General features: G+C 35.4%; 1 protein-coding gene across 1 annotated transcript; it reads right to left on the bottom strand.

The window, feature by feature from the left end:
• Positions 1-22,498: 22,498 nt before the first annotated feature.
• Positions 22,499-49,662, bottom strand: LOC129264122 (sprouty-related, EVH1 domain-containing protein 2-like). The gene is made up of 5 exons (XM_054901985.2): positions 48,895-49,662; positions 39,895-40,060; positions 37,505-37,676; positions 27,768-27,826; positions 22,499-27,338 (listed from the first exon to the last, which is right to left on the bottom strand). Exons 1-5 carry the CDS (start codon positions 48,921-48,923, stop codon positions 26,490-26,492), a joined length of 1,275 nt encoding a protein of 424 aa, XP_054757960.2. The 5' UTR covers positions 48,924-49,662; the 3' UTR covers positions 22,499-26,489.
• Positions 49,663-67,066: the final 17,404 nt, after the last annotated feature.

Genomic DNA, 67,066 nt, shown 5'->3' with positions numbered 1-67,066 from the left:
TTTTATGAAACGGTACCCAAATGACGGGGGAGGGTGATGACTCGGATTTGTGCATTTTATGTCAGTCATTTGTTGCGTGATGCATTCAATATAAGACACATACCAGGGTCCCGTCTTACAAAGACTTGCGATTGATCCGATCAATCGCAACTATGGAAAGCCAGCAACGTCAACATGTAAAATACATTTTTGTTCAAAATATTTTCTAGATATGATTTATATTCATACATGTACTGTTTCCTTGACAATTCAGTGTGCTTCTTTCAAAATACATAGAGGAAATTTTCAAAAGAAAAAAATTATGACACTGATGGATTTCCATATACTTGAGATTGATCGGATCAATCGTAACTCTTTGTAAGACGGGGCCCAGGGAAGCATGTCATTACAAAAATAGTCAGTGATATTTACTGACTATTGTTACAAGCTACAAAAATCCTTACATCTTATTGGCTCAGAACAAATTTGTCAGTGAAAACTCACTGCCTGAATTGCTCCCCATACCTGTATTTGTGAATATGTTCCATATGTGTTTCACCTGTCTGTATTTAATTACAATTGTAATAGATGGTTGTTTGCTTGTGTTTTGTGTCGAGTAATAGATAAGCATTTCTGCTACCGGATATTTATCTAAATTTTCAGTTTATGAGGGAATGGGATGAAGCAAGGTTGAGCAGAGATTATGGATGGTATACAAATATACCATGCTTTGAGAAAGTATAGCAGGTTTATTTATCCGAGGTTGGATTGGAAGTTACTCAATTTTTTTAGGGGGCAAGCCTCAAAGAATGAAGTAGTAATAGTGCCTGTCAACAGAAGATGAATAATTCCTTCTATACTTTGGAAAGAAATGTCTGGTATTTTTGTTTTATATATACCTCCATTCCTTGAGTCAAAGTCTTAGTTATGTAGTCCTAGTTGGTCCACCCCCAAAATGGACCAAAATCTAGACCTAGCGCTGCCCTTCAGCACATGCGCTCACCAGAATCTGATTAGTTGCTGTCCTGTCGCATCACGAGAGTTACCCAGTAGAGACACCTTGCTGTCTGGCGCGTTTGAGAGATAGCAAGATCTATGATGTCCAAGTTGAAATGGTGCACTATTCCATCTTTGACGTCACAACATAGCAGATTTTCTTTACGGGTGTTTTGTTTTCTACATTATAGCTAAAATATATTTAGTCTTGTGATGCTTTTTTAACCAATCCTTATACAGGCTGGGTTTTATTCATGCATGAGTGTGAAAGAAACGATGCATAATTTTTGCAACTGCTCTTAGCCAAGAGATTTAGAGTATTGCAAAAGTTTCTGAATGTAAGTACTTTGAACAAGTGTGGATATAAACTTAACTGGAATAAGAACCTGTTAATTGTATCAGGCATGGGGCATCAAATGCTACCCAAGGGGGGGGGGGGGGGAGTCAGAGAGTTTTTATGTTGATCATATGTTCCTAGTTCCCTTTTTTCCCTCTTATAGAGAATCCCACTATCTTATTTTCTATTTTTTTGAACCGTTAATCTGTCATTATCTCTGAAAAGGAAAGAAAAGTGATAAGAAAGACCCATGATTTTCCTCGCAAGTGAATTCTCTCTTGTTGAAAGAATTAGGGGTTTGTTGCGAGAAAAAAATATTTGCAATCAATCACAAAGTTTCTGTTGCAATGTTACAATCAATAGATCAATTTTAGCCGAAGCAAATCAGATTACACTCCTTGTTGCATGAAGCAGTTTAGCAATCGGTCGCAAATTTACAATTAGTTACAAGATATGAATGATTTATCTCTTTATATGAAATCTTATCTCTCTCTGTCCCTCATCCTCTGCAACTCAACGTCTCCGATCTTCTTCTATTGCTCACCTTCGACTATCTCTAGGACCCTGCACTTTTACCTGTTATGGCGATCGTGCTTTTTCTGCTCTTGCCCCTAAACTCTGGAACAATCTCCCCATCTCCATCCGTAATGCATCCACTGTCGAATCTTTCAAAACACTCCTCAAATCTTACCTCATTAAGCAGTCCTCTTAGTTCCATATCCTGTTCTCACTTTTTTTCTTTTTTTTTCTTCTTCTTTCCAATGCGCTTAGAAACTGTTGTATTAAGCGCTATATAAATGTTAATTATTATTATTATTATTATTTAGGGACCGAAAGTAGACTTGCAATTGATCGCAAGATTCTTGCAACGCCCCATAAGAATCAAATATTAATGTGCCGAGCCTCGAAAAATTGGACTTTGTCCTGATGCAATGGCATGGTCGAATCTAGTTTGTACGGTTCATCTATCTTCTTCCTTCCTATGTTTGTTTATATTTCAATGGTATTTTAAGATCTTTTTCTGTCAGTTCCAGACTTATAAGGGGTGTTCAGACATATTGGCCCGAATTCACAAATGTGGTTTTTAAAACCATCGGTTGAACCCACTCACACTAGTACGACGTTAGTATGCTATGGTTAAGTACGCTATTTCATTCATGAGTCCACTGTTTCGAAGAGTTGACTCATTAATTCAAAACAGTGGACTCCTGAATGAAATAGTGTGGATAACCATGGCAACAGGCGTCAATTTGGCGCACTGTGACAAAAGCATGCATCGGCATTGGACATATTTTATTATTTTATACGCGGTAGATAAGCTTAATTTATACAGGAAATCTGCATGAACCATGGGTTCAACCGATGGTTTACTAAAACCACCTTTGTGAATTCGGGCCATTGTGTCTGGCCCCATGAACAACTTCCTCTCAACTTTTTGTACACTGATCATGGGGCATTGCAAGAAATTTACGCTCGATTCGAAAACCTGTCATGAGCACCAAATTGAAAATCTACCTCATGAAGGAAGCATTTCCTTAATTGTTGTGGGATCTGGCCTACCTGTTATTTTGACGACCAACTGTAACTGATTGTGTTTTTTTTTTTCTTGTTAATTTGTTCAATTTCTGTGTATTTATTAATTTCATTTTCTGTATTGTATAAGTAGTTGATTGTGCGCCTTGAGTGTCATAGACAGATATGTGCGCTATACAAATCTAAAATTATTATTATTACCAAAATCAAGTGCATTTTCTATGAGCAAACACAAATTTATTGTTGATTTGTGTTCAATTGCAACTCATTTTTCTTGGCTTGAATTTGGACTCTAGCCAGAAGTAATTTGAATGGAAGGTGTGAAAAAAATAGATTAAGGTAGAATGCTTCTTTTCAAATTGTCATGTTTTAAAAGCTGTGGACCTATCTAATTCTTATTCTTATAATGTAAGCAGTTTAGCACATGATTAAGTGTGAAGAGTTTTTCCCTTCAGCTGTGAACCAAAATATCTTCAAAATTCTATTTGATATGATTAATGTTCATTACAACTTGGTGATGGCTTCTCATTTCATATTTGAAGTACTAAAGGAAATTATCTTATTGTACATACAGTGTAGCAAATCATTTTGTTATTTAATCCTTTTCCTTGATATCAACAATTCCATTTATGCTATCAAAGCCTATTATAAATAATGAAAAATATCAAGAAATCTAATTCTATTACCAGGAATAATTTTGCATTGTAAGTATTCATATCAAGGTTTCTATGTCAAAACAGCTTGCCCTGCATTACCTTTACAGACAAACACTGGCTGAAACCTTTTCACAAGACTTTTTGAAACAACTGTTGCAATAACAATTAAAAGCAACTGAAATCCTTCAACTTGATTGGCTGACAGTAAATTTGTACAACGAGTCTTTATGAAACGGGACCGAGGGGCTTGTTGTATCATGTATGAACACACTATTAGGGTTAGTCAACTGGCTGTCTTCTAACAGCCATCATGTCTTCAACTGTTATGATTTACATTACCCCACATCCAATCCATATTTCCTTCCTCTATCCTCTTACTTATTTATGTAACTTGCCTGTTTGCAAGTTCAAGGAATTCCCCCCCCCCCGCCCCTCTTAAACTTTTATACCCCCCCCCCAAAAAAAAAAAGTGTCATTATTGTGGTTTATTACTTTATGATATAAATGTGTCTAATCCAAGGCCTTAATTGCATGGATGGTGTGGAAAATAATGCAAGTGTTTTAGCCCGGGGGGGCACTCGACCAAAAAAGTGGTAGGGGTGTGCCGCGGGCGAGGCAAAAAACGGGGGCCTTGGAGCGGGCTTACTGTAAAAAGGAGGGTCCTCGGAACGGGCTTCGGAACTACAAATGTTTGTGAAAACGGGGGTCCTCGGAACGGATCTCCCTATCTCTGATCCCTATGGAACGGGCAATCGTACATGACGCAGCTAGCGCGGCCTCCGCCGGGTGCGCTCGGGCTTAGGCAATGGTCGAAAAGCGCTCTACGGCCGCTTTTCACCAAAATTGTAGCAGATCAATGCGACCGGAACGGCGTAACGAAAAATATGCGAAGCTTTGGAGCGGATTTCTTTCTTCTTTTTTCTCGATAAGAAGGAAATGCTATGCCTTGGAGCGGCTTTCTTTGTTCTTTTTCTCAATAAGACAAAAATGCTATGCCTTGGAACGGAAATTTGAGTGTAAAAATGGGGGTCCCCTCCGCGGCACATACCCACTATGCATTATATACTGAGTGCCCCCCCCCCCCCCCCCCCCCCGGGTGTTTTAGTTGACCTTTTTAAACATTTATTTTGGTTTTGGATCCTGGCAAAAATGGAGGAAAAAAATGCACATCATTTTTTGGTAGAAAACCATTTCAACGATAGTCTCTGTTCTAATGGGTATTTTTTTCTTCAATGGGAGCTTTTTGGGGTTGCTCATACCACTCCCCCTCTTCGATTAGCTGACTGCTGACTGAAGGTTAAAAAATATGAAGGTAAAAATATTTAAAAGCACAAACAATGTTGCAGGTAGCTTTAGGGGTCACTCATCCCCCCCCCCCCCTTAATCAACTGACTGCTGACTAAAGGTAAAAAACTAAATTAATACAATAACACAAACCATGCTGTACTAGGGGAGCCTTAAAGGTCCTTATCACCCCCCCTCCCCTCCCCTCCCAATTCATCTGACCATGTCAATGACCTTTCATCTTGGGAGTTCTAGCAGGTAAATAGACCAAAGACCTGGCTAATATAATTTACTCCCAGTCCAACCAACGTGGACCATAGACCTGATCAACCCTAGTCCATTGACACACTCAAAATATGATTGATGCCTTGGACTTTGTCAACCATGTTTGTAAACTCTTTTCAAAGAGACAAATTAGGAGTTGACCTCAAGTGTAGACTTCCTCCCTATATCAGTTAATTCATTATTATCATGTTGGTGGAGGATACGATTTTTTCCCCTATGGCTGCTGTTTTTTCAGACAGCAGCCAAGAAAAAGTTATTGTTAACTCTATTTTTGTTTGAGATTGTTTTCAAAGTGTTTTATATTTGTATACACATGTAGAGCTTCCTGGCATGTTTTTCTGTCAGAGGAGAGAACTTCTAGGTCTTCTCTTGAAGGTATTTAAACCTGGTGAACCAATCAAATTATAACTTCTAGGTCTTTTGTAGCAGCTGCAATATCCGGTGACGTTTCTGCGTTTTGTTGAAACAAAATGGGAATATTTTAAGCTTGGACATATTTTTCACTGAACAAATTTAGTCAGTGTGTACTGCTGAAAGGATAATACCCCCACCCCACTGTATATGCAAGATCGGGGGGGGGGGGGGGTCATTTCATGAAACAGTGATTTTCACTGGCAGTTTCACTCTGAGCCAATCAGATACAAGATTTTCAGTAGCTTATAACAAACAGTGATCTTTCACTGACATTTTTCACTCTGAGCCAATGAAATAAAAGATTTTCAGTAGCTTAAAGAGTAATCGTTCACTGACAATTATTGCTCTGATGCAACCAGATTCAGGGATTTCAGTAGCTTGTAACAAATAGTGATATTTCAGTGATAATTTTTGCTCCGAGCCAATCAGATACAAGGATTTCAATGAAAATGTATCATGAAACACTTCTTCTCCCCCCTCAGTTAATTCATAATAGAGTAAAATTGGATGAAAGTAATATATGTAAATCAAGTGTAATTTGCAAGATGAATTGGGCCACTTCAAAGCGTGCAAAAAACCCAATAATAATCGTGCAATGGATTGCCAACTAATTTTAGGAGAAAAATCATAGAATATTTCAATTGTGTCCTGTGAAAATGCTCACAAAAAATGCTAACAGACTGAAAGTGAATTTACGTAGAGGACTGAGTGACTATTTCCACAGACATCTACTGTTACATGTACACGGATGTATAACCAGTGACTTTTGCTTGGATAATACTTTTATGGCCAAACCAGACATAAAACTTTATTATGAAATGCGGTGCCCTTGAAAAAGAAGTTGTATTGTGTTGGTATATTAAAGGGAAATAGTGAATTCATTTGCCAGAAGCTTTGCCGGGTTAAATCATCTCGTTGATCTATTAATTCGGTCCTATACATGCGAGTTAGAACTTTAGTACAGTACTTCTACTTACTCACTCCCTAGAGATTTATCTTTCTTTCCATAAAAGGACAAGTCCACCCCAACAATAAGTTGATTTGAATAAAAAGAGAAAAATCCCACAAGCATAACACTGAAAATTTCATCAAAATCGGATGTAAAATAAAAAAGTTATGACATTTTTAAGTTTCACCTAATTTCACAAAATAGTTATATGCACATCCCAGTCGGTATGCAAATGAGAAAACTGATGACATCACTCACTCACTATTTCTTTTGTATTTTATTATGTGAAATATTCTCATTTTCTCATTGTCCTGTGAAACAAAGTTGTATTTCTCTCTGAACATGTGGAATTACTATTGTTTAACATTTATGGCTCAGTCAAGTTGGTCCTTACTGTCAAATCTGTAAAAATTAAAATATCGTATAATTCAAACAATAAAAAACAAAAGAAATAGTGAGGGACATCGATTCTCTCTTTTGCTTGGACTAAATTGTGCATATAACTATTTTGTGAAATAAAAGCGAAACTTTAAAAAGTCATAGCTTTCATATTTTACATCCGATTTTGATGAAATTTTCAGTATTATGCTTGTCTGATTTTTCTCTATTGATTTAAATCAACATTTTTCTGAGGTGGACTTGTCCTTTAAACATATAGATGACTGGACAGGTCCCTTCCATCTATTTATATTACCAAGTAAAAACTTTGCATGGTTTTGCTCATGGCGTTTCCAGAGCTACCAACTAGTACTGATTATCAGTATTTAGTACTGAAAAATCAGTGCCAGCCGCACAGAAGTGTGGTAAGCCTAACAGAGCGCTAACAGTAAGCCCAGTCACATCTTCCGGATTGTGAAGTCAAAACATTTATTTCAACGTGTAAGTAATGCATTATTGTAACATTAGGCATCGCTGCCACATTAGCGCTAACAACGTTTCTGTGCGGTCTGTACAGAATACTGATGGTTTCATGAAAAATACTGATTTCTAGAGTTTCAGTTTCATGTGTTGTCCTATGGCATTTAAAGGACAAGTCCACCCCAACAAAAAGTTGATTTGAATAAAAAGATACAAATCCAACAAGCATAATACTGAAAATTTCATCAAAATCGGATGAAAAATGAGAAGGTTATGACATTTTGAATTTTGCTTAATTTCATAACACAGTTATATGCACATCCTGGTCGGTATGCAAATGAGACCGATGACATCATCCACTCACTTTTTCTTTTGTATTTTAGTATATGAAATAGGGAATATTCTATTTTTCTCATTGTCAAGTGAATCAACGATTAATTCTTCCCTGAACATGTGGAATAAGCATTGTTTGATACTATATGATTCAGTCAATTTGGTCCTTATTGTCAAATCTATAAAAAAATGAAATATTGTATAATTCAAACAATAAAAACAAAAGAAATAGTGAGTGAGCAGGGACATCGACTGTCTCAATTGAGTTGTGCATATCACTGTTTTGTGAAAATAAGCAAAACTTTAAAATATAACTTTCTTATTTTACATCCAATTTCAATGAAACTTTCAGTGTTATGCTTGTTGGATTTTTCTCTATTTATTCAAATCAACATTTTTTGGGGTGGACTTGACCTTTAATTCTTTGAAAATACCTATTTTCTCACCAATGTACTGATTTAAATGTTCTTGTTCACTTTTGTAGCTTTGCATTTCTCCCTTACATATAAATTTGGTTTAACTTCAATTAAATAGGAGGAACAGGACATGTTTTTTTATGTTTATACTTGAATGATACATTAATAAAAACACAAATCCATTTACTTTTCCTTTTTAGAGATATGTACAGTAGATTTATGTTGATCAGCTTAATAAAATGAGAACAAGGTTATTAAAACACTAAAAACTTAATATTTTTTCATTGCCTGCAAAATTAATTTCATTCATCATAACAAAAATAAATACATAACATACAAAATAGCAAGCCATATATACATACAAGATTAACTATTTTGGGGACCTGGGTAAAATATGTCATTATTTTATTATTATTATTAAAGTGAAATAAAGTATGAATAGATGGTCATACATGTTTATCATCATGAGGGCAATTTGGAAAAGTATATAGGGGAATGGGAGTATTTACAGGAATTGGGAGAAAACTAAAATATGTTGCCTAATTAGTTCTGCCTAAAATGAGGACTTCGAGCCCATTTTTTTTTTTCATTTTTAATTGACACCTGAAAATAAGAATAAAATTGTATGGGAATATTTACAGGAATTGGGAGAAAACTAAAATATGTTGCCTAATTAGTTCTGCCTAAAATGAGGACTTGGAGCCCATATTTTTTTTATTTTTTTTATCGACACCTGAATATAAGAATAAAGTTGTAATCCAATATGAAAGTTGTATGGGAGTATTTACAGGAATTGGGAGAAAACTAAAATGTGTTGCCTAATTAGTTCTGCCTAAAAAACATAACAAAATATGGGCTTGAAGTCCTTCAAGCCCATATTTTGTTATGTTTTTTATTTTCATTTTTAATTGACACCTGAAAAATAAGAATAAAGTTGTAATCATTCAATGAGAAAGTGGCATTCCATAGTTTATCTTGCAGACATTCGGTGCTTTTCAAGTTTTATATATATATATTTTTTAATTAGATAAATTCCCCTTTCTTTTAAATTTGTGTTCTTCACAATTCTTGCGTGAAAGCGATGTCTGTGCCAACATGATTCACATGCATTGTAACAGTCAATTCTCATGTCACTATTCAGGCTTCAGAATTCATATTACACTCTAAATCTATCATTTCCTTTTTCTGGATGAATGCGGGGACTATCGGGTTTCCTACGTGTAATTTCCACAGATTTTTCGCCGATCTGTGAATGTCTATACTTGGATTTGTCGGGGTGTTCGTTGGGGGGTATTCGTTACGGGTGCTCGCCAAGAGTGAGTAAGACCAAAAGCCAAACCATGCGCTTCCTGTTGGAGAGCGACATTGAAAAGGGGAAAGAGGAAATAGTGGGAAATCGATATATCTTTTTTTTTTAATTAATACTCTTCAAAAGTATGGTAAAAGGCACAGAATGGTTTTGTGATCATGTGATAGTAATACAACTGCTGTTATCCTTCCATTTTCTTTTCAAGGAAAATGTGTTTGCTCTTTGGGTCTCTTGCCCCCCCACTCTCTATCTCTTTCTTTTTCTTTTGTCCTCTCATCTTTTTTTTTACCTCTTCTCTTTTTCTTTTTTCTTTTTATACTCCTATTTCTTATTGATTACTTTTGCAACTTCCATATATACTCTGTATGTTAATGACTTCCATATTTTTTTTGCCACAATTCTTCTTCCTGTTCTTGCGAGTAGCTAATATTTTGTATTTACTTTATGATTCAATCCATAGATCATATAAATATATTAAGAACACAAACCCTGCCATCGAACATAACTGCATTTTAATATTAAGATACCTATATGACACATTGTGTATGGTAGTGTTGTTAAAGCTCAGTCATTCTATCCATTCTTGTTTGCTATTCCAGTGTGCTATTTGTATCAACCTACACTGTCTTAAAAAGCATAGAGCAAATAAAATCAAGTTTTTATCAGTTAATACAAACAAAAAAATGTCATTCTATCTTTAATATGTTGCAGGAAAATCCCCAATTAGTATAACATTTTTCAATTGTGTATTCTGCTGTGGTTTATGACTTATCCATCGATACTTCCAATTAGGCAATTATTTTCAATGAACGTCGGGCCCAAACAGAGATTTGTCTTACATATTTGATTTCTGACAACCGTATTTATTTTTGGCCTGGACCTGCTTATCACAAACAAATAAACAGTATTCTGTTATAATTGCAAATATCTATTTTGATGCTCGTAAGTCGATACAGTATCGTTTCCTGTGTGTGTGATTCAGAAAAATTAGGAAATGTAATCACTGAAATAAAATTAGCAGATTGAGGCCTAATTTTAGAATGATTCTTTTTTTTTTGGAAACGATATCCTCTCTTTTTGAAATGATATATCCTTCAACATGGAAGTGTTCAATCGGGGTGTACTCCCTAATTGTGCTACTTATCACTATACAAAGGAGAGAAGGAAGATGAGGTCTGTGATAAGACTTTGACTATTCTGATTTGATTTCCATTTCTATTTTAAGAAAGGGAACTGTGATGGTTATGATATGTCTTTATGAGGTACTATCGTCACTTAATTTGTTTGCTCTGTATAAAAATTGAGATATTGTTTATAAACTGCATATCGCATTTATATTGTACTTGGTTTATTTGACTGTAGGATGTAGCTAATTGCTGCTTCTCAGAACGATTGTATTATTTACCCAATGTCTCTATTTACCATTTGATTTTATGATTGGACTGAACTCATAACTTATTTCATTTTATTTCTACTTATAACCTTGTCAGCTAGGCTTGAAGGGCTCTGTCCATCCATGGCTAAATGCAGAAAAAAATTCCTGGAGGGAAAAGATGCAGAAATATGATGCACTTTAAGTTGTGTAAATCAAATCATGAATAAATGAAGGGGAAAAATGCATGAAATAGAATGTAGCAAAATGTATCAAATATGTATGATATGAAAAAAGTCACAAATTACATTTACCTATTTAGATTTGGATAGAATATATAGATGCTGAACAATTTCAATTATCATGATTAAATTTTTTTAAAGTAATGGATAAATAAAATAACATAAAAAACAGGGGGTGGTTTCTTCATATATTCACATGTCTCTCTTAATTAGCAAAAAAAAGTTGAAGTCTGTCTTCGAAGAATGCACATATGTCGACAACGTGCAAGGATATATATTGTTCAAGGTAAAAGAAGAATATGCTGGTATATGTATATCCTCTTCAGTGTCCTCATTAATACTCCACTAGCATTTTGAAGTATGTCACATGAATTCTTTGGCATAGAAAACAAAGAGGTCAAAATTTGACAGAATTTACTGACGGAATTCAGAAGGAAAGAATTGAATGATAAGATGTTGATGTTAATGTATCACTGTATCTAGGATGTTTTGAAACTACTTCTGGAACCTCTATGAGGTGAGGTAATCATAATGATGATCTTGGTGGTTTTGATAGGGTATTCTGACATGAACTTTATCATGTTTGCCATTACATCAACTTAGTTTATGCATCTCGATGTCTTTTATTTTATCCTGTTTCCTTTTCAGGCAGTCTTTCTTGCATTTTTCCCCTTCTATCTATCTGTTGGAAGGGGGGGATAGTTGGAATCACACATGTTTGGGTGATTGATGGCCCAAATCTAGACCCAGTTTTTAAGCATTTTAGCCAGCAATGGGTATCCATTATTAGGGATTTTCGTTATAAAAGTGACCTTTTCGTACACATTTGCAGCAAAATTTGTCAAAATATCTAGTTTAGCCAGAACATGCAAAAGTCGCTCATGAGAGAGGCACATTCCTCTAAAAGCTGAGGCCCCCCCCCCCCCCAGATATCTGTGTTTCTTCTACTCAGTATTTTTTGCCTAGTTACCTGATTCAGACATTTATCCCAATTCTGTTGCGTTCCCATTCCCAGTCCTGTTTATTCTCAAATCCTTAGTTTCTCCCCCACCCCACCCCCATTTCTCTCTCACATTAGGCGGTGCTGCACCAGCCCGAGTTTGCTCAATCTTGAGATTTTAGCCCGATCGGCTTTCTTCGCAATTCATCTCGAGTTACAAGAAACCCTGTCTCCCCATCACAAGAAGAGCGATTCCTGCTCAAGCGAGTCATCGATGCATTATGGTCTGTCGCCATGAATAAATAATCCCGAGTGCGACTGCACCTGCGAATTAGCGGGATAATTCGTAAATAGCGTGCTATTTTTCGAAAAATTCCCAAGTTGAATTGGGATTGCAATCTCAAGATTAATCCAGCGAACTAGCGCGATAATTGCGTCTCCATTACAAATAATCTCGAGATTGTTCAGATCAGGATAATTTGCCGGATCAGAAATAGCGCGCTAATTTGAAAACTCGGGCTGGTGCAGACAGCCCTCATATCTCTCTCCTGCATGTAGCAGTAGCAGAGCTTATTTGACAACTGAGAGAGGAAATAAAAAATGTCAACAATTTTCCTCGTCAATCTACCATAACGTTTGCTGTTAAATGTTATGTTATACAGTGTGGATATCCTTGTTATTGTCTTTTTTCGGTGATTAAGTCTTCTAAAGTGGGCATTGTGCCAGAAAAATGAGGGGATTCTTTTGCTTTTACTGGGTTTTTTTTTTATTCCATGGGATGTTTTGAAAACCATACTTCCTTCGGTTCAAGAGCTATTTGATGGTTGTTGTGAAATAAGGACATTTCATTTATTGACAATTTTCTGTCATATTTGTTTTAGCTGTAGAGCATGATTGAAATGTAAAAGCAGTAAGTGACCCCCCCCCCCCCCTTCAATGTCACCTTGTAGTGTATTTATGGTTTTTATTGTTTGATAATTTATTATGACAAATAATGAATATTTAATATTTTTGTTACTGTGTTAGAAATTTTTATTTTCTTTCATTTTGACAAATACCCAATCCATGGTTATCATGGAAATGAGGCTCGAAATGAGGATTGATGCAAAACTATCAACTTTGCAACTTGGTTCACTTTGTAAAGTGCTACCATCATATTTCAACAAATCTATCTGGCAGTATACAAATCAGGCCAATTGCCCTTCATAAGGTTACATAAAATATGCATGTACAATATATAGGTCACATGCTTCCCCTAGCATACACTAAGTGGTTTGATGACTTTAATGAAGAAAGTTTTGATTGATATGTTTTCCATTTTGTCTCTTGCGTCATGCCACATTATAGTCACACCCAACAGTAGATTCACAAAGCAAGTATTTTCAATAGTGTATGGTGGTGAATAAGAATAGATTTTAATCAATGAATGTAAGAACAAAATCAAGAGATCTTCCAGAAAGATGGGAGCTTGACTATGCTTACCAAGAAAAGCAAAGCCTTTCTTTTTTTCCTCAAGCTTAGGGTTTTTAACACTTAGGTATTGACTCAAATTCATAAGAAATTAGAATTTTTCATTTTCCACTAGCTGTTATTTATATATAATATATGTTTTATTCAGAAGGAATTTGTGTCTCTTGCATTTAAGGCAGTATGCCACAATAAAATTATTGCTTTCAAGTCCTACACTCTAAATTTCAAGGATTCAAAAATAAATCCAGATCCGCTGTGAACAGTGACCAGCCACACATTGGAATTAGACTTGATTCAACCTTGTGGATTTGAATTCAAACCATATAGATTAAAATTTAAATCAATTCAGATGTAGAATTTGATCCTTAGGATTTAAACATAAATCCAATTTTCTGCTGGTCACTATTCACAGCCAATCTTGATTATTTTAAATCCCTGAAATTTAGAGTGTAAACCAAATCTGTCCCAAATTCCTGCTCCAGATCAGGGGTGGTGCCAGTATAGGGAAGAGGACCTATACAGCTGATGTAAAGTAATTTTTTTTTTCAATGCAAAAATATAGGGGTATTATTTGTATACTCTAGTTCTATAACCCAGCCATCTCTCTACAGAAAAAATGTCCTTCAACTTTTCTCTTTTTTTCCTCTCTCCTAGCACTCATTTCCTTGAGGATTCCACCCCCCCCCCCCCCACCCCACCACCATTGGTACTTCCACAGAAGTGTTCTGAGAATGTATTATCATATCAGAAACACCCACTGCACTGAATGATATCAAATTTATCTCCCAGACTTTATAATATTCATTTCACAAATAAGTTAAATATGAATATGTAGATTGTTTTCAAATATTATGTTTTTATGAAATAGATCAAATAATAATTATTGTCTATCCATACCAAGATACAAATTTCATTCAAAATTATATTTTCAATCACTACAAGTTTCAAAAATGCTATTTGGAGGAGAAAATCATATTTAATGTCACTTTCCCTTTCAAAAATCCTACTAAATAGGATAAAATCCTACTACCTGGCAGCTCAGCCACAGTCAGTCAAAATCAATGTTTCATAAAATACTCCACTGTAAGAACTCTTCAACTGCGACATAAAGTGAATGCCCTTCTATCTCACGAGATGCATTATCAAAATATTAAACTAGTAATTAAAACAAGCAGGAAATTGCCAAGTACTTCAACTTCGGATTTTGACAAATATGAAAGCAATAGTGAAACTAATTCAAGTACCAATGGCATACTTGGAAAATAATCTACGTTTGAAGTGGCTTTCCTGATGTCACTAAACTGTAAATTAATGATGCAGAGAAATGTGTGTTGCATTATCAGTCAATGTTAATTTCTCTGTTTCTATGGTTTCACTGATATACTGAGGAGGATTTGTTTATTTTGTTTTTAAAAAAAAACGGAAAATGTAGATATGTTGTTCAATAGTGATCTGCACAAGTGTATCAGTAGACAGTTAATGAAATTAAGTCCCCCCTTAAACAAACATCCATAATTTCTGAACCAGGAGGAGTTTTAAAGATATTTTTACATGAGCGTGTAGGTTTTTAAAGGCCACCCTCGATCTGAGTGAATATTACAGACATATTTTATGTCATGCTCCAGTGAGCACCACCAGAAGGCAAAATTGTAACTTTTTAAAAATCGTGAGCCTAATATCATGACTTTGATTCCAGAATATCGGAACAAATTCCACATTCTCATCATGAAAAATATTCAGAAGGCTTGTAAAAGGTACTTTCTAAAAGACGATACAACTTTTTTTGCTAAATTTCACGGTTGAATAAACACAAGTCAAACTTTGCTTTCATTGGAAATCTATCACATTTCTATCAATAAAAATGATTGAATATAATGACATTTATTTTTGGGAAGAGTATCTTCAGCAATATTCATCATTTTCAAATATCCAAGTATTGTTTCATTTTGGGAACTGAAATTCTCTCATTAACTTTTTATTGTTATGTTCATGACCAATTAACAGACTTCAATCATTCTGAGGCATTTAATTAAACATTCACACTTGAATGAACATGTGAATAGCTCTTTTTTACGTTATTTGAGAAAATGCAATTGCTTTCTATCAGGGGCGTCGATCCATTTTTCAGATTGGGGGCGCAAAATCATGAACAACGTTCCGAAGGCGCTCGATCGTACACCCCCCCCCCCCCACACACACACATACTAGGTATATATATATATATATATATATATATATATATATATATATATATATATATATGACTCATGAGATACAGACACGTATCTCACCAACAAATTAATGCGAGCGCGAAGCGCGAGCTGAAATTTTTTATGTACTGACCTTAAAACAGGAAAAGCGTACCTGTTAAGGACTGTTTGTAGTAACTCATGAGGAGGATACATATCTCACAAAACAGATATAATGCGAGTGCCGAGAGCGAGCTGAAATTTCTATATATTCTGACCTGAAAGCTTGATACTGTAAGCATTTTTGATACCAATGATTAAGATTGGTATCTAAAAGAACAATAGATGCGAGCGCGAAGCTCGAGCTGAAAATTTTGATATTTCGATCTGAAAAAAATTAGTTTAATGGACGTTTTTGATTAAAAAAAACAAGATATATATCCAACAAAAGATTATTGCAAATCGAAGTGGGAGTTCTTTTGAGGTTTAGAACTGAAAACGGGACATTCTATTCACGTATTTAATCATGAAAAGTATGGGTTTTTGCTACAGAAATGATGCGAGCGCGAAGCGCGAGCTGAAAATTTTTATATTCCAATCTCAAAAGCGGACATTTTGAGCACGATTTGAAATAAAGGACAATTTGTGCATCTCAATCTCGCTTGCTGAACATTACAATCTTATTTTATTTTTGCACATCCGGAATTATTGGGGGGGCAAAACGATATGTTTGCCCCCCCAATATTTTCATTGGTGGGGCGATCGCCCCCCTGCCCCCCCAGGATCGACGCCTCTGCTTTCTATGGATATCTGTCATAAACATTCTTGCATAGTTCATTGGATTTGATTTTTAGAAAAATCCCCATGTCTAATGCAAATGAGAAAAAAGTTCAAGGCCTTGGCTTCACTCTGTGCCATATCGAATTATTATTTTGGTGTGTGTGCCTTTTGGATAGTGTCACTCTGGAGTTTCATTTTTTAAATATAGGCAGAAGCAAGAAAAATCATCCATGAAATAAACCATTATTTCACTTTTGTTAAAATTTTGATTTCCTCACTAATAGACATTGTGTTCACTATGTATGGGTGCATATGTTTAAAAATAAGTAACCTCTTATCCAATATGGTAGAACTCTTTTTCAAAAATATCTTTATGGGCGGAATTCTGTGTAAAAATGAAATTGATTTGTTTATTTATGGAATGAGTGAGCACACATCAAAGGGGGGAAATTGCATTTTCAAAGTCACAGACTCATTTTGATGGGTTATAAAATAAATAAAGGGGGCAAATTCTGTATTAAATGTGAGTTAATTGCTGTTTTTTTATCATCCATCATTTTATCGCCACACATACTGTCTGAACTTTTTACACTTTCATGGTTGAGCGAGCACACTTGAAAACTTTAGAATGAATACTCTTTATATTGCATAAACGCATACTTTTCTTAACAAATTCTCAGGATGAGTTGAATTTATGGACAAATCAGTGGTGGATCCATAATTTGAAAATGAGGAGGGGGACCAAGAAATTTTTACTTTTTTTTTAGTTATAGAGGGTACTAACACAAACCTATATGATGATAAGTCACCCCAAAAAAAATTGTGCTCTCTCAACCATGTGGTTAAATGATGGTAGTAAAACAGCATAAGCGGTAAAAGCACCATAAAATTACCAAAACAAACTTCGAACATCTCTGTACTTACATAATCTGAAAAACGATTCTTGTGACTTTAAAACAATAGTCATTTTTTATTTCATCTTTGATTATTCATGCATGACTCAGCCAATCAATCTCATGTTTTCACAGCAGTTGCTTAATGAGTGTAGAAAACCACCTAAGAAATATTATATCTCAAATTATTCCTTTCAAAAGTTACAGCATTTTGATTTAGGGGCACTTACTCTTTTGGTTGAGTATAAGTATCCCCCATCTCCTTTCTCTATTTCTTTTGTAATCTGAATTAACAACAGGGGCGCAAAGGAACCCATGCTCCCTCAGTATTTCAAGAATCACCCATTGAACATAATTAGATATAGCTAAATCTATATTTTAAATAAAAGGTCATCTGAACCACCCTTTTTTTTTTTCAAATTCACTCTTTATGCTCATCTATCCTGGACCCACCACTGATGTATGATATTTTATTTACATTTATTTATTATTATTTTATCATATTCAATCATATGACTATTTAGCGAGTGAATACTAAGGATAATTATGGTACTACATCAATCAGATAAACATTTCCTTTAACCAGAAACTGTAGTTATTTCAAATAAAAAGTAGTCATGCTCCATCTAGCATCAGTTGGGCATTTTCCTCTGGCAACCTGAAATAGCAACCAGATGACTGGGGGGGAGCTTTTCATGCAAAAAAAACCTCTGTTACTTTCACCGACCAATTGCTGTGAGCCAATCAGACGCAATTGTTTCAATAGCTTATAACAACAGTCATTTGAAAATCACTGACTATTTGCTTTGTGAAATGCTTCCCATATGATCTGGTTTGAACTCCAGATAGGAATGAGGGGCAGTTTCCGGTATACTTCCTACGTTTGAAGATGTTTATCTCTAGGAAGGGATTCCTGTCTAGATACCAGAAGAATTTCCTAATTAGAGATGTCTGCTTTCAATTATTAGAAAGCATCTGGTCACGGAGGATGTGTATGCATCTGGATAGAAATTTCAGGTAGATAATGGGATAGAAATTCTCACGATGATTATACTTCTGACTTAATATATTAAGTATAAAGAAGGCTTGTTAATTGAGCATGATGGAAGCAAACTTCATTTTTGGGTGTTTCAATTTTTTCTACACTTATCCCTCATTTTTGTCTCTATTTCATATTTTTTTATTTCAAAGCAAATTGATAAAGATTATTTATAGCCTGGAGCCTATTGCTTGAACTAATGTTGAAATGCAAACTGCTGAAAACAATGTCATTGTGGCAATAGTATCATTCATTGATGCATGGTCGTTGACAAAATATACTCTTTAAGGACATTTTTAATTTAAGTGTTGTTGATGTTATATTTTTTTCTCAGGAAAAGATTGGGTTTCCTTTTTAAAGATGCACAGTATATCTCTTCTTCTCAAACCAATTAATTGAAGTCACCATTATCAATGCTATCAGTCCTATTTTCATGTTATATTGTGTTGTAATAATTTACTTTGTTTCATTTGATACAAAGTGCAGTTCAGAGGACAATAACCTATTCAAGAGAGTATGGTGTCTTTTCAATGGGAAATAAATGGAGTAATTCAGTGGACGGAAATTATCGAAACGTATCAAGAGTATTATGAATGACTGTCATTAAACAGTACAGTTTATGAATTTATGATCATTTATTTCCCTAAATTACATTTTAATGAGTGATGGAAAATCAAGTGAAAGCATATTGGTTGACTTTAATGAAAATGGATTCTTAGAAGTAAAGGTAATATGTGTATTGGTAGTAGCATGGTAGTAGTAGTAGTAGCAGTAGTAGCAGTAGTAGTAGCAGTAGTAGCAGTAGTAGCAGTAGTGGCAGTAGTAGTAGTAGTAGTAGTAGTAGTAGTAGTAGTAGTATTAGTAGCAGTAGCAGTAGTAGCAGTAGTAGCAGTAGTAGTAGTAGTAGTAGTATTAGCAGTAGTAGTAGTAGTATAGTGGTAGCAGCAGTAGTAGCAGTAGTAGCAGCAGTAGTAGTAGTAGTAGTAGTAGTAGTATAGTGGTAGCAGCAGTAGCAGCAGTAGCAGCAGTAGCAGCAGTAGTAGCAGTAGCAGTAGTAGCAGTAGTAGCAGTAGTAGCAGTAGTAGCAGTAGTAGCCGTAGTAGCAGTAGAGTAGTAGTAGTATAGTAGCAGTAGTAGCAGTAGTGGCAGTAGTAGTAGTAGTAGTAGTAGTAGTAGTAGTAGTAGTAGTAGTAGTAGTAGTAGTAGTAGTAGTAGTAGTAGTAGTAGTAGTAGTAGTAGTAGTAGTAGTAGTAGTAGTAGTAGTAGTAGTAGTAGTAGTAGTAGTAGTAGTAGTAGTAGTAGTAGTAGTAGTAGTAGTAGTAGTAGTAGTAGTAGTAGTAGTAGTAGTAGTAGTAGTAGTAGTAGTAGTAGTAGTAGTAGTAGTAGTAGTAGTAGTAGTAGTAGTAGTAGTAGTAGCAGCAGCAGTAGTAGCAGTAGTAGCAGTAGTAGCAGTAGTAGCAGTAGTAGCAGTAGTGGTGGTGGTGGTGTTGGTGGTGGTGGTGGTGGTACTGTGGTTGATGGTGGTGGGCCGTAGTAGTATAAGGGGTTATAGTGGTACATGGAATTGATTCTCTGGTTATCATCAGGGTAAGTATTGATGAGTGGAAACAAACACTGAATGTGTCAAATCAGAAGCAAAATACTAAGTTTACCTGCGCTATATTACAAATCTTTGTTAGAACATCCCACTTTCATATTCATCATATCTCTTGTGCAATAAACTTAGACTCAAATAGTTCCTGCTTGTTGCTAATCTCTATGATAACAAACAGCAAACCGCCTTGATGATCAGAGTTCGGAAATGACTTTAGGAAAGGGATCTCATTGTGCGCCGCTAATGAAAACAGAAACTGGAAGTCATTGTCCTAGGATACCAAAACTTCCTCATTATAATCAAAACTAAATTGTATCCTTTTTCCCTTTTTCTTTTTTTTTGCCACATTGTGATTTAAGAATTGAAGTTTACAATCCAATCCTTTTTCTGGCATATGTGGTAATGGTAAATCTATCTACATGTATATATCTAGAAAGATTAAGAAATAAATAAACATAGCTAAATTGATAGATAGATAGATATATACTAGTAGATAGATAGATAGATAGATACTAGTAGATAGATAGATAGATAGATAGATAGATACTAGTAGATAAATAGATAGATAGATACTAGTAGATAGATATATAGATAGAGATAAAAAAAAGAGATAGATAGATAGAAAGAAAGAAGGAATAAAGGAGAAAGAGGGAGGGAGAGAGAGAGAGATATTCCTGGCATCCCATGAAGAAAAACCAGTATAATTCTTATTTTCTTGAATGATCATTAATGATTTTAACAGTGAAATATGGTATGATATTGAATCCTTTAATTACTCTGGTTTTTTTTAATGAAATTTGCTGATATTGTGATTGATTCCAAATTTACTGCCTGAAATATTGCCAAACTGAATATATTTGTAGTTATTTGAATTCCATATTTGACACCTTTCATTTAATATGAATATACATTTTGCTCTTTTTACCCTTGGTTTTTACCCAAAAAAAAAATAGAATTGAATGATCGGAAGGGTAATTTCCCCATTGGTATTGCATCATCTCCGACCCCCTCGAAAATGAAATTACAACATTAATAGTAAACACAAAGTCTCATCTCCCATACCGGATATTCAAATTCATGCATGGTTTAACAAGCTATTTTTAAACAATTATAGATCATTGCCCTCATGAATATAAAGAATTTCAATTGTTTGTGTGTGTATGACAATATTAATTAAATGATTTGGGCATCGGGCATAGATTTCAATAACCTAATAAAAGATTATATTATAATGCTGTTCACTATTCTACAATGTGTCGCAGAAAAAAGGAAACCGGGATTCCCATGTATTTTTTCTTCAAACTATAATATTTCATTAACATCATAATTAATATTTTGATACCTAACTAACAGGAGGCAAACACTTCACGCATTTAAGAGCAAATCAAGTTTGACATTTTCATGTCCAAGGTTGGTTTAACGATACAACGACTGTGCATATTCGACCACTGGCTCATTAGCATTTCTTTTGTATTCTCCGTTAGGTTCTTATCACTGATCTCTTTAACTAGAGGGGATTCAGATTCACAATTGTTTTTGCACAAATCATTTCTGGGGTCTGTTGCAGAAAGAGTTGCATTTAAACGCAAGCCAAAAATATCAATCGCAAGTCCCAAATGCGCGCTGTTGATTGGTTTAAAATCAAGTTGCGCATGATTTTTAGAGTTTCGATTGATTGCAACTCTCTCTGCAATGGGTCCCTGATATGCCTCAATATGCATTGATTGTAATCTGCCATGTGTGAATGATTAGCTTTTGGTCTGAAATTAAAGAAGAGATTCCACTCTTATCTTGAGTGTCATATTTATAGTAAATACATATTTAATGATTATGAAATCTTCCTCTGAAAACAGGTTTTATTTTTTTTGTGGGATGCACTGTATATTACAATTATTTTTTTTTATCTTCACAATCAGGGAAATTCTTTTACTCAGTACTCTTACTTTTTTATCTCCCTCTCTCTCTCTCACTCTCTCACTCAGTGCATATAACATATATTCCTTTTCTCTCTCACACACACACACACACAATCGGTGCATAGTAAACCTAGAAGTGTTACATATGCTTAAAGGAAAAGTCCAAATAAAGTAAAGATTGATTTTAATTTAAAAAATCAAAAATGTATAATGATGAAAATGAATAAAAATCGGATTTATAGATACCCATGGGGAGAAGAAATGTGTTTTACAGTTTTAGTATAGCAATTGGGAAAAAGGAAGTGGCTCATGTATTTTTTTTTTTAGCTCAGTGTAATATACATTGTTACATGTACATGAATTTCAAACAAATATTTGGCATTTGACACAATTCTAAATATGGAACACTTTCTGTGTTTACAGGCTTTATTTAAACTTCAAATCTTCAAATCAAAACTTTACACATGTCATCTGCAGAGATAGCACGAACACTATGTATTAATATGTAAATTTAAGTGAAACAAGGGTGTTACCTATTCAGTGTTGAAATAGTTGTATATGATCAGAAGAGACTTTGACAAATTGTCTTGGGTAATAAATGTTGCATTTAAAATCATATAATAATGGATCTCAGCAGATGATATTGTGCACAAGTCAGTACAACCCATACGCACCTCACAAACCAAATAAGAACAAAAGAGAAAATAGCTTCAATTCCCTTTCCATGCATGAGTTTATTAAATAACATCAGTACAAATACTTGTACACAGATTGTGAATAAGATGACGTCATTTTTTTTTCTTTTTTCCATAATCTTCTTTTGTTGATTTTGGTGAGAACAGAATCACAACATGTGTTAACTTCTCTCATGAGCAGATTAATGCAAATATAAGCCATACTTAAAAAACTGAGGAACAATACGGTGGACAGAAAAGTTGTCTTCTGAAAACTGTTCAGAGACCGGAATTGTGTGATTAAACTTTTTTGTTGTTTAACTACATGTAGCTGTAGTCACTTCCGTGCTAGCAGCTTGATGATAAATAAGTTTTGTCAGCATCTAGAACTAGAAACAACAATCACTTGAGGCAGGGAATGGTTTTTCAACACATTATTCATATCATAAACATGTCATTGAATCGCAGTAACATATAAGGTTTTGACAAATATGCAATCATAGCATGATTTCATTGAATGAAATACATTTATATATCATTAACTGTTAAAATAGTTTACAGGAAACTTTAAAAAAAACAGACTGAACATATACAAAACATTATTTCTTTTTATATATAAAAAGAAAAATATATAAAAGCCATCCTGTGTGTACTCATTGGCCATTGAAACTTATGATTTGTTTTTTTTTTATCATTCATAAAACTTGCAACTATAATTGCTGATATTCATGGCCATGTTAAAAAAATTTGCATTTCCATGAGATAAATTATCTAAACTGCAGGTTTTAAAAAGGGCTACAAATATATTTCATGAAAGATAAATGTAAAGTTTACTGTCGTTATTTGACATGAACTTGAGATAAGAACCAATCTTATGGAACACATTGATAACAATAAAATACATTTTAATGTGGTGAACATGACTAAAATGGAACTGTTAATAGAACTCTTTTTGACTGTTATAGTGTGCATGTTCACAATTTTGGAACACTTAACTCTCTTCCAGCCAAAAATATAGGAATACAATAAGAAAAGCAGCCTTAGCAACAAATAATCAGTTTCACTCTCATTTTTCAACCCCACCCCCCCCCTCCTCTTTCTCTCTCTCTCTCTCTCTTTCTCTCTCTCTTGCCCTCTTGAGTGGATATAGGCGCAATTATATGTATGCACTTTACCAAGTTAAGCTGAAAAAAAAAGTTGTCATCCAAATGTTTGCTTGTTGCATACATTAACGATTTCACAAACTATTTATTTTCAACGTCCATTTAAAAGCTTGCTCTGTAAATAACAATACAGACCATAAAAATATTTCTTATATACTTCAATAAAGCATAAGATTTTTTTTTGTTGCATCTATGTTACTGTTTTGCTAATCATATGCTAAATGATTACGGATATACACACTGGATTGTGTTACATAATATCTATATTTACAGTGCATGTAAGTCAGCCTCAAACAAGGCTGTGGTGAGTATATAGAAGTCAAAATAGATCTTGCTGCATATGAATAGAGAGCAAGAGAAGTTGGAAATCCATTCTTTCCACCTTGCTTTGAGCATGATGGGGAAGTTGATCAATTTTCCTGTCACCATAATAACCATAAGTTTGTTTTTTAATACGCGATTTACAATCCCGCAATGTGAAATCACTCTGTACAAGATATAGTCAAAAATAAATATTGGACATTTACGAGGGCCCTGATAGCTATACAATAACACTTTAAACATCTCTCGTTAGACTGCTCCATGATAATGGCAACTGTGGGGTAGCTAAGTTTAAATATGACTCACTAAAAGGCACATCTACGTTCAAATGAAAGTTGGTGAAGTGTTGTTAGTCTCAGATTCCTCAACCACTTTAATTAACTATATACTGGGAAGAAATAATGAATTGTGGGAAATCTCAATTTACGGTGTGATAGGTGGAAGCTTGATGATGTCTTAAAGGGCAAGTTGACATGAAATTTATCAAGATGAAAAATTACATATCAGAGATCTGAAATTGATTGTAAGATATTAATATCAGTTAATAAAGGAATTGGAGACTGATTTTATATTATTCTAAACTCATGGGAAAACCTAGAAAGGAACTTTAATGAATACCATTTCGTTTTTGAGCTTCAAATATTCACCTTATCAACATGTCAGTTAGCCAATGATAAAATATAGTACCCTGAACTACACGTATAAAAAAGTAAAATACAATTACAAATTCTAGAATCCAAATTTCCTTGAAGAAAGGATCGTCAGTGATATTTAAGAAATTATTATAATTGGGAAACTCATTTTGACTGGCCAGTGACAACCAAACAAAAGAGGAAACAAAATATATTGTATTATTCAATAGATCTCACAAGTCTTACGGATGAGAAATTAATATCGATGTGAACAGATTGCACAAATTAAAATCCTGTTAATATTGAGTTTATAAATTTACTTTGATAAACAAAGTTGTCAAAAGGCGAATTACATTATTTGAAATTATTACATTGTTTTTGAATACTGGAAATGACCCAATAGCACCCACACATTACTGTGACCTGAATTTAAAAAAAAAGGAAATACACTGATTAAAAATAGATTGTTTTCAGATATCTTTTTTTTTTCTTCCAATTTTAAAGATGAAAAATCATACATTATTTAGGCTTTATACTTTTGGCCAAACATATCTTCCATATTGAATCTAATTGTTTCATCTCTGATATTTTCAAAACTTTTGATATTAACCTGCAACTAATATGGATCCAACTCTTCTGGATAATTCATGAAAGGAAACATGACAAATTTCCATTTTGGAATGTCAATGTTTTTTTTTCTTTAATTTTTAATGAAACCAAACGGATTCTCCTGTATATTTGTGAAAAACTGTATTTTGGGGCGAGGGTCATTGTCTACTTATTTACAAGAGACAAGGGAAATGTAAAAAAGATAAAAAGTTGTTTAAGAACTGAAAGTCAAGGACTTGATTTAGGAAGAAAAACAAATAGGGATAAAATATAATAAAAAACATTAGATTTTGCAATTGACACACTGTCACTGTGTGATGTTTGCTTTAGTAATAGGATACTTAGAACTACAATGTAAGTCGAGTGAGGAGCAATTAAAACCATTACTTGTATGGTTAACATGAAGTACTGTTATAGCAGTGCGGAATGCCAATCATATAACATTACTATTGGCAAGGCCAACACCACTTAGTTATTTTTTTTTTGTCATTTTCTTCTCTTTTTCAAAAACATAGTGTAATACGCTGTCATTTAAACCCTCATCAATGCATTTGCATATACATCTTCAATAAATGGAGAATGGAGATATCCCCAGTGATTAGTACAGTCAAGAACACATAATTACTCTCGAATCCCTGCAAGCACACGCCCACAAACACGCACATACACAGACATCCATACATACGTACATCCACCATCATCAATAAGCATACATACATCTCTCGGTTGCTGAACAGACCTTTCTTTATGCAATGAGCGTACACCATTGTTCTAAAACCCTTAATAAGAATCTTCTCCCAAATATTTCCATTTCGTAAAAATACCTGAAAACAACATCCATCTGTGAATAACAATTCTTGTCCTAAACAAGCTGATAGTCAGCTGTGAAAGACACTCATATCTACGGCCCATCCGGAAGGTTGAACGCACTCGCTGAAAGATTCTTCTTTTGTTATCAACTAGACTCACCAACATTCAAAAAAATAAAATCACAAGGTACATAATAATTTGGATAAAAATATAAAAATATTGATATTCTCATGTTTACAATTAAAAGTATATCACTTAGATGAAATATATATAATGTCAATGGTTACGTAGATACGTGATGCTTTACAGATTGTCTTTCACAGCTGAAGACATTTTTTTGATGAAAAACAGACACTATATCTCTTGTTGGCATGTACACATCCCTCGTCTTAATGGCATGTATGCATTTCTGGTTTTCACTGCAGTCCAGTTACAGCAAAACACGTGGCAGCATTGTGGCATACAAGTTTTTGTCCTCTCCGGATTTTCCCCAAAGTCACTTTGCTTTGTGTCTGCCGCCGCAGCAACCGCACTTTGTGCCAAGCCAGTGGCAGCATTTGAGAGGAGGATAGCACCATAAGCAGGGCACGAAGAACGATAACGCAGCAAGCCCGAACCATCTGCGACAAAACTGGCTCTCGCCGGTGTCGCAAGAACAAGGAGATGGGAAATCCCCCTCTGAGTTTGACATACAATGATATAACATACACTGTGCCGCACATAGACATGAACAGAAATTGATACAGTACGAGACTTCGTCAGGAGCTTCTGGACAGTCCCCTTTCCGGTTGCTCTCCGGGTCAAAGTATTGACTGCAGTGCAGACACTGTGAGGGCTCCGTGTATTTGTTCATTTTCTGTATGAGTTTCTTGGGCGGTGATGGTGGGGGTTGAGTGGTCACCACTTTGGGGAAGGTAGGTGGCTTCTTGAGGTCGTCCATCTCGCGCGTGGGTGGTATTGTCGGGTAGCTGTATTCATGAATACTTTGTGGCTTTTTTACTATCTTCACATAGGAGTCTTTGAAGTGATCCTGCGATAAGTCCTTTCTTATCGGATGCCACTCTGTGGCCGTTTTTACCCATGATCCTTCGTGTGCATATTTCATGTTGTGCAGCGGTCTCCTATCATCCCTTTTGCGTGTCACATAGTGCACCATATGTAGGTGTCCCTGATTGTTATGAGGATACGTATATCCTGATATACATGTGTAGTCCTTATTGGCTGGCTGTGTAAGGATGTCCTTGAGTAGTTTACCTCCTCCATCTTTCGGTGCCACACATGTACTTGGGGTGTTCTGATAATCATGGAAAACACATTCACGCGACAGCAGTGGATCCACAACACGCTGAAAATTAAATGTAGAGAAAAGTAGAAAATTTATTACTTTTTTTTAACTTAATAAAAAATACAAAACGTAAAAACAATACAAACATCACGGGACAATATATTTAGTACATGAAAAAAATGAAAAATAATATTTTTTGGGGGTGGGGGGCTGGAAATTAATATTTTTTAAAAATTCAAAGGGCTACCATTATTTTCATTTCCTGGACTATTTGATTCATTTCAGGGACTCCTCTTGGCAGGGCTGACTCTTGTTTTCGGTATAATCAGGAATTGTCGAGTAAAATGTTTTTGGTAACTTGATCTACAAAACAGATTCAATTTAATAAAATAATTTTGATTAATAACCATGGCTCCTTATGTAATTTGAATATTAAAATACATGTATGCATGTAATTAGAAATCAATATAATCAAGATATAATACTTACAGGTACAGGAACATCCTCATCGCTGTCATCCAGACCATATGATGACTCGCTGGAAGAACCTGTACACAAAAATAAAAGAGAAAATAAATAATGACCGATTAATGGTTTGAATTTTGAATTAAATGAGCGTCTGAATTGCGATTCCATTTTTTGTGTGAAAAAAACTAACATGTGAATGTGTGATGATTTGCTTTAAACATATTAAAACATTACAGAATATCTATTGTACAACTGCCACTACGCAAGCAGGGCAGTCAATACAGTACATATGCACTTACAGTGTATCTTTTTATTGAAATTTGATATTACCGGTACTTGTTTTTGCAAAAAGAAGAAAATAAATAGATAATTAAAAGATAATAAGAAGGAATGTTTTAATGTTTAATCATCATTACACAATTCCTGTGGTTCACCTCAAAAAGGGAATTTCCACTAACTTGGTCAAGTGGTGAGATGTGGTTTTTCTTAGAACAATTCTTTGCTGTACAATATGCATTCTGTTGGGCAACAATTATCGATACTGGGAAATGCAAATTACGTGTACATGTGGACCTAACCAGAGGAAGTGTATTATTTAACTGATATGTGAGTAGCAGGATTTTAAGTTAATTTTCAATATACATGTATCAAACATCTATGGCATATAGGCCTACATTTATACAGGAATCAGATTAAAATATTAAACATGAATTAATTGCAATGTGTCTTACAAACAGACATTGCTTAGACAAACGGAATACATCACTTCTTTATTTCTATGAAATCTCTTTTAGAAAAAAAAAAATCCTGGAAAATGACCAGACTTCTATGAAGCAGTACAAGCAACTGTAAAGTGTGACTGAAACAGGTAACACGGATACATATATGTATCCAACTACGTCACTTCCTTTTGCCACTCAAGAAACACTCCACCTGTCTTCCCGTGTGTGCATTTAGAAGAGTATATAAACCACAATCCACTCACTGATGAATGTCATAAGCATGTCAAGGTTTGCTCTACTTGTACATGTATTCTCCATCTGTACTCTGTGTGTGTGTGTGTCTGTGTGTGTATTTGTGATACAGTACATGTACATGTATGTACCAGGCAGAGAGCATCACCGGATATATATACAGATAGAACACCCATGACCATGATATTGGCATTCCGGGAGAAGGGAGAAAGCGATCCCTCAGATGATGATGATGACGATGAAAGTTCAACTGATTTATGGGATATCCTCCGGGGAGCAAAGAAAACACCGCCATGATAATGGCCCCACAGTATTCATAACTTCCGATTCTGACCTAAACAAATATGTCTGAACTGTCAGATGATCATGGGAAGAAGAGAGTGAGAGACAAGAGGAGGGTTTACTCTTTCCATGGCTTGGAAGTCTATCTCATCTTCTCCTCTGTCTCTCAATGTCATATTGCAGAGCTACACAGGTACATGGACTTGAACATAAAATGTAGAATGTACATTACAGCCCTTTACAGTGCACAATACTACATGTACAACATGTAGTAGGGAAATGTTCCATGGTACTACATGTACAAATTACCATACAGTATGCATACAGTACCAGTAAACCGAATTCTTCAATGACAAATTCAGAACAGTAACAGAAGTGAAAGGGTTTTGAGAAAAGCAAAATATGCTTGATTGTATACCTACATGTATATTCATAATTAACGACTCTCATGATGGCAAAGATACCAAATTATTGTGCACGTGAACTGCAACTAATATTTTAAAATTTTGGATATTCCCCACAATTTAAACTACATGTATGTAAATCTAGGCCTACATGTAAATAACATGTAAAGAACTAGTTGTCCACAATTCATGTTTCACAGTCATATCATACACTAAATCGTATTGCAATCAAACCCCAAAAATAATTTATAAACATAATATGGGGCATTTTAATATCGGACAGGGCCTATTCATCATTCAAATGATAAAATAAAATGGAAAAGAAGCACTTGTTTTTCTTCATGTAATTTAGCTTTAGAGAGATGTGCACTAGTTATATAAAATCTTGACATAAGCAGTCACTGAGATGAAAATCAGCAGTCTAGAACTATGTCAAGCCCCCTCTTCCCTTTCAGGCTCAGTCAAGAAGGAAAATATGGCTTTATAAAGTGATGAGTTGTCAGCTCCTGTTATACACTCCATTACTTTATTACACAGCATGCATGCCTCTGTATACACAGTGTCAAAAGTTTTTGCGTTAAAATCTATCAGAGTGGCTTTAGTGCATTTTATTGTGGCAGACATACTTCATACATACCACATGATTTCGATCAAGATTCATTATCTTTAATTTATTGAGATAATGCAAAGACATAATGTATTTCATAGTAAATATTAATCATCTGATTTTGCCTTGTGTAATGTAAAACAACTGCCCATACAGGGATACATTTTTTTAATGTAGTATTTTTCAGATATGTACAGATGGACTGTATATGAATCATATTGATATAAAGTACATGTATGGGGCATTAAAAGTACATGTTAGTCTGCATGTATCATGTAAATATACACATTTCAAACATTTTCATACTATCTTACATACATGTATATCTTGTTATAACAGCTGAGCAAATGAAATTGATTTACACTGAATATACATGATGGGAGATGATAAAACATACATGTATTAAGATGTAATAAATGTATATATAGTAATAATAATAATTATTATCTTGAATTTTTGTAGTTTTGTTTTGTTGCTACATGACATGGTATATTATTTTCAATGAATACCTGTAATTGTAGAAACTAAAGTGCGTGTATACATGTACATGTAGGTGTATCACTGCATGTAATGCATATCAATGCATTACAGATACATACACAGTGCTCCTTAACATAATAAATTTCAAATGCCTAAATGCACATGTAATTTCCAAAATGAGGGCAATAATATTCATGTATGCGAGAGCGTTTTTTTTTTCCCCAACAAGCAGCATACACGTCTCTGGATCTCCGAGCAAATTTGCCATGCGGCAGGAAGGTCCTGCCCAAGGTTTGATTGGGAAGCAGAGGAATATATCCAAAATCAATTTGGGCATCTAATTTGTGAGCCTTGGCTAAAAGCCAGTGATCTCCGACTTACTTCCCCCCCAGTCAACTTGCATTGCGACAGAAGCAGCCCCCTGCTTTGATTGACTTACAAGTAGATTAACACAATTACCATTACGGCCTGCCCTTGCTTGCCAGCCCCAAAATCCTCTCATCATCTTGCAAACATATTATTTTAAGCCTTGAATTAACCAACTATCACCGCATGCTTGCTACTGAAAGCACATTCAGCATGGGTTTGTCTGAATAGAAATTTGAAGGGAATGTTACAAGCATAAAATCATCCAAGTCAAGATCAACAAAAATATGAAGGGAAAAAAATACAAATGTTATTGTTAATTCAAAACAGATATTTGGGTATTCTCATCAGATAAGAAAATTTTAAATGGAAATTCAAAGAATTTATAGTAGTTGCCGTGGACATCATATTTTGAAAACATTTGACTGAATTTGTCTTTTTTCATCTTTAGTAAAGTTTACATGTATCTTGAGTAACATTTAAAAAAAAATCAAATTAGAATTGAGTGACAAATATACAAGGACAAAATAATAGAATGACGATGTTTTCAAGTATCATAGGCTAAAATTTCAATGTTTTTTCCAATAAAAAACTGTACATGTAACATTCACAAAATAATAACAATTTTTGAAGAAAAAAAATAATTGCATGTATTTACTCTGTACACTCTCAGAAAATAAAAGACATCAAAAGAAAGGGAATTCAATTTTAAAAAATCCTTGAAATACAAGGAGTTAATAAAGATTTGGTCCAAGAAAGAGAAACAATTTTATGTGTTTTTTCTTCATGATTATGTACTGTTGTTAGATTTGATTTAGCTTGATAATACTTGACAGTAATTACAAAGTACCTCTTTCTACTGAGTGACAGGAGTTTTCTCTTGTGACAGAATGAGACAAAACTACATCGAGATTACATCATATTCTCTTGAGCTTGTTGAATATTTTCACATTCCGAAAATTCTAATACAGCATTTCTACGTCTTGAAAGTCATTAAGTGCAGGGCTTCAGGAATAAAGCATCCCCAAAATTACTTTATAAAGCAGAAGAATATCCACACTGCAACACAGCATTTTGTGTACCAGAGGCCTATTTCATGTAAGAGCAGAACACAGAAGAAATGGACAAATAAAGGCAATGGACACAGGACAGGATGAAACAAATAAACATGTTTAAAGATTGGAATGTTGAAATGACATTATGACAGTCCACACCATTTCACATAATGGAACTTTAACAGAGTTTACTTTCAGACAGACATATAAAGCGGAGCAGAAAGCACAATTCTGGGTGAGAGGCCCATTATACCACTATTGAAACACAGTGGCACAGCGCAACCCGCCCCTTTTGATTCTCAATGCAAGGTTTATACAACATTCAGAGCTTGGAGCGATCTAGTGGAGCACAATGGGGTGGGATTGGGTATGGGACAATTAAAGTGGAAGGATATTTATAGATTTCATCCAAGATTCATGCATGGCCAGGTGTGCAGCTTAGCCAGGGAAACAATTTACATTGTATATAAGGACTGAGTTTCTATCACTCTTTCAACAGTTTTATAACTTTAAAGTTAGAATATCAACTTGAATAAAAGTTGTATTCATCTTTATTCCAAAGTTTCTTTTCAAAAGCAAAAAAATAAGTACAGGCCTATACATTGTAAACCTACACAATATATAACTATAAGACCTTTTATGTACAAAGTACTGTGTACATGTACCTGTCACCATCATATCTTCCAAACTTAAGTGGGGAAAATGATAATTTTACACTATGAGAATACTAAAAAAATGAGGATTAACAAAGAATAAAAAAGTAGGCCTACATTTAATTGAAGTACTGATCAAAAGAAATACTTTTACCATATCTGACTCTCAATTGCATTTTAGGTGGAAATCCGCGAGATTTTCCCCCTTTTCCCCTGACTCTACATTGTAGGCTACATCCATAAACTATAAAGACTGATCGCTGTGCTCTCTGGCATAACAATCCTGACCCCAGCAGTGATCTGGAAGCCTTTGACAATCTTTGTATTTGACCTATGACCCAAGTTGGCCCAGTGCATCCTGTAATGCTCTCTTCTCAAGTTTTCTTGGCTGGTTTCGTTGGCATTTATTGTGACAACACTTCCTATACTATACATGTAGGTACATGTAGGGGGGCACTCATAAATATATCGGTGGAACGGGCACGTGCTGCTTTGATGACCCCCTTTTTCAGACCTAATTTAGTTCTCTAGATACTCCGAATGACAAAATTTCCGTTCAGAAGCCACCCCTCCCCGCCCGCAAGACCCGTTACGAAACATCTCAGTTCCCTTGCCCTGCCAAAATTGTCCAGCGTGAGCACCGCATGCAAGAGCCGTACGCACGGCTTCACAACACCCTCAGCTCCATGCACCGCGAGTGCCCATATATAAAACAGCGCTAGCGTGCACCGTACTAATACCGCGATACCCCTTCTGTAGACCCTGTTTTTCACACCACCCAGTATATATTTAGATCTCAAGACCCTGTATCTTACCCTTGTAGTCAGTTTCCTAGACCCCCATTTCAGGGTTTCGTGAAGCACACCGCCCATCAAAAAATAATTTGAGTGCCCCCCCCCCCCACCCCGGACTAGACTGTCAGCATCAACATGGTTTGTTTGACATCAGGGTGTATTTAGGCTACATGTACATGTTGTATGTCTGCAAATATTAATAGTAATTGTTGATTTTGTATGGTACACTGTATTTTTGGAAGGGATTGAGAAGATAGGAATCATTATGTTTTTAATTGTACAGTAGCCTACTACATGTAGGCCTACATGTATTTGTGCAATTATAGTAGATTTGGGGCGATTAGAAAAAAAAATGCCCCAGAGAATGAACTTAAGTGGATATTTCTTAGGGGGCTAAAATAGGGGCAACGCTCCCTTGGCTATTTCCTATGCTGTATGAATAAGAACCTACATCATCATCCTCCCTCAGGACGCTCGCCATTAAAACTTATATATGCCTATTTATTTTTAATAAACCGATATGCCTTAAATGTTTGAAGCATCCTTTTAATACAATTATCGAAAGTTACATGGAGGCACATCGATATCCAGATTTCATGAAGAAAAATTAAAGGTGTTTCCAAAAAAGTAGACCCACTGTACTACATGTACAGGCATTACACAGCAGGCATGCACTGAGCGTTTGAGGAGCTTACCAATCCTGTTCAGTATTCACCTGTGTGTGTTGCTTGTGTGTGCCCAGTGACCACGCCACATCTACAATGTGTGCGGGTATGTCCGTGGTACACATGCACAGCGAGTGCCTGTACTGTATGCATGTGGTTAATACAAATGCCCGCTTTAAAGCACTGTACAAACTCCTTCGAAGCTCAAGATAATATTCCTTCTGGAAGCTTTATGGAGCAAATGGACTGCATGTAGAAAGCAGGTCAATTCCTAAAACATACCACTCAAGAACAAGTAAACTGCTTGTCTGTCAGCCTACATGTACGACCTTCTACTAGGTTCACAAATGTGAAAGGAATGTCCTTCCACATCACACATGCAGCTAGTGACATGGTATACAAACTGTCTCTTGTTTGAGACACTTAATGTTTCATCAGATGTCTGCACAAAGTTTTTCTTGCTCTCATTCAAAACAAAGATCATGACTCTATGCATGCTCAATGCTCTCTGAGCACGGTAAGGACCCTATGTAGGGACCCATGTAAGGGCCCTATTTATTAAAGGTAATTAATGACTTTGTGAAAACCTTATCACACGGAATCCTTAAAGCTCTGTAGATGTACATGTAGGGCTTGTAGGCCAATGTCAGGCCTTCATTCATGATAGGGCCTCCATGTAGTCTATATTTACATGTTTGTATGAAAATGCAGGAATAAGCCACATGAAAAATGCCAATGCAAAACACCCTTTTCAGAATTCTTTTTTATATATATCAACTTTATAAAAAAATTGTAGGCACCTGAAAAGCTGAAGTAATAATCTAGGTAGGTTTTATGACAAACTCACAGAAACATTCGCTCATATAGTAGCCCCCCCCCCCCCCCCTTTCCCTCATACAGTGCCCAATGCTGAGGTGTACTGAAGTGAAGAGCATACATGTAATCCAAGATTGGGTGTCAGCAAATTACTTCCCAAGAAAGCTGGCAACATGTACATGTACATGTGTATCTATGCATCTTTAATTTTTAAACTTTTTCCTGGAAGAGGTACAAATATCCCTACATGTAGAGGAATACCAGTAGGCCTATATATGTTTGTAGAGGAATACATGTAGGCCCTAACCTTTTTTTAATTACATGTTCTTATACATTTAGGCCTGTATGTAATCCATGATGTTCCTCTTTTCGTTCCAGTACTCTCCCTTTCTACCAAGTCATATCATTCTCCACCCAAAGCTCTTCTAATCATTACTAGCCATTTCAGTTCTTCCCTGGTCTGTTCTCTTCCTCCTCTTTCTTCCCCCCCCCCTCTCCGTTTATTAATGCTTAAATAGCTCTTAACCAGTCATGCTTTCCTGTTTATAACAGAAGGCTTCCTCTTGATATCTGTCACGAAAAGCTAAAGTGATTAACATATGGAAGCACTACACACCCTGAATACTACCTCAAAATCCCATACAATCTAAAAACAACTGGAGCGAATCACCCTCGATGATGGCTTCAATAATTTACAAAAGACAGCGCACAATGTGGGTACCACAAGTGCTTTCAGCCAAGGCAGGTTTTGTGTGAATTTCCTCTGGAGTGATTTGGCAAACCAATTTCTTTTAAGAATGCCAGTAGCCCTGTATTGAATTCATTACAAAAGGCCAGCTTAACAGTTCAACCCACAGTGCTTCCTGTTCTTTGTTACATGAAGAGGGTACAAAACTTCTACTGTGGTAGACTGCACACCCAGACATATGTATAAAAAGCGAGCAGTGTATGTGTAGGCCTATATGAAGTAGGGTATGTACTATGTAGAGGTGGTTATTACTTATTATACTATAATGAAATATGCACATGTACTGTAGACTACAAAAAAAGCCCCCGAGAACAACACAAGAAAAAAAAAAGTATGCATCAACTAGGCTAACGTCAGCCACAAGCAGTTGGATGACAGAACTCCCACAGAGTGCAATGTACATGTAGTTTATTTGAGGGGGAGGAATAAAAACAACTACCAGGAATAAGAATTGATATTTTGGTATTACACTGTGTACCTGTAATCTGTTACTGGTTTTAAAACTCTGAATAAAACTGAATAAAATATTTATGCCATATCATTCATGATCATCAAATATTGAAAGCATGACATATCAGACTTTTTATTTAAAAAAAAAATAATTGTAATTCTTTTGAACTTCTCCAGAATAACCACAAGTGTTCGATGTAAATTCAACATACACAGTTAAACCTGTGCATGTATAAGGCCTTGAGTGCAAACTCTTGTTGATTAAATAATTCCTCTCTTGAGAATTGAGTCAACTCCTGCACCCCATTAGAGAAAGGGAGAAGAGAGAGCTCAGCTATGGCATGTACATGTATGCACCACACTAGTACAGTCAGTCAGCCAAATTGGCAGGGAAAAAAAGTGAGGTCTGCAGCAGCAACATGACAAGATCTACAGGATGGTTTGTAAAAGTGCAGGAAATGCTCTGGCAATGAGGGGATGATATGCCTCAGTCTGGCCTCAAATTTAGGAAGTGGAAATTGGCAAGGGAGAAGATAATCCCAGAGTGGTCGGCTGACATCATTCACTAGAGTCTTGGAGTTCCTAAACTTGTACTATATAAATCTAAATCAACTATTTTTCTACTTTAATTACTTTTCGGAAGACATCGACTCCCACATCACCCAAAACTGAACCTTCTGTCAGATCCAAGTTCCTGATGAGAGGACTGGGACAATACAAAGCATGAAAGTGAGCAACCAAGATCTAAACAAACAAAAAATACATGCCCAAGCACTGATATCAGTTCTTTTTTTTTCTTATTCTACTTTCTTTAAAAAAAAACCTCAATCTAAAAAAAAAAATCCATCATACAGTACAAATGACTGGAGTAAAGATTATCAAATACCCATACACTGGCAACTATTGTCAAAAGAATGGAAAATTGTCGTCACTAGTACATGTACTGAAACTAAAGTAGCCAAATGAATACCATCCTTTCAAATGATCGTCAGCAATAATTGACACTTCCTTCCAAAGGGATTCAGTGATTAGGTCAGGGAATGCGTAATTGTAAATTGACTGCCACGCTGGGCAGGATGACAAAATGACTATGCAATACTGCTGTACATCCTGAAATACTCAGAGTGTGTCTAAAACTTTCCACTGGCTGTAAGTGCATAATTAATGCATGTACAGAAACATGTGTATGCATGAACATGTAGCTCTTGATAACATCCCATTCCAGCATTTAAAGACCATCTTTTAAGTCTGACATTTCCAGTGTTATGTTCAGTATTCCAGTTTACATGAAGGTGTCTGTCCAACAAAGACATATGGATGATGTGAAATAATGATTGTAATGATTTTACATGAAAGTTTATTTTTATTGGGCAATCTGATTACACCTTCATGGGTGGATTTTTCCTCAAAATTATGCAAATAATAATAACTGCAAAATTTGATGAACTGTAATCTTGTCCTTACCTTCTTGCAACTCTGAAACTGCACGCCCAAACCCTCTTTCAAAGGCCCTGGCATCAGCCGGGCCATAGAAGGTTAGACCACATTTCTTTTCATCTGGAGTCCTCCAATGGTGAAAGAGATGACTGCCTCGGTAGTATTGAACACCTTTCCGTAAATTGAATTCAAGCACCCTCTGTATTTCACACAAAAAGAAATTGAACAGCATTGTAAATGTAAGAATTTTTCAAAAATAGCGAGTCAAATCTTAGTACTCTCTTCCCCATACTATGAATAATTTGGCATATTTGGTTTCAATAAATCAATATATTTTATTAAATAAGTCTGACCTCAAGAACATGTACATGTAACAGTATTAACAAATACATGTAACGCTCTTAACGGTAATTGGTAGACCGTAGATGCATCATGAGGTATGTACAGTACACTGTTGGTACATGTACATGCATGTAAAGTACAGAAGATGCGTACCGCAAGCACTTCTTCTGTACATGAATGTGCATATTGTTCTGGAGACATACAGTACTGGAGACTATCCATCATATTGCCATTGGTTGAAACTGCTTGATATTTTGTAGTGGACAATTCAATTACTGCTCCGACTCCAAGGGATAATTTCAATTTTCAATAGGAACCAGGAATAATAAAAAAAATCCTGCTAACACTACATGATCTGTACAAGGCCATTCAAATGTCATTTCTACATACATGAAATTGTTGAATGAAGAAATAATATGATTAATATTAAAAAAAAACATGCATTATGTCTGACGATCAATCATTGCCCTTAAAATCAATCACAGCAGAATTCTTCTTTGTTCTGCTATCTCCACTCAAGTACAGATATGAAGTTTACTTTAGTTATTTGAAAAATTTAATGGTTTACACTGAGTACCCAACTTCCTGCCTAGATACATTAATAATCTTTGTGCAAACACAACCTGGATGTAGCTGTGTTTACATTAGGTGGACTTTTGATCTCATCAGTTTGTAACAATCACTGCACTACTGTAATCTACCGTGTACATGTACACATACTGTGTGTGGATTTGTACATGTATGCAATGCAATTACTGGGGAAAAAGTTGTATTGCAAATGAAATATTAAATCATTCACCATGTCACAAAATTATCTACATTTATGTATATACAGTGGCAACAGGCAATTTGTACATGTACATGTACATGTACATGTAGTAGAGAAAAGGTGATTTTCTAAAGCTATAATATGCCTATAGGTACAAGTACAGTACTATGTTGTTCTAATGTACACCCATTTCTTGAAAGGTCAGGCCTGTCTAGTCTAAAGTGTGCAGACATCAAGGGTTGAAGGACATTTTTTTATATAGTATTATTCTGACCTTTTCCACCACTGTTATTTATGCAATGAATGACTGCACCATTTTCATCTTCTTAAAGTAAAACAAGAAAAATAGCTAGACTGTGGGAGAGCAAGGTTCAGTCACCCAAACACACTGAACACACTTCAAGGGAAGTACATGCATGTAGTTCACCCTGATAATTATAATAAAAGTTGAAAACTCAGAGAAAAAATATTGGTAAAATCTATAAGAACATCTGTCAAAGAATAACAGAGTTATAATCTTTTTAAGTTTTGATTTTGTGACATCACAGACGAGCAGTAACTCCTCCATGCTGTGTGATAAACTTTCCCCCAAAATACCATTTTCTCATAAATCAAAGAATGGATACTGTATTGTACATGTACATTGTATATCATCAGATATTTCATATCCCCCTACTATAAGATAAATATTTGTATTCATCATATTCAATTGAAAACAAATGGAGTTTAGGCAATTTACATGATATAGGAAAGCTACTTGCGAATGACGTTGCAAATGTGAAACTGTAAAACATCATAACTCTTGTGATCTTTGATGGATTTTCATCAAACCTTTAACAATATTTTTCCTCAAATTTGCCTTCTTTTTAAACTAACTTAACTTCAGGGTGAACTTCCTCTTTAAATGGTCAAATGAAAATGAGTTGTTTAATTCATGTTTTTTTAAATCATGGATAATTGAAAATGAAGTACCGGTAGGTCAACATAAAGAACACTATTTTTTTTTTTGAAAATGCAGCGAGCCATTTGAGCAATAGGCAAACTGCATAGTACAAGAAAAATTAGGGAGCTAGATGGACTGCATTAAGCAACATATGTATTGGCTAACAATTTGAATACTACATGTATTAAATTGGTATTAAATGTAATCTAGATTATGATCTTATTATAGAACTACATACATGTACATGTAATTTGCTGAAGGTATTTACAAGTAAGTGGTACATGTATAATTACAGCAGAGTACAGTGGGGGATACGATGTGTAATTTGTGTTCTTAGAAAATTTGATTATGAACAATACTTACTGTGTTGTCTTCCATTGTTGTTCCTACGACAACGTGTTCCACTCTGCAGTCTTCTTTGGTCAGCTTGTAGATTCCCACAATACTGACCCCTCCACCACCAACTGGAACCCACCCGCCATCTTCCCGCGTCATTACCTGAGCGCGGACTTTGGTCAGGCAGGAGTTCCTGTACGAGAAAATAAGTTTAAAAAATATCAGTTAACTGTAAGTTATGAATTGGGGAATGAAGAACATGACATTAAGTCACACTGAAACTATTCATGGAAAACGCCATTTTAATATTACATTCGCATGTTTATTCAATAAATTTAATTATCATCTATATAGAGCGTTTTAGCGATGCATCAAAACGCGTATTTTGGTGTGCATCAATCACCCGTGCAGTATCAGAGCTTAGTAACGTCATAATGAAATACATGTGAGTCGCATGTCAACGATCAAAGTTGATGTTATGAAGTGATGATGCCGTACATGTACGTGGTAAGAGATGGCTTGACAAGTTCAATCAAAGTTCTCCCTCTTTTTATTTTATTTTTTTTTTTGGGGGGGAAAGATGATAATAATTATATTGAATAGCTTTATTTCATGGAATACCAGAAATATTCCACTTGTTAGGGCCAATATTCCACTCATCTGCGATTCACGGAATATTGCCCAAAACTCTTGGAATATTTCTGGTATTCCAATTCTTAGCCATTCAATATTATATAATTACCATGCCATACATGTAAACAAGTCAGGGCCACATTTTTACTCTGGAATCCTGTGCGCAGATTTTCATTACATGTAATCCTCACATTTCATCATGGCAAAACAACAGAGAGTGCAGGAAAGTCGCTTTGAAAAGAGTCTTGACACAAACAAAGTACTGTACATGAACATGTACCTTCATACTGCGCATACTGTACATTACATGTAGCAGGATTTCTGCTGAAGATGCACCATAGACTATCGGTATTCGGTAAAGTGCCTTTTTAATACATCAAGACTTAACCTGATATTACAAAAGAAAACATACAAGTACAAACTGTACATGTACATGGTCAAGATTTGCAAAATCCCTCCACTTTTATACACTGTAATAAGCTTTGACAGGTTGTGCTTGAAGAGGGCAACAACAACAAAATAAAAAGGATCATACTGTAGGTAGCAGGTCACTGACCTTTTGAAAAATAACATTACCCATCATACCCTACATGAATGACTCAGATTGACTCCATATCAAATCATTTTCTTTTTAACCCTTATCTTCAAGCAGCCTGTAAAACTGGCAATTTTTCACCAAATTGTTATCATTAATACACTGACTGTAAATAGTCCAACATCAAGGGAAATTCCAGAAACCAATCAACTGTCAAGAAAAAAGCAGGAAAATTATAATTTTCTTGAATATTTTTAATAATTACTTTTTAATGAAAGTCAGATGGGCATTTCATGTGAGTTTTTAACAACTTTTGTAAAATGTTTTACCCCCCCCCCCCCATTGCAGTCAATACTATGCTTCTAGCGGTCATTCAAATGGTGGTTAAACATTTTGACTCGGCCCACTTTAAAAAATCTAGATGGATTCTTGACTGCACAGTGACAATTTACAATGCATGCCTCTGAAATTGCCAAATCAAGAATACACATGTACGTGTACATGTAGACACGCCTGACTTAATATTTTCAAATAAACTCTGTGACCTTCAGCTTATACCCCTAACATCTAAAATACAGATCAATGCCACTCTCACATGCACACAAGTACATGAGCAAAGCCCGAAGCTGAACCCTCAAACAGCTCCTCAATTACATGTATTATAGCAAAATATTTTCAGATATAATGTACAGGGATATAAACCTCTGTGACCTTTGACCCTGTGGCTCTGAAATCTAATCACATCATTGTCCAATCAATATGCATGTAAATCAAACGACTTTGAAGTTTATTACTTTTACAGTTCTCCAGTTATTAGGCGGACAGGATATACAATACATGTACATTGTAATGACCTGTGACCTTTGACCTCATGACCCCAAAATCTGCGAGATTATTGTTCCTTCCATACATGTATGCATACATGAACTATGTAACTGTACAAATGTAAACTGTACTTTAACTAAGTAAAGTATGTCCAGTTCTTTAGTTATCTCAAGAATGAAAACGGGGCAAACAGCCCCAAAACACAATGCCTACAATAAAATGTACATGTTTGGTGACAACTGACAAAGGCATGAAAATATATCACTTCATGACTGTACTATTAACTATCATGCAGGCATACATGTAGAACATTTCTAGGGGTACAACAGACAAATTCAATAACGTGAGTGTTTAACACAAACAAATAACTACATGTACATGTATGTACCGGTATCGGTATGCCAATTTTGTTATGTTCGTGAACACCAAAGAATAAAGACCCAGAGATACACTTATATGTACATTGTACAGTGTATGTATATGCACATTACATGTAAAGCATAACGTCAAAAGTAAAGTCAATCTGTATCATATGTACATTAATTTCATGAGAAAGGGCATCTCAATGCTAAAAATAATGGATTTCTTCCCTGCTCGCAATCATAATTAATAAACATGATTCATCTGAAACAACACTAACAATAGTACATTTGCAATGTAATCCTGCTTGCTAACATAATTAATAAATATGATTCATCTGAAACAACACTAACAATACATTTGCAATGTATTTTACAGTGCAAAATACTTGTATGTACATGTAGCATGTATGTAACAGTACTCTAGCAATACACAGCACTGTGTGAGTGTAACTCGAACTCCTTCTGTCTACAAAGCAGGGGGTATCCCACAGTGATAGCTTACAGATTCCTTCAGAGCAAGCAATATCAATTCCTTCCGCTGCAGTCGCATCTCCATCTGCATTCTCAACATCAGCAGGAAAACTTCCACATTGCAACCCGCTTATCAAATATCAATGTTCTGTGTTATTACCCAGCAAGCACACAGGCTGTGTGTCACGCTGGAAAGTCAGTGAACCAGGCAGGCAGTCAGATCGTCAATGCAGTACTGGATTGTATTGTGCACTGTGTACATGTATACATGTAGTTGTACATGTAGGTAGAGTCAGTCACTGCAATCATGTAGTAGGTCCATGCTGCATTGTACATGTACCGAGCAGGATTCCAAGCAAAACTGCAGCACAGTAATTGTAACTTAACTTGTAAACACTACTGCACAAACTCACATTGCAATTAGATGGATAAAAACTCGACATCTAGTGCACACTGACTATGATTCAGGACCTTTTTTGTCTTAACAGAAAATAAAGGTTACAGAATAAGCCTTTGTAGTTTTGGTAGGACCTTTGAAGTCTCAAAACTTTGGCACCCCCCCAAAAAAAATGGCCTGTCACTGTAACAATCTATATTATCTTGTACATGGACACTATACATATATTTCCTATTCCTACATGTAGTCATAAAACTGTTTAAGTGTGGATGATATCAAATCAGAACTGTAGTCTGCAATTTTCTTTTAAAAATTATATTTGACATCAGACTGTCCATTGGAAAAATGTACTACCATAAATGTTTTGACAACTTCTTAGCCCATATTTCTAACAGTACACAGAGACTCCAACCCCAAGAACCTACTGATCTGGAGATTCTCCCGCCTGGATCCCCTAGCAAACTGGAGACTCCAACTTGATGTGCGTGAAGCGCACATCACGAGCTTGCGGCCAAGGTCCACGTCTTGCTAAAAGGGCCCAGGAAGCTCTAGGGTTCTAGATGCTCTCTCAGGCTCATTTTTCAATACGTGATGGCACCAGTGGCGTAATGAGCTAAAAATTTTGAGGGGGCTCGATATGGCGTATCATGTAAAATTAATAAAAAGTTGCGAGCGAGCAAAAAATTCAACACTTTTACTTTAAAAATCCAACTTGGTGATAGATTTTGACATCATATTACAAAAATGATATCATATTTCACCCTTCTCTCTTTCCTTTTCTTTTTTCTTGGTCGTAATTTTTTTTTGGGGGGGGGGTTTGTACGCCTTAGGATGGTACTTAGTAATTAACACTTCAATGAATCAAATCACACAAATAGGCCATAGGAGGACCTGAGAAAGATACCGGTAATTTTAAGCAGGAGAAAACACATCTTAAGCGGGAGACACAGGGCCTGGGTGGGAGATATTAAATCTCGAGCGGGAGAATGGGAGATTTTGCGAAAGTGGGCTTTCGGCGGAAGATCTCCCACCGAAAGCGGGAGAGTTGGAGTCTCTGTAAAGGTTCAATGATGTGATTATCATTAAGTAAGATGGTACATATATATTATTGGAGTACGTTCTAAGTTCCAAACTGAACAAAGTGTAGACACTGTAGTGTATAGTGACCATTGAATCTTCTTTTTCCTACTCATTTTATACTTGGTGATTTTTTACCTTTTTAAGATATGTACATGTAGCACCATCTCTCTCTTAAAACAAAAACAAAAAAAATGTTCAGTGATTGCATAAATTTGGGAAAGCCTTATACATGTATGTACAGTGTAGACAAAACTTAATTCTGAAATTTGCAACCCATTCGGATTCCATGCTTGTGAAGCAGTTTCATTATATCATTTTTTTTTTCTAAATCACAGTTTTAATTAGGGTGGGATCTCATCTTAATTTTCATGAAAAATTGCAATTTTGCAAAATACATCCACTAAAAACATGTTTTTGTTTCATATCATTGTGTTGGACATTGATATCCCAATAACAAACTGGAATTATTCTGTAAGAAAATATCAAAACCTACAAGAGGTTCTAAACATAGGGTAACCCATAGGATCAAAAGCCAATATACAGTAGTATATTACTACTGGAATACAGTAGTCCGCAAGAAAGTGTAATACATGAATGTGTACATGTATAATGCCTGCTGGCAAGCCAGAATCCGATGACCAAGGCATTTACATGTTTACATATCTGTACAGTGTTTAAACAAACCCCCCTTAATCCTAATGATGTATCAAGCACTTTATTGCTATCATCAAGCATATAATATACATGTTTATAGGCCTATACTGTTAACTAATTCAAAAAATGCAAATCTATCTGGGCCCTGTAACATAAAAAATACTATCCAGTATCCATAGTATATATGAGGAGGCGCGATATCTCAGTCGGTAGAGCGGGGGATTCGTATTCTGGTGACCCGGGTTCGATTCACACTTGGTGCGCTAGTGCCCTTTGGTAAGGCATTAATCCTCATTACCAGGTCCTTCGGAGAGGACCTTAAGCCATCGGTCCTCTGGTTGCTTGCTTACAAGCATTCATGCTTTCTTAGCAATCAGGTTAAAAAAATCCCCACCAATCAATCAAGTTAATGACCAAGTTTAACTCCAAAAACAAACCAATTAACATAAAACTGAATGATCAAACTTGTATGGTGATAACTTAAAAAAAAACATTGTGATACTTTAATAAGTTCAGCATATTTTCACAAATTGATGTTGTATGCCTTACAAAGGCAGAATGCTTAAAGGTCAAGTCCACCCCAGAAAAATGTTGATTTGAATAAATAGAGAAAAATCAAACTAGCAAAACACTGAAAATTTCATCAAAATCGGATGTAAAATAAGAAAGTTATGGCATTTTAAAGTTTCGCTTATTTTTCACAAAACAGTGATATGCACAACTCAGTGACATGCAAATGAGTTAGTCGATGATGTCCATCACTCACTATTTCTTTTGTTTTTTATTGTTTGAATTATACAATTTTTCATTTTGTATAGATTTGACCACAGGGACCGACTTGACTGAATCATATAGTATTAAGCAATGCTAATTCCACATGTTCAGCGAGGAATTAATCACTGTTTCACTTGACAATGAGGAGAAAATTAGAATATTTCATATTTTATATGATAAAATACAAAAGAAATAGTGAGTGGATGACGTCATCAGTCTCCTCATTTGCATACCAACCAGAATGTGCATATAACTGTTTTGTGAAATTAAGCGAAACTTTAAAATGTCATAACTTTCTTATTTTACATCCGATTTTGATGAAATTTTCAGTGTTATGCTTGTTGGATTTTTCTCTTTTTATTCCAACCAATTTTTTGTTGGGGTGGACTTGTCCTTTAAGGGAAACACTGATGGCACATGTTCACAATTTAGTCTGAATCTTTTTTTCATGAAAATGATAAATACTAAAGTTCTTGTAGGTTTGAAGGTCTCTATGTAGATTCAGAGTATATATCAAGAGCAATCAAACCATAATTTACAATGCAATCAAAGGGGGGGGGGTTCAAGTTGAAAATATTTGAAATTTCTGACAAAAGCGAAAGGAATACCGGTAATTGTACATTGTAGCTACATGTAGTTTGCATACTCACTTTTAGTCATATGTATGCATACACAATTGCACATTACTGTTATTGAAACTGAACACAAAATAAAATACATGTAGGCCTGCCTAGCACGAGCAACTTTTTTTTTCTTTCTTTCTTGTAATTTTATCTAATTATTGAAATAAAATTGTTTATTGATGAAAACTTGGCCTTGGAAGAACTGCACGAAGTACTTTCATGGCAAACAATATAAAAAATAAAAACAAATACAACATACGTGTATTGAGAATACTGTATAAATTCCTTATCCCCTTAATTGACAGTTAATTGCCAGTCCCGGCAAAATTACAGGTCGAGTCAATCTTGACGTTCGTAAGCCATAATAATCAATATAATGATTGTGGGCATTACCTGAAAGACAAGACAAGACAGAACTGTTTCATGAAAACATGCAAATCTTTACAATGTCATATTCTTGACATATTCCTTGTCCAATTTTGATCAAATTTCAGTGTTTTGTTTATTCTAATCTATTCAAATAATTATGTCTTAAGTACCCCTTTAACAGAAAAAGACTATCAAAATTGGGTTATTAATGTGCTTAAAAGCCCCCAAACCCTACCCACTAATAATGATATCCATCTACATGTATGTGTAGAAGTGTGGTGCCTTAAGGTACATGTATATTCACGGTATGAATAAACAAAAATATACAGCAATCTACACGTAGACCCGAATTTATGTTTGAAATAACATTTTAAGTAATACAAAAAACATTTTCCCCTTCTTATTTAATAATAATAATAGTAGTATTATTATTATTATGAAACATTTTTATTAGATAATTGGTATGTTACAGTGTAAGCTTAATTATATAAACACCATTTCAATTCAATTCAATTTAGGTTTATTGCAAAAAAAACATGATTGGCAGTCACAGACTGAATTGTACATGTTTACACAATGCCAATATATAAAAATAATCAAAATTACTAAGATTAACAATGAATATACATGTACAAATTAAAATTACATATGTGCAGTTAAAAATTGAGTTAAAATGGATAAAAATAAATTATTATAGATAATACAATATTAATATTGCACATTCATTACATAAATTGCAAACTTATTACCATGGTACTGTACTTATTTAATACATTGTAAACTTGTCAGACTTGGAAGAGCAAAGAGCACTGTTCTGAAATCTTTTTGTTTTACATGGAATCTCCTTATATTTACATGTATTCATATGTCGTAAATTGAAAGCGTTTTTCAGTGGAGGTAACCAGTTTTTGTACAATTGATTAATTTGTAACTTTACAGCGATATCTGTGGTAAGATTTACTCTTTGACTTTCAAGTGATGTCAAAATTAAGGTGTTTAGAGCCATGTCATATGATAGATACATGTACTTGGATCCCAATATTATCTTGCATTCTCTTTTCTGGACAGTTTCAATAATTTTTATCTGTTTCAAAGTAAGAGAAGCAGCGAATAGAGGTACACAATACTCCAGGACTGGTCTTACATACCCTGTATACACTGTTAACAAATCACATTCAGGTAGATTGTAAGCTTTCAAAGTTCTTAGCATGTATAACTTTTTATTGCTCTTTTTCATTATTTCGGTTACAATACATGAGCATTCGACTTTAAATCATTCTGAATTGTAATTCCTAGGATTTTTACTGCGGTTACACATAGTAATGGGGTGTTATAGATCACTTGCGGTTGAAGAGGTTGTTTTGAAAATGAAATTGATATTGTAGAACATTTTGATGCATTGAGTTCCATATCATTTCGAGAAGTCTATGATTCGAGTAATTAAATTTCAGTTTGTATTTGTGAGGCTTGATTTTTCATTCTACACTCTACCATGGTTAAGTCATCTACATATTTAAAGTATGACAAAGTACAGGCACCATGCCACCATTTATCATTAAAACAAATAAAATGGGACCAAGTTTGGTACCCTGGGGTACACCCGTAACTATTACCCGTAACACTGCATTTTGATTTTGATAACTGGCCCCTGGCTATATAGTATAGTATACTTCACACATCACAGTTTCTGTCACGTCAGTTCAGTGTAAATTATGGGGTCGACATCTATTTCTGTTTAAATATGTAGAAAAGTAAAATCTAATGTTAGTCAAAGACTGGCAGTCGGTGTCCAATGGCCAAGCCATACCCATAGTCAGTGGCAACAATGCAGAGGTATGTAATGTTATCAGCACCAATGGTAATGCAAAATATGCATGCGCCTCTGACTATGTCTACCGGATTGAACATGATGATCGTCCATCACTCAGTCTCAGTCATTAGAAAAAAAAATCATGTAGGCCTACAGTACAACTACAATAAACACTGGTCATTCTCCGTCAAATTTTATTGATACGCCATGAGACAAAACAAAAGCTCAGTAAAATTTGTTTTATTTAAATATAGAATAATGTCACTGAAAACTACAATTGCAATCTCACTTTTTAAATAATTTCTTTGCGGTGTGTTATGATCGGGCATTCTCGTGTTTCACCCCACTCAGGGCCCCGAATCGAAGCTGAGCTGTCCTATCAATACCTTCCAGTTTCCACACACACATACCGTACACACCATGCACACAGGAGTCCAATGTATCATTCGGGGCCTAACGGAGATTTCTAACAAAATTTTATCAAAAACACTTACTCGTCCAGTGGGGTATCTCTCTCCTCCATCTTCCTTTATTCAAGACAATTCGTTACCTCCGTGTATTATCCATTATTCATCCAATTTTAGGCGATAAAATGCAAAAAGTGAACCTTCTCTCCAACTTCGTGGACCGCATAGCACCGACATTATGAACGGGTGATTCAGAGGAAATGACTGCCGAAGCACTCACTCAAACACAGGCTTAATGCGCAGATATGAAATTTAGTCCGGATGTATATTTTTAAACGTCCCAAATACATAAAGAGTCTCAATTTAGCATGAATTCGTGTCTATTAATGCTCTTGACATTCATCAAATAAAAATTAACGATTTAATCGCCGTTAAAAACGCCAAACACAAGTGTTTCCCTCGCCGCGGAAGAATCGAGCGGCGATGTATTATACTTCAATGTCAGCACCGATTTCATATGCAAATTTTACTTCCTCTCTCTGGCCTTGTAGGTATCGGCTTTCCGATATGTCGCGGCGAACACCTATGTTCTTGCCATATCGCGCTGTCATTGTGTTCATTCATTCATGAGAACGCTTGTCTGTGATGAGATTAGCGCGAGCGATCCTGCCTGCGAATCGGTCGTGATTAATTACACGCGTTATAATCTGCAGATCAATGAACGATTGGTGAAGATATTAACTTAGTTTTGTTTTCCGCTGCTCAGGTATTTCCAATGTCATTCGTGTTTGGCAGCTGATTAGTGGACAGCGGAACGACGGCCTCTTTCCATTCAAAAATCTTTTTTTTCGAGGTGGGTCCCCCCCCCCCCCCCGAATGTGAAATTACGATTTGGGCGCAGGGCCTAGGGTGGACCACGCAAGGTCTGTTTGGGGCAACTGGATGGCAGAGTGGGGGTTACTGGTGGGGTCATTACATTAGCCCCTTTCTGAATTGATTTTTTTTCGACTGAAAATATATATGATAGCCCCCCCCCCCCCACAAAAAAAAGATAGGGCTCAGAAACATAGAAGTAGTTTGGAATAAACAGAATAAGGGGAGTTGCCAGTACATTTCTCCCCCCCCCCCCCCCCCCCCCCCCCACTGGGACTGAGAGCTGCTTTTAGTTAATGTAGCAAGAACTACAGTCTTACACAGATCGATCGAGCTACATATTGGGCTGGTACTAGTATCGCAATTTACAGAAGGTAAACATAAAACATTAGCCTTGAAAAAAAAAATCATTCAATCGAAACCAATTAAATTGGCGTATAAGCCTATATAATCAAATTCCATTAATGAATATTCATATCCTCCTCGAATACAAAGTCCAGTCAATAAATCGATTAACAACAATACACCTGAGGCGGCATTGTATCCTATAACAATTACCCAACGAAGAATAGCTTGATTGATTATATTATGGATGAATGGACCATTAATGCGTTATCAAAACCCATATGAAGACCCTTTAAGGTTCGGGCACAATAATATTGGGTGCATGTCCCGGGTGCATGGGGGGCAACTTGATTCTCACCCTTCATCCACAGTGCAAAATTTCTACAGAGTTATCTCCACGCAATTTAACAAAGTTAACCAAATTTGTATAATTTTCATTGGGGGGGGGGGGCTTATTTGGGGTTGCGCTTGGAGGGACTGATTGTTGTAAGGAGGGGGCGTAGCAATTACTGCTGAATGTAACAATATTTGCATAGGCCCTATGTACAGTGTTTTTTTTTTTCATTTGTTGGGGTAAGATTGAGGACTAGGATTGTTTAGGTCAGTAAATGTAAAAAGAATGCAACTCACTCTTCACACTCGCAATGTTGTTCATTTATTTCTACAAGTAGTCATGAAAATAAACCAAAAGCTCACACTATTATTTTTAATGAGATTTATGCTGTATTCTGTCAATGATTACATAATGAGCTTAGAATTCAATTCAGATCAAATTCGGCAGCTCGCGCTTCGTGCTCGCATTATCATTTTTAGTAATTTATGTATCATGTTTATAAATGCCTGTATACAAATGGTCGTTATGTATCTTTTTTTCAGGTCAGTATACCAAGAAATGTTACGTCATGTTTCGCGCTGTAGCATTATTGTTCTAGCAAGATGTAATGTACACATGCTTATATAATGAAAGTGTTTAAAATTACCCTTGTATAAGGTTGGAATATAAAAAAAATCAGCTTGCGCTATGCGCTTAAATTATTTGTTTCTTATGTTCACGAATTGCATAAAATTCTAATTTTCAGGTCAATACAATAAAGAAATCGGCTCGCGCTTCACACTCGGTTTTTTTTCCCCAGAAAGTGTGGATAATTATTTCACCCCCGTTGGACAATGGGGGTGGGGTGTGTCATAATTATGAAGGGATATAATTTTGTTTCTAATGAAGGATTCTTGCACCTTGATTTAACAAGTTTTGAAGAGGGCCTTGTGCACCCTTCCCCATACATGGTGTACATTCAAGCAATAGTTGTTTGAGCATTTTGCATTTTTTGCCGAACTGGAGTCATATGTGCCCATTGTATTTTTTTAACCACAATTCCTATAAACTTGACTATAATTGGCATCAGGGATGGAGCTAAAGTGGGTAAGGGCGACCACCCCTATTGTAAAAATATGGGAAATTGGGAAGAAACAAAAAGGGGGGAAAGAGAAGGAAAGAAAGAATAAATGAGAGTATTAAAAAAAACCAAGGGGAAATAAAAGGGGGAAAAGAAGAAATTGGCGTATTAAAAAAAAGAGTTCTAAAATGTGATACCCTATTATTCAATTAAAAAAACAATGACATCAAATTTTTGCCCCTCCCCCGGTCAATATCCTGGCGTGACGCCTCTGTAGACGTAATAATTCACGATGCGAGAGTGAAAATGAAAGAGACGCACACATCAATAAATGGCGGTGAGGGGTGTGCTTTGCTAGGAACCACCTATAGATAGGATGATGCTATTAATTTAGCGCTAGACGATACTTAGCTATAAAACCGCCGTGCAATTTTATGAATGATATTTCATTCCCCTTCGTGTCATCTTCTTCAACCATGTGACGTCACTGGTGTTGCTAGGACGCGGAAATTACATTTGACGGCAACCGGATAAGGAGGAGTCTGCTAAATTCCATGGTATTTGGGGTCGCTAGAAATAATTAGGCGGGCAATTTTCGACATTAAAATATGCAAGCATTTATACGGTTAACCACCTTTCCATCGGAAATGAACGAACATGACGAATGCATACACTGGCAAATGAACTTCCGAATCTAATAGATTAAACAAGGAAGACAGTTGATCCCAGAAATGTAAGAATATTAATTGAAAACCAATATAAACTCATATCCCTCTCCCATTTCGAGTGTTTCGACCCATGTATGGAGATCTCTTGGAAACTTGATGAAAGTATAGTCAGGGGCGGGGGGGGGGGGGGGGGGCGGGGGTGAAAAACCCATAATTATGCGTCATATTTTTTTCTCAATTGAATCATACGGGAATTATATAGAGTGGTGGTGATTTTTTTACCTGATTGCTAAGAAAGCATGAATGCTTGTAAGCAAGCAACCAGAGGACCGACGGCTTAAGGTCCTCTCCGAAGGACCTGGTACTGAGGATTAATGCCTTACCAAAGGGCACTAGCGCACCAAGTGAGAATCGAACCCGGGTCACCGGAATACGAGTCCCCCGCTCTACCGACTGAGCTATCGCGCCTCACGCTGCCAAGACTTCTCCTTTTCTTCTTCTTCTTTCTCCCCCTCCTTTCTCCTCTCTCTCTCTCTCTCTTTTCCGCCTTGGTTACCAGGCGACCCCTTGCCCCAAATGGCTCCACCCCTGTACATTATGATAATATAGTATACATCGTCTCACACTTTCTGCGGTATTTTTATTTCGACAATACTCATCTGTTCAAAATAGTTATACCAGGAGGCATTTTTCTCACTTTTCTTTACTCTAAAGATTGATATGAACTCTCCAGAGGGAAGGGTCATTTGAGGAGAAAACTACATGGATGGTATAGAGAGGTAAATAGACCAGTTCGTAGTTACTTCTGGCACAATTTTGGTCAAATTACCTTTCATTTCTTTCATTAAGATAGGTAGATTTCAAAGCAAGATATTACGTATGCATGCCTTACATAGCGGGATGAAGAAATTGAATAGACCAGGTGACTAGAATAGCACATCAATGAACACTCTATGAAGTTATTTGTTGCATTTCTACTTTGAATGCATACTAGAGGATGTTGTACAATGTACTTGGCAAACTGTGAAATATACCAGTCATTCGAGGACGCATTTTTTGTGGATGTGAATGAAAAACACAATTCAAAAGAATATAATGAATAATCAAGACATCGAATTTGGTGCTTATCTCATTAAATTTTAAACCACCATGTCACTTTAGTACAAATGACCTTCCTCTGATCATGCGCAGAATCTTCTGATCATGCGCAGAGTGGAACTACGAACTGGCTTATACCGTTGATCTGAATTTCAGTGACAAGGTGAGATGTATGCCTTATCACTGTTATGAATCAATTTAGATTCCTTGTCCGTTTATAAACTTTCATCATCATGTTCTTCCTTAGATATGTGCCAAAGTTTGATTGTCCTTGTAAATAGGTCCAATCCGGTTTTTTTATGTTGATATTTACTTGATTTATTTATCTCCATTTTTTGTTCTAATTGATGTTTATTAACGAATATTCATCTATTCATTCATTCATGTATTCATATCTATCTGTTTTTACCCATCCTTCTATCCATCAATCCATATATTAATTAACTCATTCATTCGCCCATTCTTCCAGCCATCAATCTATGTTTTTAATTTGTTCATTCATTATCATGTTTGAATATTTTAATATTGGTATCTACATTTATCCTTTTATTCTTCTTTATGGCATTGACTTCTGCATTCATCATGCATGGAAATCTTCTAAACCACATTCGCTCGATGTAAATCTATTGGCCGTATTGTATTTATAGAGGGCGCTATATGCTTGAAGAATCAGGTTTTATCACTGATGATCCCCACTATTGGAATGGTTTGCAAGAAAGCACAAGTAAAAAAGACAATACATCCAGAGTTGCCAGAATTTTCATAATCATGCTTTGAAAAATAAAGAGTCTTTGGTATATAGCAATTTGAAAGCATAATTTGATACAATTTAATGTAATTCTAGCTACCAATTTCACCTGTATGCACTCTAGAACAATACACCCATGTCAAAGGGGCATTAAAAAAAAACAATCTTTTGGACATTTTCATTTCATTTCTTTCGTTTATTTCCATTTTCAACAATTACAGTTTGTTTTGTACATTTTGACATACAAATAACAAAACATATTTCAAGTATCCCTGTACAAAAATTATATTCAAGGTTATTACATATCAGGTTGGAAATGGAGGAGGCTGCTAAAAAGCGGAGCTTGTAGAGTGCAGCCTCCTAATAAATATTCTTGTAGTTACATAGCATATACAAACCAAAATAACAACTTGAGTATTAACCAGTTAAATTAAAAAGAAATAGGGGGAAATTAAAATAGAAAAGGAAATAAGAAAAAGAGAGATTAAAGGTCTCCAGAATCCAGCCCCAGTACTCACAAACGGATCTCACTGATCAACAGGATAATGAAAGAGATGGAAAAGTGTATGTCACACAATAATCATGTTTGATTTAAGAAAAATACAAGAGTTTGAGTGATGAAGAGTTAATTCAATGGTTATCTTGGAGAAATTTTTAAACTTATATTTGAAAGAATTTAGGCTTGGTGATTCTTTGATGTTATTCTTAATAGTTCCCGAGAGTCTATGGCCTTCAAAAGTATACATTGATTTTGCAAGGATGGTCCGGGGTAGTGGTAAATGGAATTCATCTGATTGACGTGTGGGATATTTGTGAAGAGTTTTGTTTTTGTTAAATGAAGAATTAAATATGGGTGGTAACATATTATTGTTTAACTGATACATGAATTGACCTAAGTTATATTGGTACAGTATTTTTATTTTTAGAATGTTATTGTTGAAAAACAAGTGATCTGTGTGGGATCTCTAGGACAAGTTGAAAATAACACGCAATACCTTATTTTGTAAAAGCAAAACATGATGTTAGTATTATAATAATATGATGAAACATATAGCTCTGATTAGTACTGGCGCTGATATGATTTCTATTAAAAGTGGAAAGATTCCTCATAAAGAAAAATGAAAAGAAATTTGTCAAGTTGTAATAACAATTGTATTTTTTTTTCTCAAGAATCTATAGTCATTTAATACAAATTCAATTTTAAGTGTCTCTCATTCAAGGTATCTCTTTGAATTTGAGGAAATTCTGTAAAGGGTATAATTTCAAGATTTGTAAATTATACTACATGCTCATAGGCTTACATGATCCACCTCACTGCAAAAGTTCAGTGGAATGCATTTTTTAAAATAAAATCATTATTACAATGTTATTTGAATTGATTTGGTTTATGAGAAAAATAATAAAGGCCAAATTGTCATGAGCAATATTAACAAAATTAATGCTTAAAGGACAAGTCCACCCCAAGAAAAAGTTGATTTGAATAAAAAGAGAAAAATCCAAAAAGCATAACACTGAAAATTTCATCAAAATCGGATTAAAAATAAGAAAGTTACATTTTAAAGTTTTGCTTAATTTCACATAACAGTTATATGCACATCCTGGTGGGTATGCAAATGAGGAAACTGATGATATCATCCACTCACTATTTCTTTTGTATTTCATTATATGAAATGGGGATTATTCTATTTTTCTCCTCATTGTCAAGTGAAACAAAGATTAATTCCTTCCTGAACATGTGGAATGAGCATTGTTTAATACTATATGATTCAGTCAAGTTGGTCCTTATTGTCAAATCTACAAATAATGAATATTGTATCATTCAAACAATAAACAACAAAAGAAATAGTGAGTGAGGGACATCATTGACTTTCTCATTTGAGTTGTGCATATCACTGTTTTGTGAAAAATAAGCAAAACTTTAAAGTGTCATAACTTTCTTATTTTACATCCGATTTTGATGAAATTTTCAACATTTTGCTAGTTTAATATTTCTCTAGTTATTCAAATCAACATTTCCCTGGGGTGGACTTGACCTTTAAAAATAAATACTAGTTTTGGTAATGATTTCAAAATGAGCTCGAACAGAATCCAATAAAATTACCACCCAAGTTTTTGTATGTATGAATAAAAAATATGTGCCAAGCGGCTCTGGAAGAAAATGCGTAACTGCTGAGAAATGAGCAAAATAAGCATGGAATTCCATTAAATGTCAGGTATTTTTCCAAGCAATATTAATACACTGTCCCACATATGCTATCCTGTGTTATTGATCATAAGAATTATCGGTTTTCAGCTAAAATTTCAGGATTTCACAAAGATAAGTTTATTTCAATATACCAGATCTAGACCTATGCTAATATTATGGCAATTTACCTTGAATTGAAAGACTTTTGCATGAAATAATTGTTTGCTGCTACTGTCTTTTACCTTTAACGTTCACAAATGCTGTAAAATCTTGTGAAATCCTGATAGAAAATATATTCATGTGAGGGAAGCAGAATTCAGACAAATGTGCATAAATATAATGACACAGAAGCATTGTAATCTGGTTTATATTGGTTTATTCTCCATATAAGAGATAAAAGTGTTACTTAGCAACATTGACAAATGAAATTAAATTTCAGATCATAACATCACCAAATCCCTTGGCTTATACTGTTTATAATTCAACATTACATTCAAATAGATTGCATTTTTTCAGCTTAAGTCTGTCACTCTGACAAGTTGTTTTAACTTTTAAACAATTATTTAAACTTTTTGAAATTGTTTAATATTCTAAATAACTTGTTTAAACTTTCTAAACAACCTGAGAATCGTTAGTAACAATCACAAGGCGTAAACACATTTTGTTTCAATTTGTGACAAATAAAGAAGGCTGACACATACGATTTGATGCTCTTTCAGAATATTGAGTGATATCAACATAGAACAAGTGGAATACCTCTGGCAGTCTCGCCTGCATTATGCGGTTCAATATAGCAGCAGTGCTGATTTTGAAAACTATTGAATAATTATTCACAAAAAACACTATCAATTTGATAATAAAATACTATGTTCATTGACCCTAAATGACCTTTCACCTTGGTCATGTGACCTGAAACTCATGCAGGATATTAAATGATACTTGATTACTCTTTCTAGTTTACACTTATGTCCAAGTTTTATGAACTGGGTCCATATACTTCCTAAGTTATGATTATATTTAAAACAACTTAACCTTAGTTAATATGATTTCAATGTTGATGCTGCAGCCGCTGCCATCAGTAAAACAGCACCTATGGTCTCGCTCTGATATGCAGTATGCAGGCGAGACAAATATTACATTATGCCACATACAGAATGCAACATATTTGATGTTACCAAGGCAAGATTTTATACACTGTTTTTTTTTATATTTTGATTGTGATATGCACTTATTGGACCACTTCAAGCATAATTTCTTAATTAACAAATACTTCAAGAAAAACAATTAATAAATCATTATATGAGCCATGTTGTTTACCATGAACAATTTACCACTTATCTGTATATTAATATCCAGATCAATGTCATTTATGTGTGTACATCATTTCTATTTTTAAGCATTCTGCTTTTAAAACCAATTCAAGTAAACCATCTGAAAATTTATGTTAATTATGCAATTATTTATTTATCTCTATTGTTATGCAGAAATATCAACTTGATGGTGGGGATTGAAACAATATTCATGGTAGTATTAACACAGCACCTACATGCATAATAATAATATTCTATTCTTCAAAGATCTCATTTTCTCAAGCAAGGATAAAAACAAATCCTGTTTTGCATACTGTAACTGAGGTAGAATAACCTAATTAAGGTAAACACTGTCACGAATGTACACCTAATTCTGACCATGATTAAGATTAATAGGAGATTAGAAGAGATTAGGAAGTAGGAAGAGATTAGCAGTATCCTGATCATAACCAGTCATTCTTTTGGTACACTGAATTAGGTTTACAGTACAACTGGAAATGGGAAATCTTGAACAATAGGTGATAATTGGGTGACAATCAATAGGAAAAGCCATTATCTTCTATGGAGAGAGGAGAGAGGCTAGAAAAGATTGTAAAAACATTGGGTCAAATGACAATATTTTCAGTTTGAAGAAAGAGAGGCTTCACGATTTTGCTTATAAGCATGGTGTCCTTAGGTGCAATGATATTTGATTAGGTAAATTCAAGAATTTACTGCTTTAAAAAAAAAGTCTTTTTGGTGTTTTTTTTTTTATTTTGCAAATTTTTCAAATATTTATTAGAGTTGTCTGCAGCTGGACACATATGTTATTGCATGTGTCTTGTTATTAAATATGATCATTTTACTGAAGTGAATTGTCATATCAAATAATTACGGCTCAATACAGCGAGTACAGTACAGCATAATTTTGTCCCAAAAAAAAGAGTAGATTTCAAGATGATATCATGAAAAGTAAGTGACAGAGGTACTATAGAAAATATTGCAAAATATTTGTTTTTTTTTCTGGAACATTTCACAAATATACACAGATGCCAGATGCATATAAAAGCTGAAACATTATGCTGAAAAAACCCTGAAAATCCTGCAAATGAAAAACTGTCCAGGCTTAAAGGTCAAGTCCACCCAAGAAAAACGTTGATTTGAATAAATAGAGAAAATTCAAACTGGCATAACACTGAAAATTTCATCAAAATCGGATTTAAAATAAGAAAGTTATGGCATTTTAAAGTTTCGCTTATTTTTCACAAAACAGTGATATGCACAACTCAGTGACATGCAAATGAGTCAGTCGATGATGTCCATCACTCACTATTTCTTTTGTTTTTTATTGTTTGAATTATACAATATTTCATTTTTTACAGATTTGACAATAGGGACCAACTCGACTGAATCATATAGTTTTAAGCAATGCTAGTTCCAATTGTTCATGGCGGAATCAAGCGTTGTTTCACTTGACAATGGGGAGAAAATTAGAATATTTCATATTTCATGTAATAGAATACAAAAGAAATAGTGAGTGGATGACGTCATCAGTCTCCTCATTTGCACACCGACCAGGATGTGCATATAACTGTTTTGTGAAATAAAGCAAAACTTTAAAATGTCATAACTTTCTTATTTTACATCCAATTTTGATGATATTTTCAGTGTTTTGCTTGTTGGATTTTTCTCTTTTTATTCAAATCAACTTTTTGTTGGGGTGGACTTGTCCTTTAAAATCAGGCAAAAGTCAGAAGACTTGTATCTCTGAATACATATAAGGTTATTTTTGTTTTAATTTGTAATTCTTTTTTTCCCTTACACTATAAAAAAAGGTGTTATTTGTGAATGGTGTACACATCAACGTTATCCAGAAATAATGCTAGGGTTCTTTTACAGGAATCAGCAATCAATGCACTTAAAAACCCTGAAAAATCCTGCAAATGAAAAGCTGCCCAGGCTTAAAATCAGGCAAAAGCCAGAAGACTTGTATCTCTGAATACAGATAAGTTTATTTTTGTTTCAATTTGTAATTCTTTTTTTCCCTTACACTATAAAAAAGTGTTATTTGTGAATGGTGTACACTTCAATGTTATCCAGAAACAATGCTAGGGTTCTTTTACAGGAATCAACAATGAATGCAGTTGAACATATACATATTGTCGGCAGTCATCCGAACCGTTGTATCACATATACGACGGTGAAAACCCATTTTAGAGAAATTCGACTTCAAAATTTACTATAATTTTCACACTTAGTTCTCCAGCCTTACAACATATTCATTGCTAGAAAAATACATTGTTGGAAAGACCAAGACAATAGCTTGAGAATGGTATCCTTATTTTTACACAAAACCAAGGATCATAGAAAATATCGCAAAAGAGCTCCGTGCTTGTAATTTCGGTTTGAGCAGTTTAGATTTCCCCTGTACAAAAACACCATAGGGAATGCAACAACCCTGACCGTGATTTCAATGCGTGCGGTCAGTCAAAACGTCGTATAGCTTTTCACATGCAAAGCCAATGCGGTGCAGATGGCCGATACGACAGTTTGGTTGACCGCGCGCATTGAAATCGTGGTCAGTCAAAACGTTGTATCGCTCTGCTACAGTACACGTTTCCAATGGGATTTGCGCATTTTATAAAAAATTTGTATGGCATCGCCGTGAAAATCCCCTCATATCTCAGAAACTAAAATAAATTGCTGCCTAGAAATTCGGTTATAAATAGAATTGGACTTGTACATTTATTTTCTGCAAAAATCTCAAAATCTATTTTTTGACCAAAAATGACTAATACGACGGTTCGGATGAACGCCGACGCTACGACATGACAATGTGGATTCGGTAAGCATATGATCTTCAAAAGACTTCAATAATTACAACCAAACTCTCATTTTATGACTGCCTGGAAATGGTTCCACAATGGATGGTGGTAAATAAAACTGCTTTAGAGTTCACCTGTCTAGACGATACACCAGGTCTGTAAAGACCAAAGGATTTGTTTCCACTGAATAATCCCGCAAATGTTTATAAACGGTGCCCGTCCAGAAAGACCACCTGCTCATAAAGACGCTTATCTCTCCTGCAGTCTTTATATACAGATTTCACTCTACCTCAAATCCTAAAGGCTGGGCTTCCAGAGGCAGTCATGGGCATAGTCATTCACACTATTGAAACTAAGCAGTGCAGAAATCATGATGTGAACAGGGCAAAACTCTATGTCCATCTGCTTGCACTCGTCCTGCCCTGTACATCGTACATCGCCATGTAGTCCAACAGTTACCAGACAACGTTCACACTGATATCACATAGGATAAAAAATCTCTTTGGTGTGAATGGGGTCAGTGGTCTCCCTTAGCAGCCAATTTGTCAAACATTCCTTTGTATCTTGTCCTTTCATCCTCTGCCTGTTTTAGCATGGCTTTATCACACAGCTGCAGGTATTTCTTGATGTTGGATTCTACAAAGTAAGATAGAAAGATAAAAATAAAGAGATGAATAATTATACATTATAGAAGCATTTTAGATATCTGTAGTGGTGCTCAAAAGTTAGTGAACCCCACCAGAAAATGAACATATTTCAAGTGTTCAAGTTCTGCCATGTGTTAGATATTTAATTAATCAATTAATTTATTTAGTGGGTCCCTCCATTTCCATCTTAATTTAATTTCTATTGAAAAATAGTATACATATTTAAAATTCATTGATTCATTCATTAAAACATATTTAAATTCATTGATATTGATATTTTAAGTTAAGATGAAGTGATATCAAGTAGACCTATGTTATTCTATTATAATTGATCTTAAACCTTTTTGTTCATACTCACTCTTTTATCCGCTTCTGTTTTATGTAAGCACCCACTGGATAGGGTCAAATGGTCTTCATTGACTACAGTAATTCAGTTAACTTTATTTGACCCTGGCAGTCCAGTGGGTGCTCAATCTATACTCTGTTATGCTTATTATGTGTTGTACTTCGCTGTACCAATTTCTATACTTTTCACTGCCGAAAAAAATAATAATAAATAATAAAATAATAAACCTACAATGTGTTGCCCAAATTGTCTAAGTGTTTTTTTTTTCTTTACAACAAATGTTTTTTTTTTTTTTTTTTTTTTTTGCAAAGGATACAAATATTTATGTTTATATATGGTATACAATTTGTTTTTGTTTGATGGAAGTGAAATAAATAAATTTGAATTTGAAATTTGAATTTGAATTTATTTGAAAATCTTTATACAAGATAAACATGTTCTGATAATATATACACTGTTTTTAAACATGGTCCTGTTGAGAAAAAAATGCATTAAACAATTTAAATTCAGACATGGTAAATAGTAAAAAACAAATGAGTGACATCGGTATTAACAAACATAGATATATCAAAAACAAAAGATACATGTGCACTGGGTGATGAATACCAAATTGAAAGTTGAAAACATAAACCGGCATAGAAATATATTGAATGGAGAGTGGTGAGAGTGTTACGAGAAGTGTGTTTTCTTATATTTCTTTTAAAAGTATCAATTGAAGTTGCATTCTGGATTTCTGAATCTAAACTATTCCATACATTTCCTCCTGCATATATTAAGCTATTCTTAAAAAAAACCCAATGTTCGGTTTAGGTATAACAACGTTAAGCGAATTGGCAAATCTTGTATTCATTGGATGCCTATCAAAAACCATATCAATAAAATTACATAAACGCACCGGAGCATATATCCATGGACACAGTTAGGCTATACATAATATATGCAAGGAAATAATTTTGTATTTTTTCTAAAACTTGCCATTTCAATCGCTTAATAATGTCAATACCATTATGAGTATAATCAAAATTATTTTCTACTATTCTTGCTGCTCTCTTTTATAATCTTAACAAAATGTTCCTATTACTGACAGAACAGTTCCCCCATACCGAACAAGAGTAATCCAGTATGGGTTGGATTGTACAATTATAAATTTTATTGAGAACATTTGTATTAGTGAAATTACTGACCTTTTTAAAAGAAAATGAACTTAAAAGCTAAAGATCTACTTAGGTTCTTTACTTTCAAATTCTAAGTAAGATTCTCATCAATTTCGATTCCAAGGTACCAAATATGTTTAACTTGTTTTATAATGTTATTATCCAGATGTATGTTTAATTCTTGAGAAGTATGTGTGTTTCGTTTTAATAACATAGTATACGTTTTGTCAACATTAACTTTTAATTCATTTCTCTTATAAATACCACTTACTTATGTTTTCAAGATCAGCCTGTAACTTAGACGTAATGACTTCGGTACTTTTATCAGAAATATAAATAACAACATCATCTGCATATATTGCATGAACATGATAATAAACATTCACTTAAGTCATTAATGAAGTCAGGTGATAAAATATTAGATTCAATAGTATTTTTCTGGGCTTGCCAAACATTGCAGTATTGTTATCTCCATTCAACACTCAGCATGAAGGAGTGCATTTTCTGGTGGGGTTCACTAACTTTTTTGCACCACAGTATACCCAAGCAAATAAAAAACGTTGAACACTTGAACACAGATAAGGTGAGTTATGATTGGTGTGAAGCAGACTTACAAAGGGGATATTGCCTCACCATCCTTATTATTTCATTAGCAAAGTACAGAGACAATATCAATTTTAATTTCTTATGAACTACATGGAACTATTAAGCGATAATTACGCCAATTATACAATACTTTTTGGGTCAAACTTCAAGTGTCAATAACTTAATAATAATAATAGCCAATTTTTATAAAGCGCTTTTCCCAGAATGGCTCAAAGCGCGTTACAGCATATTATTACCCCGGTCATTGGATTCATTTCAATCCCGCACGAAAAGTGCACAATTTCCACTCCCTGGGGAGCATTCCTTGCATTCATCGCAGCCTCATTATGGCGCTGGCAAAAGCAAATATACAATATCTTTCGCATCGTACCCATTTAGCACCTGGGTCGAGAGTGGCAAAGTGTGGTTTAACGCCTTGCCAAAGGACGCTAGACCGCGGTGAGATTCGAACACACGACCCTCTGTTTACAAGGCGAGAGTCAGAACCACTACACCACGGCTCTTCCACTTGGTATCAAAACTATAATCTGCATTAAGTGGTCATAAACTCGCAGGGAATCAGCTTCGGTGAAAAAAAAGGTCATATAAGCACCATCCTGCACTGCAGTATCATGTTTTACAATGTAGGTTGCTGTTTTATTCATGAATCATGTTTTTCATTCTCTAGCTTTACAAAATCGACTGAACAAACCCCTACACACATAGTCAAGTTAAATATCATTTATACCCCGACAAATTTGAGAAGAATGTGACATGAACATAATTCTCAGAAAACATAACACCTAATCCAACTGTGTTATCCATTCTCTTTGTAAATGACAGCAGAGGAAGCACTGTAGTCCACGGGGAGCCAATTTACACCTATTCTGGTTTTTTGGTGTTTTCTCATTGAGTTCAGGCCACAGTCACACTGGTGCAAACCGACTCCAGATTGACCAAATCTATTACAGTATTTCCAATTGCATACCATCCATCGGTTTGGAGCTGGTGCAGTCAGGTGTGACTGAAGCATGGTACCAGGCTGACAAGACAGTAATGCCACAGTCACACTGGTGCAAACCGACTCCAGATTGACCGAATCTATTACATTATTTCCAATGGCATACCATCCGTCGGTTTGGAGCTGGTGCAGTCAGGTGTGACTGAAGCATGGTACCAGGCTGGCAAGACAGTAATGCCACAGTCACACTGGTGCAAACCGACTTCAGATTGACCAAATCTATTACATTATTTCCAATGGCATACCATCCGTCGGTTTGGAGCTGGTGCAGTCAGGTGTGACTGAAGCATGGTACCAGGCTGGCAAGACAGTAATGCCACAGTCACACTGGTGCAAACCGACTCCAGATTGACCAAATCTATTACATTATTTCCAATGGCATACCATCCGTCGGTTTGGAGCTGGTGCAGTCAGGTGTGACTGAAGCATGGTACCAGGCTGGAAAGACAGTAATGCCACAGTCACATTAACAACAACGGCTCCAGACCAACCAAATCTATTACATTATTTCCAATGGCATACCATCCGTCGGTTTGGAGCCGGTGCAGTCAGGTGTGACTGAAGCATGGTACCAGGCTGGCAAGACTAATGCCACAGTCACATTAACAACAACGGCTCCAGACCAACCAAATCTATTATGTTATTTCCAATGGCATACCATCCGTCGGTTTGGAGCTGGTGCAGTCAGGTGTGACTGGAGCATGGTACCAGGCTGGCAAGACAGTAATGCCACAGTCACACTGGTGCAAACCGACTCCAGACCGACCAAATCTATTACATTATTTCCAATGGCATACCATCCGTCGGTTTGGAGCTGGTGCAGTCAGGTGTGACTGAAGCATGGTACCAGGCTGGCAAGACAGTAATGCCACAGTCACATTAACAACAACGGCTCCAGACCAACCAAATCTATTACATTATTTCCAATGGCATACCATCCGTCGGTTTGGAGCCGGTGCAGTCAGGTGTGACTGAAGCATGGTACCAGGCTGGCAAGACTAATGCCACAGTCACATTAACAACAACGGCTCCAGACCAACCAAATCTATTATGTTATTTCCAATGGCATACCATCCGTCGGTTTGGAGCTGGTGCAGTCAGGTGTGACTGAAGCATGGTACCAGGCTGGAAAGACAGTAATGCCACAGTCACATTAACAACAACGGCTCCAGACCAACCAAATCTATTACATTATTTCCAATGGCATACCATCCGTCGGTTTGGAGCCGGTGCAGTCAGGTGTGACTGAAGCATGGTACCAGGCTGGCAAGACTAATGCCACAGTCACATTAACAACAACGGCTCCAGACCAACCAAATCTATTATGTTATTTCCAATGGCATACCATCCGTCGGTTTGGAGCTGGTGCAGTCAGGTGTGACTGAAGCATGGTACCAGGCTGGCAAGACAGTAATGCCACAGTCACACTGGTGCAAACCGACTCCAGACCGACCAAATCTATTACATTATTTCCAATGGCTGCCATCCGTCGGTTTGGAGCTGGTGCAGTCAGGTGTGACTGGAGCATGGTACCAGGCTGGCAAGATAGTAATGCCACAGTCACATTAACAACAACGGCTCCAGACCGACCAAATCTATTACATTATTTCCAATGGCATACCATCCGTCGGTTTGGAGCTGGTGCAGTCAGGTGTGACTGGAGCATGGTACCAGGCTGGCAAGACAGTAATGCCACAGTCACATTAACAACAACGGCTCCAGACCGACCAAATCTATTATGTTATTTCCAATGGCATACCATCCGTCGGTTTGGGGTCAGTTTCGTCTGTGTGACTGTTGCCTAAGTGGGTGTGGAAGGGATTAAAGCAGAAGTTCTGACTCTAGCTCTAACTGACGACGGGGAAATGGTCAGAAAGAAAAACCTCACGAACTTGCTGTGGTGGAAATTTAGAGAAAAGAGGAAACCACAAACAATGCACAAAGTCCTTCCTATCCTTACTATGTTTACACATGATTTTTTTTCTTGTACCGGTAATTAAGAAAAAATGCCAGCATGCTTTGTCATGGTGTTCCTACATTTCTCTGAAATCATCATCATAGAAATACATCTGGAACAAAGGAAATAAATGCATATTGTCAATGCACATAATGCGAAGCAGTGAGAAATGATTAGAAATATCCCACATATATTTCGTTAGAATAAAATAAAAAAAAGATTAATCGCCGGTCATTGAGACATATCTATTTCTCCTCTGGTATCTCCTGTCTTCCGACCTCTTTTCCTTCCTTCCTTCAAAGTGAATAGATATTTTATCATTTTCCATTCACAAATAAAATTTCCTGAAATAGAATACAAACAGTGGCTGTGGTGTGGACTATCAATATAAAGGATATTGGTGGTAAAAAATGACCTTTGGAAGCACAAAATGGTGATAGTTTATCAGGTGATACACAATAAAAATGAAACATAAGATTGCCAGTATTCGGATTATCATTCATAATCATCAATTCATCCTCGTCATTATCATCATCATCACCATCACCAGCATCATAATCATCGTCATTTCCACCACCACTACATGTTTTAAGTATTTAACATTCTGACATATTTTGTCTTTTGTGTTTTCATTAAATTATTTATATGGTTATTAATATCTTCATTACAATTATCATTTTAGCACTCTTTTATTACAAGAACTGGTACAACAATGGAATAACAGAAACGAGATAAATGTCGGTGTTCTTTTTGTGCTCTCAATATACATGAAAGTTCTTTGTGGGAGGGAGAAAAATTCTCTTATCATCAATTATATATACAAATTTGGTACTTAAACGCACCAGAAAACTCTGCATGGAGTCTACAAATGCAAGGGCAAGATTCAAACAAAGCCACAAGCCTAGAATGCAACAAAAAAAATTCTCTCTAAAAAATATGATTATCGCTGCCCCCTGCCTGGCATGCGGTCACCCTTGTAAAAATATGGACATAACACTAGGTCATTGACACAAACATATAAATTCTTTTTATGGCAGATTTGTAGCAAACTGCTAAATCACTCACAGCCCAGTTCTTATGATGATTTTCACAGGGGGGTATTGACGAAAATTCTCAATGAAGGG

This window comes from Lytechinus pictus, chromosome 7 (genome assembly GCF_037042905.1).
Source record: "Lytechinus pictus isolate F3 Inbred chromosome 7, Lp3.0, whole genome shotgun sequence".
NCBI classification, from domain to species: domain Eukaryota; kingdom Metazoa; phylum Echinodermata; class Echinoidea; order Temnopleuroida; family Toxopneustidae; genus Lytechinus; species Lytechinus pictus.
Note: the sequence above shows the minus strand (reverse complement) of the source record. Positions and strands in the feature narration are given on the sequence as shown.

Excerpts from the sequence above, each read along its gene's own strand:
- LOC129264122 (XM_054901985.2), bottom strand. The coding sequence starts at position 48,923 with ATGGAGGAGAGAGATACCCCACTGGACGA. Across the intron at positions 40,061-48,894 it reads AGAGATACCCCACTGGACGA|GAACTCCTGCCTGACCAAAG; the intron begins GTAAGTGTTTTT and ends TTTCTCGTACAG. Across the intron at positions 37,677-39,894 it reads CAACAATGGAAGACAACACA|AGGGTGCTTGAATTCAATTT; the intron begins GTAAGTATTGTT and ends TGTGAAATACAG.